The sequence below is a fragment of the Hemitrygon akajei genome, chromosome 7 (assembly GCF_048418815.1).
Source record: "Hemitrygon akajei chromosome 7, sHemAka1.3, whole genome shotgun sequence".
Lineage (NCBI taxonomy): Eukaryota > Metazoa > Chordata > Chondrichthyes > Myliobatiformes > Dasyatidae > Hemitrygon > Hemitrygon akajei.
The window spans coordinates 25,042,059-25,114,147 of NC_133130.1; positions in this window are offsets into that span (position 1 = coordinate 25,042,059).

A 72,089-nucleotide genomic window follows, 5' to 3' on the forward strand; every position below is an offset into this window, starting at 1 on the left:
GGAATTGAAAAAGAGAGAAGGAAGGAAGGGGGAGAAATTATAAGAAGTCAGAGAAATCAATATTCATACCATCACCAAAAAAGAGGAAGTCTGCAGATGCTGGAAATCGAAGCAACACACACAAAATGCTGGAGGAACTCAGCAGGTCAGGAGGCATCAGTGGAAAAGAGTACAGTCGATGTTTCAGGCCGAGACACTTCAGCAGGATCTGGGTCTCGGTCCAAAATGTTGACTGTACACTTTTCCATAAATGTTGTCTGGCCTGCTGAGCTCCTCTGGCATTTTGTGTATGTTTCATTAGATTAGATTAGATTAGATTAGATTCAACTTTATTGTCATTGTGCTGAGTACAGATACAAAGCCAATAAAATGTAGTTAGAATCTAACCAGAAATGCAAAAGAATAGCGCTATTTACAAAATAACTGTGAATAAAAAGCAAGTGCTACAGCACACAAATATAAAAGTATTGAGACAGTACAATATGGGTGCAATACTGCTTAGCACTGTGATGTGAGGTTCAGCAGGGTCACAGTCTCAGGGAAGAAGCTGTTCCTGGGCCTGCTGGTGCGGGAGCGGAGGCTCCTGTAGTGCCTACCGGATGGGAGGAGAGTCAAAAGTCCATGGTTAGGGTGAGATGCATCCTTGATAATGTTTTACGCCCTGCCCAGGCAGCGATTATGGTAGATGTTCTCAATGGTGGGAAATTTGGTGCCGATAATCTGCTGGACAGTTTTCACCACCCATTGGAGTGCTTTGCGGTCCGATACAGGACAATTGCCATACCACACTGAGATGCAGTTGGTGAGTATGCTCTCAATGGTACAGCGGTAAAAGTCCGTCAGTATCCTGGGACAGAGGTGAGCTTTCTTGATGCTCTGCAGGAAATAAAGGCACTGTTGCGCCTTTTTGATCAAGGTGGAGGAGTTCAGGGACCAGGTGAGATCCTCGGAAATGTGGACACTAAGGAATTTGAAGCTTGATACACGTTCCACCACTGCTCCATTGACGTAGGTGGGGATGTGAGTGTGGCTCCTAGCATGCCTGAAGTCCACATTGATCTCCTTAGTCTCCTGGGGGTTAAGGGTCAGGTTGTTGTCGGCACAACACGTGGCCAGGTGCTGGACCATCAGGCTGGAGGCTACCCAGACTGAATATGAGGTGTTCACCCTCCAACCTTAATTGGACCTCATCATGGCAGTAGGGAAGGCCATAGACAGACATAATGCTTATAATTATACTGTTATTTCCTGTTGCTTTAGTTTGAACCTTCACTGTGTCAGGTGCCTTTTTGCATTCCTGAATCCTGCCATTGTGGATTTGCATCTTAGAACTGAATGGATTTTTTGTTTTCATGTCTGTTTGACAGCCACTGTCTTTATCCTGAAGTTATGTCGCAGGCAGATAGCTCACCGTGGCAACAAAGTTCAACTGTGTAGAGCAGCCAAGGCTGATCTCCTTTTCTCTGGACTTCTGTGCATTTCTGCAGTCATGTCTCACAAAACCAAAATCCAGCAGAGAACCACAGTTCAATTCTAAATTACAAATAAATAAGTGCCTAAGGTTATCTTTGGGGACAAAAGAAGTAATAACAGGAAAATAAAAGAAGAATTAGGCCACTCAACCCATTGAGTCTGTTCTGCCATTCCATCATGGCTGATTTATTAACCCTCTCAACCCCATTCTCCTGCCTCCCCATAACATTTGATGCCCTGACTAAACAAGAACCTGTTAACCTCTGCTTTAAATATACTCAATGAATTGGCTTCCACAGCCATTTGTGGCAATAAATTCTACAGATTCACCTGCCTCTGGCTGAAGAAATTCTTTCCTATCTCTGTTCCAAGTGGACACACTTCTATTCTGAGGTTATGCTCACAGCTCCTAGACTACGCCACTACAGGAAACATCCTCTCCACATCCACTCTATCTAGGTCTTACAATGTCTGAAAAGTTTGAATGAGATCCCCCCTCAATCTTCTAAACTCCAGTGAGTACAGGCCCAGAGCCACCAAGAACTCCTCATAAATTAATCCTTTCATTACCCTCAGCATCACATCCTTGCTCTTATATTCTAGCCCTCTTGAAATGAATGCTAAGATTGTACTTCTCTTCCATACCACTGACTCAACCTGCAAGTTAACCTTCAGGGAATCCTGCACAAGGACTCCCAAGACCCTTTGTACCTCTGATTTTTTAATTTTATCCCCATTTAGAAAATAGAACATGCCTTCATTCCTTCTACCAAAGTGCATGACCATACACTTCCTGACACTATATTTCATCTGCCACTACTTTGCCCATTCTTCCAACCTGTCCAAGGCTTTCTGCAGACTCCCTGCTTCCTCAAAACTACCTGCCCTATCTCTGTATCATCCGCAAACATGGCCACAAAGCCATCAAATTTGTCATCTAATACATTGACATGTAGTGTGTAAAGAAGCTATCCAGATACAGACTCCAGCAGAGCACCACTGGTAAGCAGCAGCTAACCAGAATAGATCCCCTTTATTGTGACTCCTTGTCTCCTGCCAGGCAGCCAATCTTCCATCCATGCTAGTACTTTTCCTGCAGTACTGTCAGTTCATTTGGCTATGGCCCAAGTGCGGAGAGAGAGAGAGACCCTGAAGTGGGTTGATAGTTCACAGACTCTAATGTGAACAATAATTTTAAGGGACAAAAGAAAACAATAAGCGTTGATCCAAACAGGGCCGTTAACTAAGATTCTCATATGGAAAACTAGATGCCAATACCACGGCTAAAAGAAATATTTAAATATAAAGTGAATGCCACTGGTCCTCAGCATTGGTTGACTCAACAGTCCACTATTCTCAGGCAAAGCTGAGTGCAAGCAGGTAGCATAATGTTGCTGTACTTTGCTCAAGTCTCGACAAGAGCTACAGTGAAAAGAAGGGAGTTAAATGCAGCCATAATGAAATAATAATTACCTGGCACGTGCATATTCACGAGCACAATTACCAAATCTGCAGCATAGCTGGGTCTGCGGTTGTGACAAACACCATGGTCTCTTATCTTGCTAAGCAGCCTCACGTGCGGCACCTTGCCAAAGGCCTTGGAAACTCCAAGTAAACAACATCCACTGACTCTCGTTTGTCTATCCTGCTTGTTATTTCCTCAAAGAATTCCAATAGATTCGTCAAGCAAGATACCCCTGAAGGAAACCATGTTGACTATGGCTTAATTTATCATTTGCCTCCAAGTACCAGAGGCGCGGTACCCATGGTCGACCACGACCGACAGAAGCCACACACCAAATACCCCACAACCTTATCCATAATAATGGACTCCAGCATTTTCCCAACCACTGAAGCCAAGCTAACTTAAACCTTCCCCAAGTTTAAGATGGTGCTGGTGAACCTCAGTGACTCCTTGCTGGTGGCTAACGAAACAAGGATAGTAACTAAATACTTTGTTAACCACACTACTTTGACAAACAATCATCGCAAGTAATAGTCTGTAACTTCCCTTTGGACTTGGAGGCAATTCGATGTAGAGAACCGAGGCAAGGCGGGGTAGCGAGCCCATCAGCAAGAGCATGGAAGAATGTAAAATGTCAGGCACAGGCCAAATCGAAGCTGTGGATTCCAGACCACAGAGTGTAAAAACATGACTGAACACAGCGTCCGGATGGAGATTTATAGGCCGAATTGAGGTGGCGAATTCCGGCATATCAAGGCATATCAAGATGGAGATTTAAGCACCAGGTTAATTGAAAAGGTCAGGGTGTAGCGGCTCGAGGCAAGGTATGGGCCGGTTCAGGTTGCTGCTCCACAACATTTACTCAGCTCGGTGCTGAATTACGGGACTCTCTTTGCAGGCTTCAGTTCAGAAACAATATTTGTTTGCGGTTACTGTTTTCATGATTTTTCTTCATTGCACATCGGGTGTTCAATGGTCTTTTCTATACGGGTTATTTTATTCTTTTATTTTTTATGGGTTCTTTTTTATGGGCAAGATGTGTTTTTATTCCCTGCACATTGTCTGTCATTATGTATTTATATCATAGATGTTTTTTTTGGGGTTTCTTTGTTCCATGGCTGCTTGTTAGGAGACAAAATTCAAGAATGTATAATGTATACATACCTTGATAATAAATGTACTTTGAACTTGAACTATAATTTCCTTTCTTCAGCTTCCCTCCTTTAAAGACTGGAGTGACAATTGCAATTTTCCTTTCCTCTGGACACAGTCCAGAATCTAGTGATTCTTAAAAGACCATTTCTAATACCTCCATAATCTCTTGAGCTACCTCTTTCAGAACCCAGGAGTGGACCCATTTGTTTCAGCTGACTTAACTGCCTTCAGACCTTTCAGCATCCCAGACGCCTCCTCCTTAGTAATAGCAATTGCACTTACTTCTGCTCCCTGACATTCTCAAATTTCAAGCATATTACAAGTGTCTTCCACAATGAAGATGGTAAGAAAATACTTACTAAGTTCGCCTGTTGTTTCTTTGTCTCCCATTAATACCTCTCCAGCATCATTTTCCAGTAGTCCAATATCCACCCTCACCTCTGCTTTACTCTTTATATATCTGAAAAATCCTCTGATATCCTCTTGATATTATTGGCTAGTTTACCTTCATATTTCATCTTTTCTCTCCTAATGTCTTTTTAAGTTGCCTTCTGTTGGTTTTTAAAAGCTTCTGAATTCTCTAATTTCTGGTATATTACATGCCCGCTCTTTTGCTTTTGTGCTGTCTTTGACTTTCTTGTCAGCCACGGTTGCTTCAGCCTCCCTTTAGAATACCTCATCATCTTTGGAATGTATTTATCCATCGGTTTCTGCATCACCCTTAGGCTACTGCTTTGCTGCTGTCATCCCTGCTAGTTTTGCTTCACAATGAACTTTGTCCAGTTCCTCTCTCATGCCTCTTTAATTTCCTTTTACTGTACTGTAATACTGATACATTGGACCTTATCATCTCTCCTCTCACACTGCAGGGTGAATTCTATCATCCTGTGATCACTGTTTCCTAAGGATTCCTTTACCTTAAGCTGACCAAATCAAATCTAGTTCATTAAACACCGCCAAATCCAGAGCTGCCTTTCCTCAAGTTGGCTCACCCACAGATTGTTTTAAAAAGCCTTCTCATGGACATTCTACAAATGCCCGCTCTTGAGATCCAGCACCAACCTAGTTTTCCCATCCTACCTGCTCATTGAAATCTCCCATGACTATCATATCATTGTCTGTATTACATCCCTATTCTATTTCCTGTTGATATTATTGACCCATGTACTGTCCAGGAATTTGTATATAACTCCCATTGGGATCTTTTCACCCTCCTAATTTCTTTTCTTTTTACAATATTTTTATTCAGAAGAAAAAAAACAAGATTTACAGAGTGCAACACATAGATACATCTCAACATAACTTGTGTACATTCATATATTGTAATAAAATTGATCAAAATGTTATAGCATAACACATAAAGGTATACCACTCTGTAATCAAAAATTTAAAGATAAGTCATGCATCATAAAATAAATTTTTTATATAAAAAAAGTCAACCTCCTACCAACTACCAAAGAAAAAAGCTGATGGATGACAATGGATAATTAGAAAAAAAACATATTCACTTACGAAGAGAAGTTAAAAATATACATAAAAGTCTGTGCACTGTTAAACTTTATAAATTGGAAAAGTCATTTAGGAAAGGTCCCCAGATATCATAAAAAGATTGTTTTGAATTTAAGACTGAGCAGCGGATCTTTTCTAAATTTAAATAAGACATAATATCACGTAGCCATTGAAGATGTGTCGGAGGGGTCGACTCCTTCCATTTAAGCAAGATTGCTCTTCTTGCTAAAAGAGAGGTAAAAACTAAAACCTGTAGGTCAGGAATATTTAAAGTTATATCTTCATTTGCAATAATACCAAACAAGGCAGTAAGGGGATCTGGGTCAAATTGGACGCTAAAAAGTTGAGAGAAGGTATGAAATACTTCCTGCCAAAACTTTTCAATTGTAGGGCAAAACCAAAACATATGAATTGAAGAGGCATCAGCAGAGTTGCATTTATTACAAAGTGGAGAAACATTCGGGTAAAAACTGGAGAGCTTCTGTTTAGAAATGTAAGCTCTATGAACCACTTTAAATTGTAGAAGAGAATGCCGATTTCCTGGACGATCTTTTAAATTTAAAACCTTTTGTTAATGGTTCTATTACTGGTATCTATAACTTGTTGATTGATTCTAGACAAGACTTTTTAGATTAAATAAAAAAAGCTTGGGAGGATGACCTAAATTGTCAGATTTCTGATGATAGATGGAATAAAATTCTTAAACGGGTTAATAAATCATCTTTCGGTGCTCGTCATTCTCTTCTACAATTTAAAGTGGTTCATAGAGCTTACCCTTCTAGTTTCTTAACTTTACCCACAAGCATTTGACATCTTTCCATCCTATGTCACCTCTTTCTAAGGATTTGATTTCATTTTTTACCAACAGAGCTACCCCACTCACTTTGCCTACTTGCCTGTCCTTTTTGATATAATGTGCATCTTCAGAGTTTAAGCTCTCAACTATGATCTTCTTTCTGCCACAACTCAGTGATGCCCAAAATGTCATAACTGTCAATTTCTAACTGAACTACAAGATCATCTACCTTACTCGTTATACTGAATGCATTCAAATCTCTCTCACTCTCTCTCTCTCTCTCTCTCTCCACCCCCCCCCCCCCCCACCCATCTGAAGAGCCACGAGAACCCGGACCTCCGAAGGTGAGCTGAGTTCTTAGGCCGCATCCTTGGCATGTCGAGTAACGGCCAGTCGTGAAACCCTGAGAGCGGGTCCCATTCCCGCAAAGAACCGCAGTCAGCGTGTAACTCCAGGTCAGGGTCTTCAAAAGAACCCTGAAGGGGAAAAATAGAGATATTAAAGGTGGAAATAGAGCTGTTCTGAGGATACAAGCAAAGGAGTCGCTGATTAGCGCCATCATAACTAAGCTCTGGCCTCATGGTTGGGAAAAAGGGGACTGGAGAGAGGAGAGAGTGGGAAGAGCCAGAGACACATTCTGTAATGGTCAATAAACCAATTTTCTGGAATCAAATGACCTTGCCTGGTGATTCAGGGTTGGAGGTGTCTGCACCCGTGGCACCCCCCCCCCCCCCGCTGGCACTCTTTCTCTGTCACCTGCTCCACACCCGTCCCATGACACTCCTGCCCATTCCCGACATCTTTTGCTCTCATCAGATTTACAAACTCGCTCCCCGCTTCACAAAAACAGTACTGTGGAAAAGTCTCAGTTACTCCTTGCTCTATACAGTATGTATGGGCCCAAGACTTCGGCACAGTACTGTATAACACCTTCCGTCCTGTATTAATCACCCTTTTCAATTTTACCTCACGTTGTACTTCACCTCAACCCACTCACTGCAATTTTGTCCTATCATCTGCCTATCCTTTCTCGCAGTTTCACTACGCACTGCATCCACTTCTATACCAAATGTCCACAATCAGCCCTATCACTGTGGTTCCCATGCCCCTGCCAACTTAGTTTATACCATCCCCAACAGCTCTAACAAATATACTCAAAAGGATTTATTTGTACAGGTAATACCTTCCCTAGAAGAGATCCCAATGATCTAGATATCTGAAACTCTGCCCCCTGCACCACTTCCTCACCCACTCATTCATCTGTACTATTATCCTATTCCTGCCCTGACTAGCACACGGAACTAGGAATGATCCAGAGTTTACCATCTTGGAGGTCCCGATCTTCATCCTCTTCCTTATCTCTCTATGCTCATGCAAGGGACCTCTTCCCCCTTTCCCAATCCTACGTCATTGGTGCCAATGTGTACTGAGACTTCTGGTTGCTCACCCTCCCTCTTGAGAATCTTCTGAAGCCACTCTGAGACATCCTGGTTTCTAGCACTTGGGAGGCAGCACGTCATCCTGACTTCTCTTTCGCAGCCACAAAATCTGCTGTCCATCCTCCTGATTATTGAGTCTCCTGTCGCCATTGCTCTCCCTGACTTTACCCTTCCCTTCTGAACCTCAGAGCTACCCACAATGCCTCAGACCTGGCTGCTGCTGCTGTGCCCAGATAGGTAATTTTCCCCAAGTGTCATGCAAAGGAGTATACTTGTTGCTGAGGGGAATGGCCACAGGGGAAACCTGCACGGACTGCCTACCCCCCTTACTTCTCCCGGTGGTCTCCCATCTACAATCTGAAGCCTGCACTCTGGGTGTGACGGGACCACCTCAGTATAATTGCCATCTAGGAAGTGTTCAGCCTCCCAGATTGTCCTGAGTGTCTCCAGCTCCAGTTCCCTGACTCAGGAGATGAAATCGAGTGCATTTATAACTCTAACTTCTCAAGCTTAAGTTCTAGCATTTGCTTGTTCTCTCCTCAATTTCCACATTATTCTTTTTGTAACATGTTTTAGCCCATTCAATCTATCAAAGTCACCTTAAAATACCTTTTATGTTCCCCAGAAGTATTCTCTCGTACTCTATTTTACCCTTACCTTGATCATTTTCCTGGTTTGTTTTATATGCGTTCCTTTCCTAATATTCTAGAATCTAAGGTGCCCAACACTTTTGTGCAGCACTGTACGTGTGAATGTGGAGCAGAAAGCGAGTTTGTTCATCCGGCAGGAGTAAAGCCTGTTGGGAAAGGCGAGGGTGGAGCACCCTGGAAGGGGTGTGGGACAGCTGCCAGAGAGGGTGCCATAGATTCCTCTCTCCCTCTCCTCTTCCCACTCTCAGTCCACGATAGAGGCCCACATCACAATCAGGTTTATTATCACTCGCATATGTCATGAAATGTGTTTTTTTTTTGTGGCAGCAGTACAGTGCAATACATTAAATTACTACAGTACTGTACAAAGATCTTAGGCACCCTAGGTATAGTGAATTAAATTGAATTGAATTGAATTGAATTGACCTTAATTTCTTATATCCTTCACATACATGAGGAGTAAAAATCTTTATGTTACATCTCCATCTAAATGTGCAATCATAGTAATTTATAATAAATAGAACAGTCAGTGTAACATAGAAATACATTCAAATCACCGTGAGTTCATCAGTCTGATGGCCTGGTGGAAGAAGCTGTTCCAGCGTCTGCTGGTCCTGAATTTTATGCTGCAGTACCGTTTCCCAGATGGTAGCAACTGGAATAGATTGTGGTTGGGGTGACTTGAGTCCCCAATGATCCTTTGGGCCATTTTCACACCTGCCTTTGTAAATGTCCTGAATTATACGGAAGTTCACAACTACAGGTGCACTGGGCCGTCCGCACCACTCTCTGCAGAATCCTGCGATTAAGGGAGGTACAGTTCCCATTCCAGGCAGTGAGACAGCCAGTCAGGATGCTCTCAATCGTGCCGCTATAGAAAGTTCTTAGGATTTGGGGACCCATACCAAACTTCCTCAACCGTCTGAGGTGAAAGAGGCGCTTTTGTGCCTTTTTCACCACACAGCTGGTGTGTACAAAGCGCGTAAGGTCCTTGATAATATGGATGCCAAGGAACTTAAAGCTGTTTACCCTCTCAACCCCAGATACATTGATGTCAATAGGGGTTAGCCCGTCTCCATTCCTCCTGTAGTCCACAACCAGCTCCTTTGTTTTTGCAACATTGAGGGAGAGATGTGTCAGAGAGATATATATGTGCCAAAGACGTTTGAATGGTAGTGAATACCAATTCAATATCTAAATAAAATGATTGTAAGGCAGGCAATGCAAATCTGAAATTAATGGAATATACTAAGAATAGAAGTGCAACATTCAGGAAGCAAGCACTGTGACATCATAGAACATAGAGGAATACAACACAGGACGAGTCCATTTGGCCACAGTGTTGTACCAAGCTAGTTAAATGCCTAACCAATCTAATCACGTCTTCCTTCACAAATTCCATATCCATTTGTTTTCAGCATGTTTATGTCTATCTAAGATCCTCTTAAACATTTTTATGATATTTGCTTCCACTACCACTCTGTCAGAACTTTTCAGGCACCCACCAATCTCTGTGTAAAAACAACTTGCCGCAAGTCCTTTGAACTTACCCCCTCTCAGCTTAAATTCTTGTTCTCTATATCAGACATTTTGAGCCTGGGGGAAAAAGATAACAGCAATTTGTTCCAGCAGTACAGTGTAATGCATAAAAAATTACTATGTTATAAAAATTACATACAAATAATGCATAAAAGTGAGATACTGTTTATGGTTCATAAACTATTCAGAAATCTGATGGCAGAGGGAAACAAGCTGTTTCTATAATGTTGAGTGTGTTTCTCCATGATGGTAATAATGAGAAGAGGGCAAATTCTGGATGGTGTGGCTCTTGAGACACCACCCTTGATGGTGAGGAGCTGGTGGCCATGATAGAACTGGCTGAGTCCACAACTGTTTTCCCCATTGCATTGGAGATTCAGGTGGTGATGTAACCGGTCAGAACGTCTGTGAAGGTTTTCAGTTATCCAGGTCATTGTAAGACAAGTACTTGTAAATCAAAGCAACTGGGCTTGCTATGTTGTCTAGAGGACATTTCACCACTCATCCAAGGTACTTCTTTAGTTCTGATCCATGGTGGGTAGTTTCCCAGCTTATAAACTTTGTGCAACACATACAAAATGCTGGTGGAACGCAGCAGGCCGGGCAGCATCTATAGGAAGAAGCGCTGTTGACGTTTCCGGCCGAGACCCTTCGTCAGTACTGATCAGGACTTGTGGCAAGTCTTTTTTAGCACAGAGGTTGGTGGGTGCCTGAAAAGTTCTGCCAGAGTGGTAGTGGAGGCAAATATTATAAACAACTCTGTGAGTTGTTTAAAGGTATAGCAATCACATGAGGGTTGTTAAGAGTCATAGAGGTAATGAGAGGGCCATTAGTCTTATCTTTGCATGAATAGATCTGCAAACTGTTGTAGAGACATTAGGACCATCTTTGTCAACTTGAGACCCCAACCATGAACAGAGGAGGTGGGGTACAACACCACCTATCAGCTACTTACAATGCAGTCCTAACATCTCCTCCTTGACCCTCAGGTGAGTGGACATGGCAATGGACTTGTCCATTATGGGAAAGGAAAAAATCTTGCAATAGCTTGGCCATCTACCCTTCAAAGATTCAAAGTACACTTATGATCAAAGTATGTATGCAGTATACAGCCCTGAGATTTGTCTTCTCACAGGCAGTCACAAAACTAAGGAATACCAATTTTATAGAGCTTTTCAAGGACGTTACCAGGAAAGTGGTTGAAGTCAAGGCAGTGGACTTTAGAAAGCACTTGACAAGGTCCCACATGGGAAGTTGGTCAAGAAGTTTCAGTCGCTCGGCATTTAAGATGAGGTAGTAAATTGGATTAGACATTGGCTTTGAGGGAGATGCTGAAGATTGGTAGTAGATGTTTGCCTCTCTGACTGGAGGCCTGTGACTAGTGGAGTGTTGCAGAGATCAGTACTTGGTCCATTGTTGTTTGTTACATAATCTGGATGATAATGTGGTTAACTATAACAGCAAATTTGCAGATGGCACCAAGTTTGGGGGGTGTACTGGACAGTGAGAAAGGCTATCATGGTTTGCAGGGGGATCTGGATCAGCTGGAAGAATGGGCTGAAAATGGCAGATGAAATTTAATGCAGACAACTGCAAGGTGTTGTACTTCAGTAGGACCAACCAGGGTAGGTCTTACACAGTGAATGGGAGGGCACAAGTGGTGTATGCAAGCTTGGTTTGAATGTTTAAGCGAAGTATGGATAGATACATGGATAGCAGGGGAATGGAGGACTATGGTCCTGATGCCGGTTGATGGCAGTAGGAAGTTTAAATGGTTTTGGCATGGACTAGATGGGCTGAAGGGCCTATGTCTGTGCTATATTTTTCTATGACCATGGAACCTGTTCAAAGAAAATATCTAACACCCAATGCAGAAAAAAGAAAAAATCACGTAAAATGTCCTTGCCTACCATCCCACCAGACTCCACATCCAGCACATAATCCTCCAGAATTTCTGCCATCTTCAGCAGGATCCCACCATCAAGCACATCGTTCCCTTTCCCCCTCCTTCACCTTCTGCTCTCCGCAGGGATCGCTCCCTATGTAACTCCCTTGTCCATTCGTCCCTCCCCACCAATTTCCCTTCTGGCACTTATCCTTGCAAGCTGAACAAGTTCTATACCTGCCCCTACACCTCCTCCCTCACTGCCATTCGGGGCCCCAAACAGTCCTCCAGCTGGGGCAACACTTCATCTCAGACATTGTTGGGGTCATCTGCCGTATCTGGTGCTCCCGCTATGGCCTGCTGTATATTGGGGAGACCCGACACAGCTTGGGGGACCGCTTTGCCGAATCTGCCAGAAAAAGCAGGATCTCCCAGTGGCCACCCATTTTAATTCCACTTCCCATTCCCACTCTGACATGTCAGTCTACGACTTCCTCTACTGTCCTGATGAGGCCACACTCAAGTTGGAGGGGCAACACCTTATATTCTGTCTGGGTCGCCTCCAACCATATAGCATGAACGTTGATTTCTTGAACTTCAGGTAAAGCCCTACCCCATTCTCCTTCACCATTGCCCATTCCCATTTCCCTCTCTCAACTTATCTTCTTGCCTGCCTATCACCTCCACCTGATGCTCCTTCCCCTTTTCCTTCTTCCATGGCCTTCTGTCCTTCATCAGATTCCCCCTTCTCCAGCCCTGTATCTCTTTCATGAATCAACTTCCCAGCTCTTTACTTCACCCCCTCACCCTTCGGGTTTCAGCTATCACCTTGTGCTTCTTCCTCCCTTCTCCCTACTTTCTTACTCTGACTCCTCAGCTTTTTTCCCATCCTGCTGAAGGGTCTCAGTCTGAAACATCGACTGTTTACTCTTTTCCATAGATGCCGCCTGACCCACTGAGTTCCTCCAGCATTTTGTGTGTGTTGCGTCTAAAACTTCAAACGACATTGACACAGACTAGGAGTGTTCATAAAGTTTAGTTCAGCTCAGTTCAATTTAGCACTGTGTCATTTGATGGCTGCAAGCCACAGAGATTATCCGCCCTGATCAAAATCACACAAAATAGCAATTAAAAAAGGAGTAACCGGAAATCAGAAACACATCATGACATGAACTACAGGCATTCCCTCAATCTGGGAACAAGGTCAGATTAATTTGCATGATACTCACACTTATATAAGGCAATGGAATATTTTTGAATTTGGCTCAACTATAATGTGGTCAGCGCATCATGTGACTATATGATTTCTTCGCTGGACTGCTGCCGCAAAACGACAAATTTCATGCCGTATACAACAGTGATAGTAAACCTGATTCAAATTCTGACGTAAATATAAACCAAATATAGCACCTGTGAGGTGCTGTGCTGATCTTGACTGACTGGTTGCCACACACTTTATGGAAAAAAAATCAAATTACACAGGACTACGCGAGGTGCTAGTGAGCCATCGGAAACTTCTAGATGTCAAAAGGAGGCAGTGATTAGAAAATACACACTTCTGGAGGTAAGTTCAGTTGATGAAAATAGCAAGGTATTCAAAACATTTTTATGAGTAAGACAAATTCAAAATTCCAACACTTTGTTTTAGGCTCTAAATCTCAGATACCCCCAATGAAAACCAAATTCCTTTTTAGTTCGAATCAGTGACTCATTAGAATAACCTTTATTTCTCCAATTTCTCTCACTAATTAGATCTAGTATTATTTCCTATTTAAAAGGTTACAGACTAATATTTGCCTTTTTATTTATTCCTAGTTGTTTATGAAACTAATTGAATTCCTAATTTTAAGTATTATGGTAAACTTCAGTTTCAGTTTCAGGCCAGTGTGTCTACAACTTCAAAACCAGCCCCCCAAATACACAGCTTAACTCCTTTCATGACAATTCTCCAACATCGTACCTTTTAAACAAAGTAAATCTCATTGAGTTACTTATCAAAGTCTTTGCAAAAATAATCATTTCTTCCAGAAAATCAAATTCAGATCCTTTGATTGAGAATTAAAATTATACATCTGACCATATTAAATCCTTAACGTTTTGAAGCATTCTGTTCCTGCGCTGGTTCTTCGATTTGGGTTTCTTGGTTCATTGAATGAAATGGTGGGTCATCCACAGAAAGTCGACTTATAATACTTACACAACAAAAACCTGACCAAATCCCTTGGTATGATTTAACAGAACTAATACCCAGCTTTACAGTAGACATCTTAGAAGTCCGTCTCTGCCGATTTTGACTCACTATAGCTGCTGCTAGTTACAGCTGTAGCTTCAATAAATTTTGTATCAATATCGTCTCTGCTCCAGGGGCTTCACCCTGAGAATTTCCAGTAAGTAGGGTAGAGATACTAGCTACTAATTCCATTTTTTATGGTTTATATCTTTAGTTAGTTTCTATAGTTTTCTGCATTTCTGTCACTTGTCCACACCTGCGTCAGCCACGTCTCGTTCTTGCATAGCTGTTTTTTTCCATGTTCCTTTTTTTTTATTTTGGTAAATCTCATTTTTATCCCTTCACTGGTGGAGCTTTCTAACATTACATCTTTGGGTTTAATTAATCTGGGTTACACAAAGCACTGCAGAAATACTTCGCTGTATCTCTATTTAGTTCTGCATTTTTCTGTGGAGTTCAGCAGTTTAATTTTATTGCATTTGCTGGGAGCTGCCTCAGATTGGCTCGAGAAATGGTGAAGTTCAGACCAATGTTGACGCCTTCACCAACGTTGAAGGCCTCCTGTTCTACCAGTTTAGAAGGAAGGAATAAGTGCAGGAAAATATCATGAATTTCTAGATCTATATGTTGTGGAACCAACCAGGGAACAAGTTGTTATCAATCATTTTTATGCAATAAGAAAAGTTTAATTAATGATTTTGCTGTCAATAGGCCTTCAAAGAAGACTGACCATAATGTGATAGAATTTTACACTGAGTTTGAAATTCATGGAGACATAGGGTCATACAGCATAGTAACAAGCCTTCTGGCCCAACTCCCCATGCCAACCAAGATTCTCATCTAAGAAAGTCTAGCTATTGTCTACATTTGGATCATTATACCTTTCATGTCTATGTACTTGTCCAAGAGCATTTCAAATGTTGTGAACAGACCTGCTGCAACTACTTCCTCTGGCAGCTCATTCCATATACTGACCATATGAAGAAGTTGCCCCCTCAGGTTCCTATTAAATCTCTTCCCACTTACCTTGAACCTATGCTCTCCAGTCCTTGATCCCCAACCCTGAGAAAAAGACTGTGCACACTAACCCTATTGGTGTCCCTCATGATTTCACACATAAAGACCTTGCTGCCCCCCTCACTGGACCCCCTGCAGTTTGCGTACCGTCCCAACCACTCAACAGATGACGCCATTGCCACCGCCCTCCACCTGACCCTTACCCACCTGGACAAAAAAGACACATACGTTCGAATGCTGTTCATAGACTTCAGTTCAGCATTCAACACAAACATTCCTCAGCACCTGATTGGAAAGCTGAAACTGCTAGGCCTGAACACCTCCCTCTGCAACTGGATCCTAGACTTCTTGACTGGGAGACCTCAGTCAGTCCGGATCGGGAGCAGCATCTCCAACACAATCACACTGAGCACGGGGGCCCCCCAGGGCTGTGTACTCAGTCCACTGTTGTTCACTCTGCTGACCCATGACTGTGCTGCAACATACAGCTCGAACCATATCATCAAGTTTGCCAATGAAACGACCATGGTGGGTCTCATCAGCAAGAACGATGAGTCAGCTTACAGAGAGGAGATGTAGTGGCTAACGGACTGGTGCAGAGCCAACAACCTGTCTCTTAATGTGAACAAAACAAAAGAGCTGGTTGTTGACTTCAGGAGAGCACAGAGTGACTACTCTCCACTGAACATCGACGGCTCCGCCATTAAGATCATTAAGAGCACCACATTTCTTGGTGTTCACCTGGCGGAGAATTTCACCTGGTTCCTCAACACCAGCTCCATAGCCACAGCATCTCTACTTTCTGCGAAGGCTGAGGAAAGTCCAATTCCCACCTCCCATCCTCATCACATTCTACAGGGGTTGTATTGAGAGCATCCTGAGCAGCTGCATCACTGCCTGGTTTGGGAATTGCACTGTATCAGATTGCAAGACCCTGCAGCGGATAGTGAGGTCAGCTGAGAAGATCATCGGGGCCTCTCTTCCCGCTTTTACAGACATTTACACCACACGCTGCACCCGCAAAGCTAACAGTATTGTGAAGGACCCCATGCACCCCTCACACCCCTCACACAAACTCTTCTCCCTCCTGCCTTCTGGCAAAAGGTACCAAAGCATTCGGGCTCTCACGACCAGACTGTGCAACAGTTTCTTCCCCCAAGCCATCAGACTCCTCAATAGCCAGAGTCTAGACTGACATCTACATTATTTATTATTATATTGTAATTTGTCCTCTACTGTGCCTATTGTCTTGTTTATTAATTATTGTACTGCCCTGCACTGTTTTGTGCACTTTATGTAGTCCTGTGCAGGTCTGTAGTCTAGGGCAGTTTTTATGTTGTTTTACGTAGTCTAGTGTAGCCTTGTGCTGTCTCACATAGTCTAGTGTAGTTTTGTGTTGTTTCATGTAGCACCAGAGTCCTGGAGGAACGTTGTTTCATTTTTACTGTGTACTGTACCAGCAGTTTGTGGTCAAAATGACGATAAATTTGACGCGACTTGACTTCTAAAAGACCACACCTTATTCTCCTGTGCTCCAGTGAAAAAATCCCAGAATATGCTCAAACTTTCTCCACAGCACTCTCCCTCAAGTCTCTGCCACATCCTTGTAAATCTCCTCTGCACCTTTTCCTACAGTAGGGTAATCAAAACTGAACAAGTGATGTGCTTCATATGGTGGGGTGGAGATACGTCTACTAAAGGGGGTGTAAGGGTAGCCTGTAGATCACCCTTGGGCAAGGCATAGTAACCAGCCTGGCACCCTTCCCCCCCACCCACCCAGTCGTATGAGCAGCTGGTGCATATCAGAAGTCCTGGTTATGTGACCACTGTTGTCAGGCAAATGATCTCTGAAGAGTATTGATAATGACTGGGGGTCATCCATCTTATAAAAATTTGCCAGGAACAATCATGGTCATGAGACCATGATCACCCATGTCATATGACACGGCTCATAATGATGATGATGTGCTTTAATATAAACTAGAATTCCTACTTCCAAGCAAATTAAAATATGAAGTGAAAAGAGGAGAGTTAGCTGTGATTGTTTAGGAAAGAGTGATGACAGACAGGATGATAGATAGACAATGGCTAACATAAAAACAAGCTAAGTCCACCCACGGATGGCAAGAGAAATTAAAAATGACATTAAATTAATGGAAATTTCTGTGAAAGGCTATGAAGTAGCAGTAGCCCTAAGAGCTGAGAGCATTTGAGAAATCCGCAGAGAACCAAGAAATTGTTCGAGAAAACCAAGGTAGAATGTAAGAGTGAGAGGGCAGGAAATATAAATCTGTCTATAGGAATGGGAAAGGAAAAGCTTAACAAATGAAAACTATTATCCTTTAAGAGAGAAATAGCTTGTAATGGGGAATAAACAAAATTCAGAGGAATTAAACAATTACTTTGTGTTTGCACAGAGAGAAAACACAAAACTGCTATTGGAAATACACGAGAGAACCAAGGATCTGGGGAAAAGAAGCAAGTGAAGGCGATCAAAATTAGTGAAGGGGGTGAGACTAACAGCCAAGGAGTCAATGATCCCCATCCAAGAAATTCTAAGGAGGGGCAATTGTTGCTCTGGCTATCTTTATCAAAGTCTATAAATCCCAGAATTGTTCCTGTGAAGTGAAGAGTAGCAGTTGTGACCCAACTATTTAGGATGTGTGGGAAAGGGAAAAAGACAGGGAAGTACAGACCGATCAGTCAGGCAAAGTACTGGAGAGTTTAACATCAGTAGCTGAGCGAAGGGCGCTGAGTAGGCTACGGTCAATTATGGATAACTCTGAACATCCTCTACATAGCACCATCCAGAGACAGAGAAGCAGTTTCAGCGACAGGTTACTATCGATGCAATGCTCCTCAGACAGGATGAAGAGGTCAATACTCCCCAATGCCATTAGGCTTTACAAGTCTACCACCAGGACTTAAGAACTTTTTAAAAGCTATTATTAATGCTTTTTGAGATAGTGATTTAGATGCATATCATATTTTTTTTTACTGAGTTAAGTATTGTATGTAATTAGTTTTGCTACAACAAGTGTATGGGACATTGGAAAAAAGTTGAATTTCCCCATGGGGATGAATAAAGTATCTATCTATCTATCTATCTATCTATCTATCTATCTATCTATCTATCTATCTATCTACTGTCAGTGGCGGGGAAGATTCTGGAGTCCATAGTGAAGAACGAAATAATAAAATCAGTGATTTACATCGGTAGAAGGTCAGTGATGAATTTGATGAAGAGCAGTGCAGGGCGAATGGGCTACACCTACTAATTCTTATGTGTTATGTTCTTATTTCTGTTAGTAAGAGCCCACTTTGTTTTTCTGTCTACTGTGAAACAGGAAAGAACTAAACCTTAATGCTGCCTCATTAAGGAAAACAGTCGTACACAAGTGAACAAATTTGCCTTATCTTATTTTACTTTTTTGTGTGTGGATGCACTTCTAGCCAATCAGTAGAGGAATAAAAAAATGTTGACCTATTAACTTGTGGTTGCTATGACAACTGGAAGTAGCTGGAATAGTCAATTATTACCTCAAGGGGAAGGTCTATAAAAGATTTATATTTCATTTAAAGCCGAAGCAGTTTATCTGCTGGAGGAAGGACACCTTACAGAGAGCTCGCACAATAGACCAGTGGAAGGTGGACCCTCTGTGTACTCATTGCGGTCAGTGAGGCTTCACGGTGCAGGAATTCTCTGCAGGCCTCACTTTTCAAAACCATTGCAAAGAGTAATTTAAAACCATTTAAAGGAGTACAAAGAAAAGCTGTCAGATGTTTTGTTTGTCACCATAGTGATAACCATTTATTTATTTAAAGATATGCACAGGTCCAGCCCAAAGAGCCACAATCCCATCTACCACTTACCTAACCCTAACCTAATCAAGTTACAATGACCAATTAACCAACTCACTGGTATGTCTTTAGACTGTGGGAGGACACCAAAACAACCATTTAGTACCAGAGTAATATACAAGATATTTGTTAGTTATGAATGACAAACACACTCATCTTCTCTGGCCTGATGCCTCATTCATTTTGATTCTGACCACTCTGTACCAGTTACATTAACATCTTTAGATGGTATCATTCTCAATTATCCCCTGATTCCCACCATCCTCTCCTCTGGCCAAGTGAGATGGAACTCCAGCTCCATTGTCCTTTGTCTGATGAAGTGTTTTGCAACTCTGACAAACTTCTCTAGATTCAAAATGGAGAGTATCACAGCCTGGTACGGAAACACCAATGCCCAGGAATGATATAACCCAGTCTATCACAGGCAAAGAACTCTCCACCTTTGACCTGAAGAACTGCTTTAAGAAAGCAGCATCCATCATCAAAGGTCCCTACCATTCAGGTCATGCTCACTTCTCTTGATTACCATCAAGCAGAGGTACAGAAGCCTTAGATCCCACAACACCAGGTTCAATAACTACTCTGAACTCTGAGTCTCTATGACCCACAGACTCACTTACAATTCATGTTCTCAATATTTATTGCACAGGTTAGTAACACATACATAATTTAATTATTCATTTATCTTGAACTTTGAATAAGCCACTCTCTATTCTTCTTTGCTCGATATAGTCCATTACAGGAAATAAGTTACCAAGTTTTATTGAGCTTAAACAATTTGATTCAATCTTTCCTTATTCTGTGCACTCAGGGGATTACAGTCTTTGCAACTCGCCCTCTTGATTTTATCCTTAATGTCACACTATTGATTCAATGTTCTGATTCAACTAGTAATCGATAGGAATAAAGGGAGCCTTTGCTGGTTGTCTACAGGTGAGTAGTGGTGTTCTGCTGGGGTCAATATTGGGTCTGCTTCTTGTTGTGTTATATGTCAATGGTCTGGATGATGGAGTTGATGGCTTTGTGGCCAGGGTTACAGATGATACAAAATATGAGGATAGGCTGGTAATATTCAGAAAGCAGGGAGCCTGCAAAAGGACTAAGACATATTAGGAGAATTGGCAAAGAAGTGGCAGATGGAGTATAGTGCAGGGAATTTAAAGGTCATGAAGTTTACTAGAAAGAATAATGGTATAGATTATTTTCTAAATGGGGGTGCATTTAGAAATCAGAAGTGGAAATGAACTTGGGGAGGTTTCCCTAAAGGTTAACTTGCAGTTGAGCTGGTGGTAAAAACTCAAAAAAACAAGCAGAGGATTTATAATGTGTTGTTCAGAGCACACTTGGATTATTGAGCTGTTTGGAGCTTCTTGTCTAAGAAAGGATTTACAGCCATTGAAAGCTCATGAGAATAATCCCAGGAATGACAGGGTTAATGTATGAGGTGTGTTGGGTGGCTCTTGGCCTGACTCATTAAAGTTTAGAAGAATGAGGGGAACTTTATTGAAAACTACCAAGCATTGAAAGACCTAGACAGAAAGGAAGTTTCTTACAGTGAGGGATTCTAAGACCAGAGGGCACAGCCGTAGGACAGGAGGATGTCCCTTTAGACCAGAAGTAAGGAGGAATTTCTTTAGCCACAGGATGGAGAATCTGTGGAATTCATTACCACATGTCTGTAGAGGCCAGGTCATTGGTATACTTAAAAACGTGGATTAATAGGTTCTTGATTAGAAAGAGCACGAAAGATTATAGGGAGAAGGTAGGAGAATGGGGTTGAGAAGGATAACAAATCAGCCATGATGGAATGGTGGAGTAGACTTGATGGACTGAATGGTCTAATTATGTTCCTCTGCCTTATGGTCTTATGGCCTTTTGTAACCCCCTCTACGGTCTGTCCTAGCTACTTGGGATGCAGTGCCCAGAACGTAACACAGCAGGTCAGAAAGATCACTGACAACATAGTTTTGTTAATCAAATGAACTTTTGGGACAGCTTAATTATTACGTTTTTAAAATTCAAACCAGTTATAAAATTAAAACCAAGTAACATAATACCTGCGATAAGTTGCGTGAAGTTCTTTTGTAAATATGATGCAATTTACGTAACTGAGTTGATCTATCCCTTGAAGAGAACGTAAGCTTCAAATACATGTGCTCTGTAGGATTCAATGGAGTCTTGACCTCACAATCTACCTCGCTATGACTTTGCACCTTACTGTCTACCTGCACTGCCTTTTCTCTAACTGGACCTCTTCGGTTCTTGTTTTAACTAGTACTATCTCAAAGCACTGTTATAATGAATCAATCTGAACGAACGGTATACATGTCAAGCTTTTCACTGGACCTCAGTACGTGTGACAATAGTAAACCAATTTACCAGTTTACTGTGACGTCAAATTTCCCTGAAACAGCTCAGAGTATGTATTGACTTTACACGCATATAATTTTGAGCATTCTGGAGGATGGGACAGGAGATGATGTGAAGTATTGAATGGAGGTGTCTGACCCTTCTGTAATTTTATTATACAACACAAACAGAGAAAATATGCTTTGCAATTTCTGGCTGCATACTGGAATAGATTGCACCACCTGAACACAAAGATTGCAGCTCTCGGCATCACAGAGAATCACAGAAGTGTACAGTACTGGAACAGACCCCTGTCAGTGCTGACCAGGGTACCATTCTACACTAAACCCATCTGTCACATTAGGCCTGTGTCCCTTTTACTCAGAATCAGGTTTAATATTACTGAATTACTGAAATTTGTTGTCTTTGCAGCAGTAGTCCAATGCAGTATATAATAAAAGAAAAAAAAATGTGAGTTACAGTAAGTATATATATATTTAACAGTTAAATTAGATAAAAGTAAAAATAAAAGAGTACTGAGGGAGTGGTCTTGTGTGCAATGTCCATTCAGAAATCGAATGGCAGAAGCTGTTCCTGAGTTGTTGAGTCTATATCTCCTTCCTGATGGTAGCAATGAAAACAAGGCATGCCTGAATGATGGGGATCCTTAATGATGGATGTAGCTTTTTTAAGTCATCACTCCTTGAAGATGTCCTGGATACTACGCAGGCTAGTGCTCATGTTGGAGCAGACTAAAGTCACATCTTTTTGTAGATTATTTCAATCCTGTGCAGTAGCCCCCCAATCCCCCATACCAGATGGTGATGTAGCCAGTCAGAATGTTCTCCATGGAACATCTGTAGAAATTTGCAAGTGTCTTTGGTGGCATACCAAATCTCCTCAAACACCTAATGAAATATAACCACTGTTGTACCTTCTTTGTAGCTGCATTGAGATGTTGGGCCCAGGCCAGATTCTCAGAGATATTGACACCCAGGAACTTGAAATTGTTCACTCTTTCCACTCCAGGTCATTCTATGAGGACTGGTCTGTGTTCCCTCATCTAATCCTTCTGAAATCTACAATCAGTTCCTTGGTCTTACTGACATTGAGTGCAAGGTTGTTGCATATGCAAGTACCTTTCAAAATTATATTAAATATTGCGATAGTGTCTACCTCCATTGAGTTCTTCCAAATATTTATCAGCCTCCGTGTGGCGAATCTTCTCCACAAGTTTCATGGTCCAGAGATCAACAGGGAAGATGGTGTGTACGAGTATCTCAGGAACTGGGCTGAGTTATCTAAGTTTCCATATTTGCAAGAATCTGAATTGTTGGATACCATTTTGAAGTTGAATCCTTTAGTGACAGTTCCATTAGTAGAATTTATAATTTATTTTTATTACAAAAAGAGAACCTCTCACTAAAGATTAAACAAGATTGGGAGAGAGAACTTAATATGACCTTTGTTAATGAAGATTGGTTGCGAGTTTTGAAAAAGGTAAATTCTTCTTCTATATGTGCCAATCACTGTTTAATTCAATTTAAAGTTGTTCCCTGTTATTGTTTAACAAAGGAGAGACTATCTAAAATATTTCCTAGTATAGACAACTACTGCGATAGGTGTAAAACTAAAGTAGCTACTTTGTCACATATGTTCTGGTCATGTTCTTCATTAAAGTCATTTTGGAAATCTTTATTTTCCACAATTTCAAAAGTGTGAAAACTAATTTACAACCTAATAGATTGACTGTTCTATTTGAAATAGTTCCGCATCATATTCAGGGTATTTCATCTTCAGATCAACGTGTAATTGCATTTGTTACATTATAGGCAAGAAGGACTATTTTATTAAAATGGAAAGATATGTCTGTCCCTACATTAATTGATTGGTTTTCTCAAGTAATGTTATGTCTCAGTTTGGAAAAAATTAGAAGTAGAACTTTTGATCCCCAATTCAATTTTGAGAGAAGATGGGGCTCTTTTGCTAAATATTATCATTTAATTTGAATTATTTTATATGATTTCCTTCCAATTTTATTCTATATAAACACGAATTGGCGGTTGATGATTCTTTTTCTTTATATATATAGATAATGGTAAGATGGATTGCTCTGGGGGTTGATTCCTAATGGGTTTTTTCCCCCTTTTTTTGTAGTTAGTGGGTTTTTTTCCTTAGTTAGACGGGGCTCTTTTTTTCCCCTTCTTTTCCTTATATATATATTTTTTTTTTCATTTTCATATATTACGATCAGCTTTTTTTTCTTCAGCTTTATTAATTGTATACATATTAATTTGCTGAAGTTTTGTATTATTTTATAGCTGTAGAAGATTATGTACCAATAAAAAGATTCTAAAAATGAAAAGGATCTGGGCTGATCAGTGGTGTTGCAGAGAGTGGGTTCAGTTCTGACTTCTGGCACTGTCTGTGTGGAGTCTGCACCTGTTCTCAGCTACCCGCTGCTTCCATTTCCTCTTGAGCCCCAAAGATATGCTGGTTGGTAGGCTAACTGGCTGCCGTAAGTGACCTCCAGTGTAGGCGGCAAATGGAATATTAGGTTTCTTGGAAGGGTTTCTTATCTATTTTCCGTAGTACAAAAAAAAGATTCCAGTATTTGATGGGTTAAGCAAGTGGTAGAGATGGGTATAGAAAATCAAAAAGATACAAACTCAGTTTAAAAGGGCATACATGAAAGCATAGATTACAAGGAAATGGGGCTGCCGTGTGTGTTAGCATGGACTCGATAGACTCCTTCAATGTTGTTAACAAACCTGAAAACATGCAGGAGAATCACATGGTCAGAAGCTGTAACGATATCATTAAGAATAAAAGGAGCTGGAGTAGGCCACTTGATCCCTTGAGCTTGGCTATCAGCTCCATTCTGCTGCCCTATTCCATATAACTTGATTTCATTACTATTGAGAAACCTGTGCATCTTTATTTTGAGAGCAGTCAGTGACTGAACCTCCACAGTTCCTTCACAGAGAGAATGCCAAGTTCTCACCATCATCTGACTGAAGACGTTTCTCCTTGCCTCAACTCCTATATGCCTACCAAGTACTGGAATTTGAAGCCTAAGATGCAATCTAAGATGCCAACTTAGTCTCAACTGTGTTCCCTAATTCCAGATTCCTTAGCCAGGGAAAATACTTCCCCTTTTCTTCTTAAAAAGCTTCAATGAAATCATATCTCATTCCTCTGAACTCTAATGAACAGAAATCTAATTATTATTTAGTGGTTTCTTGAAGGGAATCTTATGTTTTCTGCATAGTACAAAAATATTCCAGTATTTGGTGGGTTAAACAAGTGGTATAGATACGTAGAAGTATCAAAGAAATACAAACCCAATTTAAAGAAGAGTACATAATGGTCATTTCAGTTCTATAATCGGAAAATTCTTGCCAGGTGGGAGCAGCTGCCTGCTGACTAATGAAGTAAAAAGATAGCTTGAATTGCATGTCTAAGGATAGATTAAATCTTCAGATTGATTTTGGGCTCTCTCTAATTTAGTTAAGTCTTTTGGTCAATCTCAAAGCATTTAACAGCCTAAACACAAAACTCATTAGAAGAATTCTCCAAAGGACTGACCAGTGGACCACTTATTGTTGCTGACAATACCAACCAGCTTGCAATGATAAACTACAGCTTGCACTTTGACCCCAACTTAGAGCCACCTCCTGCCATCTGCCCGATTTCAAGTTACAGTGGTATCAATGTGGTTCTTGTTGGCACATGGTGCCGTGACCTCTACCCCATTTCCTCTTCCTCTCTCTCCCCTCTGGCTCTTCCCCATCAAACCTGTGCTGGCAAGCTGTACCCATATGGCCTTGAGATATCAACCTTTTCTTTATAGACTCACCTCTCCCTCAAGTGAGTGCTTAACCTCATTAGATCTGTTGCAATCCTCCTTCTCTTCATTCCTCTGACATCACCTTCCAAGCACTGAACACCAGGTTCACCCCGACACCTACTAAACCAGATCCACTCTCACATTCAGTGTTCTTATTCAGCACAGAGCTTGATTCTTACCTGTTGTTGTATTAGCAGTTGTTTTAATGCTGGAATAGTCTGATGTAGATCATTACAACATATGCACGTCAAAGTTAATTCAATTCAAATACCACCTGGATGGAAAAACATCATGGAGTTGACAGCAAATTGGAGGTTTTTCCAAAGACAGAAGTATACAGTGTATCAATGTGTCAATGGAGCTCTTATTCAAAGTACAAATCCACTAAGTAGATCCAAAGGCAAAATTCACAATACCAATCTCTTCAAAAACACAAGAGATTTTGCAGGTGTTGGAAACCTTGTCCTCAAGTACACTTGGTCAATCTCTGATACTTCTCTCCCCTTTCTTGATCTCTTTGTCTCCATCTCTGAAGACAGACCATCTACTGATATCTTTTATAAACCAACAGACTCTCACAGCCATCTGAACTATACCTCTTCCCACCCCGTCTCTTCTAAAATTGTTATTCCCTTTTCTCAGTTCCTCCATGATCTACAGCAACTGTTCTCAGGATGAGACTTTCCATTGCAGTTCATGTGTGATGTCCTCCTTCTTCAAAGAATAGGGTGTCTCTTCCTGTAGCATTGATGCTGCCCTCAACCACATCTCCTCCATTACCCAGATGTCTGTCCTCACCCCATCTTCCCACCACCATAGTAGGGATAGATTTGCACTTGTCCTCATCTACTACTGCACAAGACTCTACATCCAGCTGCCATAACAGGACTTCTTCATAACTTCTTCCATTTTCAACAGGATCATACCGCCAAACATGTCTTTTCCTTCCCTCCACACCCCACCAACTCTTCGCTTTCTGCAGGGATGACTCTCCCTGTGACTCCCTTGTCCATTAGTTCCTCCCTACTGGTCATCCTCCTGGCACTTACCCTTGCAAGTGGTACAAATACTACATCTGTCCCCTCACCTCTTCCCTCAGCACCAAGCAAGACTCCAAACAGTCCTTCCTAGTGTGGTAACCCTTCATCTGCAAGCCTGTCAGGGTCACCTACTGTTTCCAGTGCTCCCATTGCAGCGTCCTCTACACTGGTGAGGCCCAAAGTAGATTAGAGGACTTCTTTGTCAAGCACCTTTGTTCTTTTTGCAACAGACAGTATTTCCTGGTGATCATCCATCTTAATTCTACTTCCCATTCCCATTCCGACCATGGCCTCCTCTACTGCCATGATCAGGCCATTCTCAGGTTGGAAGAGAAGCACCTCATGTCCCATCTGATTAGCTTTCAACCTGATGGTATAAATTTGGATTTTTCTAACTTCTGGTAAAGTTGTCCCCTCCTATTCCCTGCTGTTTTTTTCCTTTCCACATTCTGACTCCCCTCATACCACTTCTTTTCTCTTCAACTGACTATCACCTTCCTCTGGAGCCCCGCCTTCTTTACTTTCTCCCATGGACCATTTCCCTCTCCCATTAGATTCCTTCTTTTTCAGCTATTTACCTTTTCCACCTGTCACCTCCCAGATTTTCACTTCATCATCCTTCCTCACCTCTCTACCTTTCCCCTCACCCGGCTTCACCTTTAACCTCAAAACTCACACTACAATTATTACCAAAGCATATGTACTAGAACCTTGTGATTCATCTCCTTTCAGGCAGCCACAAAACAAAGAAACCCATAGAAGCTACTAAAAAAGAAGTCCATCAAACGCCCAATGTGCAAAAAAAAGAACAAATTGTGTAAACAATAAAAAGTAAGCAAAATAACATTCCAAGCTAAAGTTCACCAAAGTGAGTTTACAGCCAGGAAGCCAGTCACAGCCAGTCCAGGAGTTAGTTGCAGGCTACAGCCCTAGTTCAGCACAAAGACAGGTAAAACTCGCTGAGCAGCAAGCTGAACACCAGACAATCCCTTGCCTCTGTCCCCGACGCTCTGACATTTTCAATCTGGTGTTATGCTTTAATTGGTCAAAATTTGGCTCATTGAAACCTATTGAATATTGAACATCCTAAATGGATTGGATATAGAGAGGGTATTTCCTACAGTGGGAGAGTCTAGGACCAGTAGGTACTGCCTCAGAATACAAGGATGTCCCTTTAGAACAGGGATGAGGAGAGATTTCTTTACACAGAGTGCGGTGAATATGGAATTCATTGCCACAGATGGCTGTGAAGGCCAAGTCACTAGGTATATTTAAAGTGGAAGTTTTTTTAAACTATGTATTTACAGGATGTGGACATTGCCAGCTAAGCCAGCATTTTGTTGCCCATCCCTGGTTGCCCTTGAGAAGGTGGTGATGAGCTGACTTCTTGAACCGCTGCAGTCCTGAGGTGTAGGTACACCCACAGTGCTGTTAGGGAGGGAACTCCATGATTTTGACCCAGCGACAATGAAGGAATGGTGATATGTTTCCAAGTCAGGATGGTGAGTGACTTGGAGAGGATTTCCAAGTGGAGGTGTTCCCAGGTATCTGCTGTTCTCGTCCTTCTAGATAGTAGTGACCATGGGTCTGCAGGGTGCTGCCTTAGGAACTTTGGTGTGTTGTTGCAGTGCATCTTGTAAATAGTACACTCTGCTGCAACTGTTTGTCGATGATGGAGGGGTTGGAGACTAGTGGAAGTGGTACCAATCATGTTGGCTGCCTTGTACTGGATGGTGTCAAGCTTCTTGAGTGTTGATGGAGCTGCACTCATCAGGCGAGTGGGGAGTATTCCATTACACTCCTGACCTGAGACGTAGATGGTGGACAGGCTTTGGGAAGTCAGGAGGTGAGTGATACACCACAGGATTCCTTGCCTTTGACCTGCTCTGGTAGCCACGGTGCTTGTATGGCCAGACCAGTTCAGTTTCCTGTCAATGGTAACCCCCAAGATGTTGATAGTAGGGGATTCAGTGATGGTGATGCCACTGAATGTCAAGGGGCGATGGTTAGAGCCTCTCTTGTTGAAGATGGTCATTGCTTGGCACTTGCGTAGCCTGAACATTACTTGCCACTTGTCAGCCCATGCCTGGATATTGTCCAGGTCCTGTTGCATTTGGGTATGAACTGCTTCACTATCTGAGGAGTCACACATGGAGCAGAACATTGTGTGGTCATCTGCGAACATCCCCATTTCTGACCTTATGATGGAAGGAAGGTCATTGATGAAGCAGCTGAAGGTGGTTGGTCCTAGGACACTTCCCTGAGGAACTCCTGCAGTGTTGTCCTGAGGATGAGATGATAGACCTCCAACCACCATAACCATCTTACTTTGTGTCAGGTATGATTCCAACCAGCGGTGGGTTTACCCCTAATTCCCACTGAATCCATTTTAGCCAGAACACCTTGATGCCATACTCAGTCAAATGCTGCCTTGATGCTGCGGGCTATCACTCTCACCTCACCTCACCTCTGATAGGTTCTTCATTAGTAAGGGCATCAAAGGTTACCAAGAGAAGGCAGAAAAATGGGGTTGAGAGAATTAATAAATCAGCCATGAATGGTGTAGCAGACTCGATGGGCCAAATGGCCCATTCTGCTACGATGTCTCATGGGCCTATTATGATTGTATAAGGAGAGATTAGGCAGACTGGGCATCTGTTGATTTTGGTAGAATAAAACATCATCTTGTTGAAGCCAACATAGATTAGCCACGATGATATTGAATGATGGGGCAGGTTCAAAGGAACTAACATGCTCCTATTTTTTTTAAATCTGATAAAAATTCAAAATTCTTAAAAGGTCTGAGTAGGTGAAGTCAGGGATGCTATTTCCCCATGCTGGGGTGTCTAGAAACAGAGCTCACAGCCTCAAAATAAGGTATTGATTATTCAGGACTGGGCGGTGAAAATGTTTATTCAGCTATTGAATCTTTGAATCTTTGGAATTCTGAACTAAGAAGAATGCGGAGCCTTGCTCCTGGAGCAAGGTAAAGACTAATAGGTTTTAGAATATTTAGGGGATCAAGGGATATGGGTTCGTGCAGGAAGGTGGTGCTGAAATAAATGTTCAGCCACAATCTTATTGAATGGAGACCAGTGGTTGAGGTAGCGAAAGATCTTCTTTTGCCTCTGGTTCTATTTCATTCTAAAGGTTTTCACCACTAGGAATATTTTGTTATTTATTCATTCATGAGCTGCAGATGCTGCAGGCAATCCATAGAATTCTTAAAATATAATATCTATTGGAATAGGTTCGGCCATCCTGATTACCATGTATTGAGAAGGCAATCAAGAGACACACATAAGGCCAGGTCAGTTAGGAAAAACATCCTTTCCCTGAAGGATATGTGAACCTGATGAGTGTTTATAACATCCTTTGGTTTCATATTCATGTTGGAGATTAGCATTTTTTAATTACAGATTTACTTATCTACTTGTATTTAAATTCCCAGTCACTATCAACAGCCTAGAATCCTAGCTGCTGGTCCTGAACTGAAAACCAATGTTATCATCTCTCCATGTGAGGGAGAAACACACTTCTCCTGAGAGTGTTAAACATTAATTCAAAAATTACCGGCAAAACATCTGGAAGGAAAATTGAGGAACATAAATGTGGCTCAGGGTATTGTTAGGGCCAGGAATACGCAAACTGTGAAGGAACTAGAAACTGAATCCAGAAATAGTTTTAAAAAGAGAGTTGGACGGGTATTTAAGAACAAGAAAATTATAGTTATAGAGAAAAGGCAGGAATTAGGGATGACTGTTCTGCCACAGTCAGTGCAACTGTGATGTAAATGGAAGTCCAAAAGCTGGAAATCTAAAATAAAAAAAGAAAGCTGTCGAGAAAAATCTGTCAAGAGGAAACATTTAATGCTTCCCATTTACAATGTAGCTCTGCATTGTTAGTTCACTCTAGTCCAGAAACTCTATGATACTGGAGCTATACTGTAAAATCAAACAATAATTAAGATGTACAGAAAGAGACCACTCTGCCCATCAGGCTCATGATGCTATAAGCAATGTTGGAAATGAATTCACGGCCTTCTCCTTGATGGTTCATCAAGAGTTCAATGAGGACCCAGTAACTGGTATTTTTTTCCACCACTCTTTAGGATACTACTCCCATTGCTCACTGGAAGGACAATATCTTCCCCAGCTTCCCTCTAATTTTGCTCCTTATTACCTTAATCCATGCTTCTGTTATCATTAACATGTCCAAATTCGGATAGAGGTTTATTCATTTATCAGATATATACTGAAACATACAGTGAAATGGGTTGTTTGTGCTAACAACCAACACAATCCAGGGATAACCTGTCGTAAATAGGGGGACTGCTCCATCAAACACCACCGGTTAATCTGCCAAACGTGGAACTTCCCCACCGCCAAACATTTTAACTCCAACTCCCATTCTTGTTCTGACATGTCGGTCCACGGCCTTCTCTTGTGCCACAGTGAGGCCACCCTCAGGGTGGAGGAGCAAAACCTTATACTCCATCTGGGTAGCCTCCAACCCGATGGCATGTATATCAATTTCTTTTTCTGGTAAAGATGAATTCCCTCCCCCCCTTCTTCTTCTATTCACCATTCTGACCTCTTATCCCCTTTCACCTGCTTATCACCTCCTCTTGGTTCCACTCCTTCTTCCCTTTCTCCTATGGTCCACTCTCACCTCCTATCAGATTCCTTCCTGTCCAGCCCTTTACCTTTCCTACCCACTTGACTTCATCTATCACCTTCTAACTCGTCCTCCTTCACCTCCCCAACCTTTTTATTAGGGCATCTTCCCCAGCCCCTTCCAGTCCCGAAGAGGGGTTTTGGCCTGAAATGTCAACTGTTTATTCATTTCTATCGATGCCTCCTGACCTGCTGAGTTCCGGTGACTGTGTGGGTTTCCTCCCACAGTCCAAAGACACACTGCTCAATAGGTTAATTTTCACAGTAAATTGTCCCGTGACTAAGCCAGGGTTAAATAGGTGGGTTGCCGGCAGCACAACTCGAAGGGCCAGAAGGGCTGGAAAGACCTATTGTGCAGCAAATCTCTAAATAAATAAATAAAAGTGCAAATCAAACTCTTTTTGGTGCCCACCCCCATCTAACCACCAGTAATATCACTAAAACCTGGGCACTCGCTCAAGTACAGTGTAAAGTAAACATAGTTAATAGAAAAAATCAAAACCAAGACTGGTTGTGATAAAGCTGTCTGCGACACTACCCCTTGCAACTACAGTGCCCTCAGTGATATTCTTCCCAGGGAACACGGTGGCAATATGAGGAATGGAGAAAAGCGACACTGAAGTGTGATGGGTAAATGATGCGGGCAGCCGGGTACGTGTGGAGGAGGGAAATGGCAAGGAGTGCATCAGGAAATGTTGGAAAACTCCAGTAGTTCAGGCAGTACCTGTGCAGAGTGAAAATCAATTTTAACATTTGAAGTTCTATTCATATGTAATAGTTTCATAGAAGGAGGACATTCTGCCCTGTCAGTCAATGCCAGTTCACAGAGTAATCCCATTCTCTCCTTCATTATTCCATAATCTGTTTTCTCCACATTCTCCTTAATACAGACAGATACAGATACAGAAACACACAGACAGACACAGACACATACACACAGACACACAAATAGGCACACACACAGACAGACACACACATATATACAAACGTTTATATATATATACACACACACACACACACACACACACACACACACACACACACACACACACACACACACACACACACACACACACACACACACACACACACACACACATTCTGTCACTGAGTTAGATGCTGCTGGGACACACACACCAGCTCGCTACGGCCCCTCGGTACTGAGCCTCCTACAGTAGAGCTCTCCCTCAGTATTAATCTGCCAAGACAGCGGCACTCATTCAGTGCTGATCCTTTGTTTGCATCGTGGTTCCACAGTGTCCGGTCTCCAGTAGTACGACCTTCCCTCAGTACCGACACTCCAGCAACACGCCACTCACCCAGTACAGTCCTGCAGTACGGGCACTCCAGTATTCGCATGGCACGGTGTGTCCAATGGTCAATGCAGAGTAGTCACTCAGTAATTTCCCTTCCACAATGCCAACTCCCTTCAATACTAACTCTTTCACCAGTCTGCACCAGTCCCACAACATATATAGCTCCTGATATTTGCAATTTTTAAAAAAATATTTGTTTAATTCTGAGTAACAGATCCCTGTGGCCCAATGAGCCAATGCCCTCCAATTACACCCAAGTGACCAATCAGCTCTGTTTGCTTGTAGGCCTCTGGACCACCAGAGGAAACTGGAGTACCTGGAGGAAACCCAAGTGATCGCGGGATTTTCTCATATACACTGGAGCGTATATGCTCTGAGAGTAACGCATTGAATCAGAAACTTTATCTCTGATATGTTCGGTGAAATTAGTTGTTTTGTGGCAGAAGTAATGCACAAAAAATAAGTGAAAAAAATAAATAAAAACGGCAAAAATTGTGCACGGGTTCATGGATCACTCAAAAATCTGATGGCAAAAGGGAAGAAGCTGTTGCTAAAACACTCAGTGTGCATCTCCAGGTAACGAGAGCAGGACATGTCCTGGGTGGTGGGGTGCTTAATGATGGATGCCGCCTTTTTGAGGCATCACTTTTTGAAGGTGTCCCTGAATGTGGGGAGCTAATGTCCATGATGGAGCTGGCTGAGTTTACAATCCAACCCAAAGTGATTGGATCTTCCATTCCAAACGCTGATGCACCAGTTAGTATTCTCCTCACTGTACGTCTGTAGAAATTTATGAGAGTATTTGATGACATACCAAAGCATGAAAAACCTTGGGAAACGTGTTGACATTTAAACATGGATGTAAGAACGAGAAGATTCTTCTTTAAATCAATGGTGCATTTTGTAATCGGTGCGTTCGGCAGGATAACTGGGAGGTAAAAGAAATCAATGAAGAAATGAACTGGAAGTCAGCGATTGATGTGCTAAGTAAAATAGACTGTGGCAGGAAGCGTTCAATGAGGCTGAGAGTCTGGATTGTAAACTGGATCCACAAACTGTCTAAAAGAGTAAATGTCTGAAATGGTGGGGTTTGTGTGGTAGTCTACCATCTTCAGAAGCTAAACCTCCACCACAGGGGAGCAGACAAATGGCAACACTGACAGCTCCAAGTTCCCTTTCAGGCCATGCACTACTGAGCTGTGTGTGGGTATCACCACTTCCCTGTCACTGTCAGGTCTCAACGGCAGAACGTTCGACTGACATAACTGTGGGGAGCCAGGCATGGCGCCATTACAGTGAAAGATTCAGGAAGGGTCACCCATTTTGCAGCTGTTTTGGGCCGGCCTCTGAGCAGGACTGGTAGCGATGTGGCCCATGGACGTACAGGTCTGTGGCAAAGTCACACGCACCAAAGAGACACGGAGCTGGAGAAAGAGGATGTGGTTTGTTCACATCCTCGGTGCATCCTACCACATTTCACCCCTCATACAATCTCTTCTCCCTCCTGCCATCTGGGAAAAGGCTCCGAAGCATTCGGGCTCTTACGGCCAGACTATTTAACAGTTTCTTCCTCCAAGCTATCAGACTCCTCAATACCCGAAGCTTTGACTGACACCTTGCCCCACTGTCCTGTTGATTATTTATTGTAATGTCTCCACTGTTTTTGTGCACTTTATGCAGTCCTGTGTAGGTCTGTAGTCTAGTGTAGCTTTCTCTGTGTTTTTTTATTACGTAGTTCAGTCTAGTTTTCTGTACTGTGTCATGTAAACCATGGTCCTGAAAAACATTGTCTCATTTTTACTATGTACTGTACCAGCAGTTATGGTCGAAATGACAATAAAAGTTGACTTGATTTGACTTGACTTGACTTGACTTGATTTCACAGTCAATGGAGCTCCTTTGCAATGCAGTGTATGTGGCAGGCCAGGGAAGTGATTTCACACAACACTCCTCAGGCAGAATTAAGATAAATGATCAGATAATTATGCCTCCATGGTTCAGGAAGTGAAATTGGCTAGGACACTGATCGCATCCTCACTTTTCATCCAACCTAACAATGGACTCTAGGACATGAACAAAGAGGTGGAATTTCAGGTCATTTTAAATCTGTACAGCTACACCACAGATTGTGGTGCATCTCGGCTGCATGACCATGCAAGGCCAACCAAGAGCATATTTCCCACCACTTTTCACCCCAGAGTTAAGTGTGAATAATCTAAGATGCAACATTATTTGGTGGCGAGTCTTCTGAAGTGGGGCATGAATGGGCTCAGCGAGTAGAGCTCACAAAGGCTCATCAGTGAAATTAAAAACTCTCTTGAAAGAAAATAACATTTCAACGGACCAGTCCTTCCTCAGTCATCAGGCCTTTTCAGTAAGGCTCTGCCTCCAACCGACTGTATCTGAACAACACAGAACCTAGAACAGAACAGCAGAGGAACAGGTCCTTCGGCCTACAATGTTGTGCTGAATTAATTACAATAGTAATCAAATGGGCAACTAAACTAATCTTTTCTGCCTACACTATGTCCATATCCTTACATTTTCCTCACATTCCAGTGCCTGTTTAAACACCTCTTAGAAGCCTCTAAGTTTTCTGGCTCTACCAGCACCCCAGGCAGTACAGTCCAGGCAACCACCACTCTGTGTTAAAAGCTTGCCACTCACATCTCCTTTGAAATTACCCCCTTCCACCTTAAATGAATGCCTTCTGGTATAAGACATCTCAACCTTGGGGAAATGTTACTGCATCCATGTCTCATGTGATCTTACAAGCCTCTATTAGATCTCTCTTCAGCCTCTGCCATTCTAGAGTAAACAACCCAAGCTTGTCCAACCTTTCGTTACTGCACGTGCCGTCTAATTCAGGCAGTGTCCTGGTCAACCTTTGCTCCTTTCAGACACTACAGCCTGGCGTTGGTAATTCTGGCTTGCCGGCTATCACTGCTGCAGCCAAGACCACAGTTCCGAACGCCAGGCTTGGTGGCACAGCTGGAAGTAAGAATAAACCAGTTCTGAAACGTCCCTGGTGCTGGAATACGTCTTCCTGGCCATAGCATTTCATCTCATCTCTACTGGAGTATGGCAAAGTTACAAATTACCTCCACTGCCGTCCAATCCTGGATTTCAAACTGTGGTACACAGATATCATTTGCACACACATATGCTTGCAGGTTGTGATCCAAGTTATCAACTGAGATGGATCAGAGCATGGGTTTTATTCAAAATCCACATGAGACAACAATATCCTACAATCTGTCCCCAATGAACTTCTGCCATGTCAATGAAGGTTCACAGTGAGACCCTGAATAGAATTGTCCACTTCCAATATCCCAGGAGTCACTTCTCAGCCTTCACAATCAGCATGGTAACAAGTCCTTCCAGCTCAATGAGCCTGCACTGCACCCATGTGACCAAATAACATACTAACCTGTACGTGTTTAGCATGTGGAAAAAGACTGGAGATCCCAGAGGAAAGCCGTGCACTCAAGGGGGAATGTACAACCTGTTTCGATACAGCAGCGGAATTGATCCTGGTCTTTGGTCTTTTGGTCTTTGGTTTTGGTCTTTTAAGGGAAAATGTATTTGAAGATCAAGGGTCTAAAACTCAGCAAGAAGTTCATACACTACTGAGCAATCTGCCCTCTATATGCTTCTGAGAAATAGACTACCTATGAATCATCAGAGAGGTATGATCAACTTTATCTTTCAACCACACCGTCAGGATAAGCAAACTGATGTTAGCACCAGCACCAGACTAACTTTGTCAGCAACTAGGCTCTAGTTAAATTCATCCAGTTCCCCTCTTCATAAGTCTGACACCAGAACCCCAAAGCAGACACTACACACACAAGAGATTTTGCAGATGCTGGAAAACTTGAGCTACACACCAAATGCTGGAGGAAATCAGCAAATTAGGTAACATCTATGTGGGGAATAAACAACTGACATCTCAGGCCAAAAACGTTCCTCAAAGCAGACTCTCTCATGGGAAGAGATTACCTGGAGCACAGAGGACAAGATTCAAGGATGTTCTCAAAGCCTTGGAAAAATATAACCTCCCTCCAGACGTAACACTCTGAGGCTCATTACTGCTCTGCATGGAGAAGGAGGATCTTGAGATGCACTTAGAACTTCATGTCCATCCATAGAGAACAATGGAGCCTCAGCAAATGGTGGAAGAAGCAATCCATTACCCACAAAACCTGCTAGCCCACCCTGTCAGATGTCACCTGCTTTACCTGTGGCAGTGTCTGTTGGCTCCTCATCGGCCTCAACAGCCACCCCAGAGCCAATAGAATTGGATGTGAGTCATCTTTGAAGCCGAAGAAGATATCAGAAAGCTGTTTCTTGGATTCAAATGATCCCTCTGATACAGAGAATTAATGACTGAGGAAGCGAGGCCAATATTCAAACTGCAATTAAAGCAATAATCAGCAGCGGCACCTCTACATTTCAGTGTCCTCGGCCACCATCCATCTTCTTGTAGGCATACTCAGCAAATCTATAGACCAGCAACAGGATCAATGAAAGATCAACCAGAGTGCACAAGGCAACAAACTGTGCAAATGCAAAATAAATAAATAAATAGCAATAAATAATAAGATCATGAGATAAAGAGTCCTGAAAAGTGAGACCATTAGTTGTGGGAACATTTCAATCATGGGGCAAGTGAAGTTGAATGTAGTTAATCCCTTTTACTCAAGAGCCTGATGGTTGAGGGGTAGTAACTCTTCTTAAACCTGGAGATGCGAGTCCTGAAGCTCATGTACCTTCTACCTGATGGCAGCAATGAGAAGAGAACATGACCTGGGTGGTGGGGATCGCTGATAATGAAGGAACAATGATACATTTCCAATTCTGGTTGGTGTGTGGCTCAGAGAAGACCTTGCAGGTTCAAAGTTCAAAATAAATTTATTATCAAAGTATGTATATGTCACCATATATTATCCTGAGATTCAATTTCTTTCAGCATTCACAGTAGAACTGAGAAATACAACAGAATCAGTAAAAAACTATACACAAAGACTGACAATCAACCAATGTGCAAAGAAGACAAACTGTGCAAATAAATATTAGAAATAAATAAGTAAATAAATAATACTGAGAACTTGGTTTGCAGAGTCCTTGAAAGTGAGTTCATAGGTTGTGGAATTAGTTCAGTGTTTTGGTGAGTGAGATTATCCGCGCTGGTTCAGGAACCTGACAGGGTAATAACTGTTCCTGAAGCTGGTGGTGTGGAAGCAGGTTGCCGTACTTCCTTCCCAATGGCAGCAGCAACTTTAGAGTATGGCCTGGATAGTGGGTGTCCTTGATGATGGATGCTACTTACTTGTGGCAGTGTTCCTTCTAGATGGCTCAGTGTCAGGGATGGCTTTACCTATGATTGACTGGGTTGTGTCCATCACTTTTGGTAAGCTTTTCCATTCATGGGCACTGGTGCTTCCATACCAGGCTATGGTCCAACCAGTTAGGATACTCTCCACCTCTCCGCTGTGCATCTATAGAAGTTCATCAAGTTTTAGATGACATACCAAATCAACGTGGAGGTTTTGTCAAGCATTCCTTCTGATGGCACTTATGTGCTGGTGGTGATGAGGTTTCCATTCCCTCATCCTCCACCCGTCCCTGCCTCACCTCATAACGAAACTCCTGCAATTTGGATACTCTGTGAGATGCAGCTTTGTAGATGGAGTCAGCCTTTGGTGCTTCAGACAGAGGTGGAATTGTAGAAGGGAACAGTAACAGAAACACCTGAGCTCTATCCTGTATTTTGCACGTGGTTAAGTTCCTGCCACGTGTTAAATGTATGAATGGGAGTGGACCTTTAGGGACTGAATGCACCCTGCGATATGAATTGGGGTACATTTTTGCCTCGGCCACTGCTAGTTATAAGTCGATTGCCTCTAATAAAAATAATTGCAACATCAAAGATTTACAGAAACCACATAGTAAACACAAAGTACACTGCAGATGCTGTGGTCAAATCAAGACGTACAAAAAAGCTGGATGAACTCAGCAGGTCGGGCAGCATCCGTTGACAGTCAACGGATGCTGCCCGACCTGCTGAGTTCATCCAGCTTTTTTGTATGTACAGAAACCACATTATGTTAATTAGGAGGTGTTCTGATGCTCAACCCACTCTCAGGCTCATTAGCCTACGGTACTGAGGACAATTATGTCTGAGAATTTGTCAGGGTTGCTGCCTTATCAATGTAACTCTGGACATAACTATACTACCATGTTGAATGTGAAGATCAGCAGAACAGTTGTCAAGTTAGAATTCCAAGATGGCGGCGCGACGCAGCTTGCAGCGGCCACTCCAAAGCTGATTATCTGTTATTTGTGAAGTGGGGTGCCGTGCGCAATCATAATCGATCGAAAACGGACATGGGAGCATAGAGGAACATCGGAAAATCTCCAGGAAGACCTCTTCGTTGCTGCTGCTGCTGTGAGGTCTGGGACTCTGCTGGGAAGAACAGGCCCCCAGTCCTCGGGGTCGTGTTGCCGATGGCCGTTGGCGGGGCTGTCTTAATATGCTCGGCAGAGGATGGTGCTCGGAGAAGCTGTGCTGGAGGGGATGGTCATCGGCTCGGAGATTCAACGGACTCAGAGTCCGCTGCGGTCAGGTCGCTTTCGATGTGTGCTGTGTCTGCGAGGCTGGGTTCGACGGAGCTTTCGTTGTGTGCTGCGTCTGCGAGGCTGAGTCGGGCAGCGCCGTGGAAGTCCATAGCGGGGGTATTCCCTTCTGCTGCCGGCGTGGGATGGCGAGTCTGTCGGGACCCTGGGGACTTGTGGAAACTGTGTGGTGATTTCTTTTGAACTTATAGTCCTTTAACATCTTTGGACTATTTTTACTGTGCCCATGGTCTTTTTTTTTAATCAATTATGCTATTGTTTGCACTGTTGTAACTATATGTTGTAACTATGTGGTTTTGTGCAGGTCTTGTAGCTTTAGTTTTTGGTCTTGTTTGTCTGGTGGATTTGGAGCTCCTTTCCGGGGAACGCACTAAGACGGTAGCGAGATATTAATACGCAGCAGCCTCTCCAGACTCTGGATTGGGGATTGCCAAACATTACGTGGATTTTCTGGTGTAGTCTGTTTTGTCATATGCTTTTGTGATATCATTCTGGAGGAACACTGTCTCATTTTTTAACTGCATTGCATTTGTGGTTTCTAAATGACAATAAGCAGAATCTGAATCTGAATCTGAAGTTGTAACCCTCGTGCTGCTTATAGGATCTTACTATGCACACATTGACTCTACACTTACTATATTATCAGCATGGCTGTGCTTCCAAAATACTCTGGGATAACTTGCAAGGTGTTTTATAAGTGTAGTTCATTGTGCTTTCTCTAGTTTCCGCTCTTGCACAGTGTCCCATAAAGTTACTTGCAGATGGCAAGCAGCCAAGACTGGAAATAACTCAACTGAACAGCCAGGATCAATGTACCAAGGCACAAGATTTTATCTTTGTCACAGAAGGTCTTCACCTGCATTCCCTTTGTCTCCATTTTTCTCTCTCACTCTCTGTCCAAGGGACAAGCAAAAATGTATTTTCCTCTTCTATTAGCGTCAACTGGAAATAATATCTAACTAAACCTTCCCTGCATATTTCTTGACTTTGAACTGTGACCGTGTGAAACATGAACTTACATGCAGCTTCTTCTCTAATGCAGTGAATTTTTCAGTCCAAAGATCCCAATGGGGCTTCCACGATCCATTTCATAACCTTGCCACCTCTCCAGAGCCAGTGAACTACTTCTGAGCTGCAATGACAGAAATTTAACAACTGACTTCAGCGTAGCAGTCTGCCACAATGAGCAAGCAGTAAAGGCTTTCCTCTTTTTGTGATGTTATCACAAAGGTCCAAAGTTTCAAAGGCTCATTTTATTGTCAGAACATGCATGTACAATACAACTTGGATATTCATCTTCTCCAGATAGCAGTGAAATTCAGAAAAACTAGGGGAGCTGTTGAAAAGCCATCACTTCCCCACTGAAAAAGGAACAGAAACCAAACTCACAAACTCCAGAACTACACCCGCATAAATAAACGCGCCGGTCATCCACACCCACATAAACCATAAGCCCCCAACCCTCTCCCTTGCAAAAAAAAGCAACAATGTTGTTAAACCCCCAGCCCGCTCCCTCGCAGAAAAAAACTATGATTATAATATCAAACCCCCAGCCTCATCCCTCACAGAAAAAACAGCAACAATAACATCAAATCCCTCACAGAAAAAAACAGCAAAAATAACATTAAATCCCAAAAGCCTCTCACACACAGAACCTAGCAGATTCACCCACACAGAAAAAAAAACAAACACCAACATCAGACCCCAAATCCCAAATTTCACTCTCACTTAAAAAATAACATATCGCCCAGTGTCAATCAGCAACAAGAAAGAAAACACGAAAACTGAAGGAGAACAATAGAAAGCACAATGATCACATAAACCTCAGAATATCAAAGCATTCTTTCTGTCCGCTTTCGAGGAGAGCAGCCGCATGAACTCAGTCCTTCCGTGAAGAGCGACCACCATGCCAGATCCAAACAAGAATGCCGCTGACCTAGCGACTGACCGTCTGGTCCCCCGCAATCACCTTAATGCTTCAATCTTCCTCAAGGCTTCAAAATGGAGTCGTTCCTGACCCCGCACCCTGGCTCTAGTCTTTTCCACAAGTCAGCTCGTGTTCTCCGTTCTCTTTGGGTCCCTGTCTCTGGACTTCTTCACAAGGCAGCTCTCCGGACACAGCAGAGCGTAAGATCACTTGATCGAATTCCAAACTGCATGTCACAGGTAGGCAGAATATATTCAAAATCACTGAATATGTTCAAGGTGAAGACTGACATATATTTGATCTGCAAGGAAGTTGAGGAGTATTTGAGAGAGGGAAGGCCTCATTGAGGCGAGGATTAGATCAACCATGATCCAATGAATGGTAAAGCAGGGTCAAGTTGCTGAGTTTCCTGTGTTTGTATATAACTGGCTTACATTAATTTCCTGTTGTAATAGTGAGATTCAGACACAAGCCTTTGAATTGGTTGTCCGGATATCTGGCTATAACCTCCATAACTTATTCACTACCCCACCATATCACAGCACAGTGAGGGTTGACCATATTCAGACACACCAAGGGGGCTTGACAGTCTAGGTGTTAACATGTTTTCATTAGTGGAATAGTCACAGACAAGGGGTCACAGCTACAGGCTGTGGCAAAACCTTGTATTGGGATGAGCAAAGCCGAGTGAAGTTATCCCCTCCAGTTCTGATGTTTGAGGGATAGTAATTGTTCCTGAACCTGGTGTTGTGAGTCCCGAGTCTCCTGTACCTTCTTCCTGATGGCAGACATGAGAAGAGAGCATGGTCAGGGTGGTGGAGATGCTTGATGAAGGATGCTGCTTTCTACAACAAGGCTCCTTGTAGATATGTTTAGTGGTGGGGTGGGCTTTACCCATGATGGACAGAGCTGTATCCAGTACTTTCAAAGGCTGCTGTGCTTTGTTTGTACATGCCAGGCTCAGGGCAGTTCCTCTGAAATAATAATGCCGAGGAATATCAAGTTGCCGACTCTTTCCACCTCTGCTCTTCTGATGAGGACTAGCTCATGGACAGCTGGCTTTCTCCTCATGAAATCAATAATGATCTCTTTGGTTTTGTTGAGAGGTTGAGAGGTTGTTATTGAGAGGTTGTTGTTGTTGTGGCACCATTCAGCAAGATTTTCAATCTCTCTTCTATATGCTGATTTGTCACCTCCTTTGATTCGGCTAATGACAGTGGTGTCACTAGCAAACTTAAATATGGCATTAGAGCTGTTCTTAACCTCGTAGTCATAAGTATAAAGTGAGTAGAGCAGGGGGCTAAGCACACAGTCTTGTGGTGCACCTGTGCTTGTGGAGGGGATGTCATTGCCGATCAAACTGACTGTGGTCTGCAAGTGAGGAAATTGAAGATCCAGTTGTACAAGGAGGTATTGAGGCTTAGGTTTTGCTTATTATTAGTTTTTGAGGGAATGATATTATGAATGCTGAACTGTAGTCAATGAAGAAAATATGAATGTATGCATCTTCATTGTCCAGATCTTCCATCTTTGAGTGAAGAGCCAATAAAATGCATTGGTTGTTGACCTGTTGTAACAGTCAGAAAATTGTATTGAATCCAAGTCATTCCTCTGGCAGTAGGTAATGTGCTTCATCACCAACATCTCTAAGCACTTCATCACAGTGGAAGTAATTGCTACTGGACGACGGTCATTAAGGCAGATCACCATGATCTTTTTGGACACTGGTATAATTGAAGTTCGCTTGAAGCAAGAGATTAAAGATTTCAGTGAAGACTCCAACCAGCTGGTCAGCTCAGGTCTTCAGTACTTGGCCAGGATGCTTTCTGTGGGTTCGCCCTCCTGAAGGATTCTCTCATGCCAGGTTCAGAGAGTGAAATCACAGGGTCATTGGGGGCTCTGGGAGTTAGTGAAGGTGCCTCCATTTTTGTGTGGTCAAAGCCAGCATAAAAGGCATTGAGCTCATCTAGGAGTGAAGCCTTGTTGTCACCCTGTCAGTTGGTTTCACTTTTCAGAACATGATAGCATTCAGTCTGATTAATAGATTTGAATTCATAATCTTGTGCGAAGGTGCCATTTATACAACAGCAGACACACCTTGTTTACCAAAATCTCAACTAAAGATCAGCTTCCCTAACTCTATTTTCTTAATTCCAAGTTGTTGTTTATTAATCAGACTCAAATACACCAGCTATATTCTATATTTCAAATACCTTTTTTGGACCACGAGTCTATAAGACCATAAAACATAGCAGCAGAATTAGGCCATTTGGCCCATCAAGTTTGTTCCACCATTCCATCATGACTGATTTATCATCACCCTCAATGCCATTCTCCTGTCTTCTTCCCATAACCTTTGACACCCTTACTAATCAAGAACCTATCAACCTCCAATTTTAATATACCCAATGGCACGGCCTCCACAGCTGTCAATGAATTCTTCAGATTGCCTAAAGAAATTCTTCCTCTCCTCCATCGTAAAATCAGTCAATTAAAACTGAAGTGCGAAGAAATTCCTTCTCTGAAGCTAGTGAATCCTTCTGCACAAAGCACGGTGGAGACCTAATCATCATATATAATTAAGATGGATATAGGTAAATATTTAGAAAATTGACAAACTGGGTATCAGAGGGAACTGAAACACTAGAGGAGTTGAGACTATCATGGATGTGCTGTGACCATCTTGAATGGCAGAGCAGGTATGAAGACCCCGATGGCTTCCTCATGCTCTTGTTTTTTCTTTGTGTTCTTGTAATCTACTATCTCAGTCTTATCTAAACATAAAAGCAGCAAATGTATTTGGCAGGTCTGACAGAATCTGTGGAGAAATAAATTAAATTAAGGTCACAAATCTCCTGACTTCCTTCTTCTCCAGTGAAGTAAACATTCAAAATTCAAGGTTGTTTAATGTTTTTCCATTACAGAATTGTAAAGGAGATTGAAATAATTGTTACTCTGGATCCGATGCTGCACAAAAAAGAACAAAATAAGAAAAAAGACACAATAATGATTAAAAAGTACATAAATCTGTAAGATAGCTGATATCATAGATCGACTGTATGTCCATAAAGTGACATTAAGTGCAGGAGTGTCTATACATAATGTGACTGACAGGAAATGATAAAGTAGTGGTGGAGGGGTTGTGGTGAGGTGGGTTTGTGGGTGGAGGTGTTGATCTGTTGATCAGCCCTACTGCTTTGGCGAAAGTAATTGTTTTTGAATCTGATGGTCCTGGTGTGGATGCTACGCAGCCTCCTCCCTAATGGTAGTGGGACAAGTAGTCCATGAGCAATGTGGGTGGGATCTTTCATGGTGTTTCTGGCCCTTTTCCAGCATATTTCCGTATATATGTCCTTGATGGTGGGTCGGTTGGTACTGGTGATGCATTGGGCAGTTTTGACTACCCACTGTAGAGCCTTCCTGTCCGCCACAGGCCACCTTCCGTATCAGACAGTGATGCAGCCTGTTAGGATGCTTTCTACACGCAGCTGTAGAAAGATGTGAGTATAGATTTGTGAAGTTCAGCTCCTTTCAGTCTCTTCAAAATGTGGAGACACTGGTGATCTTTCCTGACCGTGTATAATGTGTTCTGGGACTCTGAGAGGTTGTGTGAGATGTGGACTCCCAGAAGAGTGAAACTGCCTGCAGTTTCCGCTACTGTGCCGCCAATTTAAAGAGCTGCGTGAGTGGTGTGAGTTCTCCTGAAGTCGATAACAATTTTCTTTACTTTGCTGACATTGAGGAAGACATTATTTGCCTGGCTCCAAGCCTCAGGCTCTTCCACCTCTTCTCTGTAGGCTATCTCATCATTGTTGGTGATGAGCTCCAACACCATTGTATCGTCAGTGAACTGGACAAAGTGATTACCTGGGTGTTTGGCTGTTCAGTCATGTGTGAGCAGCAAGTACAGCAATGGGCTCAACACACAGTCCTGCGGGGGGAAGGGTTGTGTGCTCATGTTGAGGATGATGAGGATTGAGGAGTGGTTGCACATTCTGACTATTTGAGGCCTGTTGCTTGTAGTTCGACACTCAATTGCACAATGGTGTGCTTAGACCGAGGAGTAAGAGTTAGATCACCAAAGTCTGTGTAAAAACAGTGATGAATGCCGAACTGAAATCCAGATATAATCTGATATAAAGTGTCCTTATTTCTAGGGCCAGGTAAATGACAGATGCTATGGCATCTGTCATAAAGCAGTTCTGACAGTAAGCATATTGGTGAGTGTCCAGTGTGACAAGGGTAGAATTTCTGAGAAGTGCCATTACCAACTGTTCAAAGTACTTCAACTCTCCCTGAAGTGCTACATAGATAAAGTGATACAGATTCACACACAGAACTGTAGTATGTTTAATACTTCAGTAATATTTGAGTAAAATTGTAAATACAGTGTTTGATTACATAATTCATCATTGGCTATACGTAAAAGTATGCAAATGGCATATGTCGTCACACCCCCACGTCACATGTGAGCACCTCAGTAAAATAAGAAACTAGATAGACACACATCTCCCGGTACATGCTTTTTTTCATTCGTTTCTGGAGTTACAAAGCATAACATAGTGGTGACGAGGAAATTTTAAAACAAATTCAAGGTGACTACCTACCTGTTGAAGAGCAGCACATTTTTCTTCGGGAGGGGAGGCATCTGAGTTAAAGAAAAAGTGCAGCATGTGTTTCTTCGGAAGGGAAAAGAGATGGCCAAGCTAAAAAAAAGGCAGAAAGCAGATGAAATTAACAAGCGACACGTACAGCCGCAGTTTCATAAACAGTGAGTACCAGTTGATAATAATAATAATAAAGCGTTTTTCGCCATACACACTCATGATGGGCTTTATCACTATAATAGGTTTATTTTTGGAGTATCTGCATCTGTATCCTGGCAGGAATCTGTGGATTGGGTGCTGCAAGACTGCCCAGGCACTCAGTCTATCCGGGCACCTGGATAGCAACATTTTTACCGATGAGAATGACGAGGAACATCTCTAAGATCTCAAGACAGTGTTAAAAATATTAGAAAATTATGGGCTCGGAGTTCAATGCAGCAAGTGCGGATTCTTTGAACCAAGCATCACTTACTGTGGTCACACTATTGTCACATAAGGATTACAAAAGTATGCTGAGAAAATTGAAGTAGTGATGGATGCCCCAGGTCCAAAGGATGTGTCGCAGTTGCAGTTCTTTTTAAGGATTTATCAATTACTATAAAAGATTCCTGCTAAACCTGGGTACAGTGCTCCATGCCTTGAACTCATGGCTACAGATTGGGAAGAAAAGGCAATAGACAATGGCTTCAAAAAGGCAAAGGAACTGGTGACGTCAGACACTGTGCTCACATAGCATGATCGACATTGCTCAGTGAAGCTTGCCTGTCATGCCTCATCTTGTGGTATAGGTGCAGTTATGTCACATGTTACGAGTGATGGAAGTGAACGCTCCATAGCCTTTAGATCTCATTCCCTTACCGCTGCAGAGAAAAAGTTACACACTGATTGATGGAGAAGCCTTGAGTCTGGCTTTGGGGGTAAAATGTTTCAACCGGTACTTGCATGGGTGCCAGTTTACCCTCATCAACCACTAGTTTCCATTTTTAATCCACAGATAGGTATTCCACTAACAGCAACAGCACGAATGCAGAGATGGGCTCTGCTTCTTGGAGGACGCAATTACAAGATTGAATTCAAAAGAATAACTAATCATGGAAGTGCTGATGGATTGTCCTGTTCACTCTTGAAAAAGGAGATACCTGAAAAATTTACCAAAAGAGGACATTCCTCTTGACCTATTCTCCCTAATGTAACTCAAGTCTCACTCTTACGGCAGAGGTGATCCAAAGAGAAACCAGAAAAGACTCCACACTGTCTCTGGTCTACATGGCAACTCAAAATGGTTGGGATATGCAGCAGAAAATCCAGTTTCCTCATTATTACCCAACGTGGCTGGAATGTGCAGCAGAAATTCCAGTTCCCCCAGTATTACCAGTGCTTGGATGAACTTGTCCTTGACAGAGTTTACCTTGTGTAGGGATTGAGAGTTGTACCATCCAAGCTGACAACTGAATGAGGAGTTACATGTCTGTCATCTTGGCATGGTCACAATGAAAGTGTTGGCTTAACTCCTTGTCTGATGGTCTGCAATGGATCAGCAGATCAAACAGTTTGCCATGCACTGTTTGGGATGCCAACATATCCAGAAGATGCCAAGAGTGGTGCTTCTCCATCCCTGTCAATGTCCTGCTTTGCCCTGGCAGAGGATTCATGTGCAATTTGCTGGACCATTCACGGGCACAAATTTCTTAATAGTAGTGGATGCAGCTACAACCTGGTCAGAACTGTTCCCAATAGCCTCCACTACAACCTCACACACTGCTGATGTGTTGAGAAGCCTCTTCGCAAGGACTGGTGTTCCAGAATACTTAGTCAGTGACAATGGAACACCGTTTGTTGCAGAACAGTTTCAGTCGTTTCTGAAAATGAATGGAATAAGACATACTACATCTGAACTGTACCAACCAGCCACAAATGGCTTGGCGGAAAGTTTGGTCCAGAATTGAAACACATTACGCGCAATGTCAGCCAAAGACACTGTGTTGACACTGAATCAGAAGCTTGCTAACTTCCTCACTGCATGTCGTAATACCGAATACCCCACAACCAGCAGCTCACTGTGTCGTCCCTTGCATTCGCGCATGGATCACCTCAAAGCCAGTCTCAAAGGACTATGCAGGACAAACAGCTGAGACAAATTGACAGCTCCTCAGACAAGAAGGTTTGATGTTTCACTCATGGACAAGCAGTTCTGGTGAGCGACTACAGAGGAAATCAAAAGTGGGTGCTTGAAAAGATTAAGGACAGAATTGGACCACTCTCCTACACAGTGGAGTTTGTGTCAGATGTCATCTGGAGACGACATATCGATCAGCTGAGGGGAGCAGAGCCAATTGTTACAGACAAAAGGTATTCCAGAGCTGTTAGAACCACTTCCTGCAGTCCCAGAGTCAACTCCTACAACCACCACCGAGGAGGTCTCAGAACATGAGATTGTTTCACAGCCACAAGTCTCACCTGCCAACAGGATCAACCCCCCACTCCCCACCACCCATTTATCAGTAAAGACGTTATCCCTCAAGAGTAAGAAATGCTCCACTGTGATTAAATCCTAAGGCTTGAATGGGAAAATTTAAAATATAGTTTTATTTTTGGCATACTGTGTATATAAGATGCCTAGAGATCTATATGTTACATATTTGCATTGAGATGCACTCTATATTAAGTTGGAGTTTGTAGCTAAGCAGGGAGAAGTGTATATAGTTAATATTTCAGTAATATTGTACATACATAGGTTGATTAAACGTTCCTTGGTTGTTTACATAAAGCATTATGGGTTATATGTAAGAATAGCATATTTCATTATGCCACTATGTCACGTCTGAGCGCCTCACTAAAAAATTGAATCTAAGTAGACACACATCCCCTGGCTCTTTGGTGTTTCTTTCAATTATTTTCTGGAGGTACAAAACATAACAAAAATCACAAAACACTGACAGAGAACAATATGCACATGTGATGATAAATTATACGAGTCCATTATATTAACTTCAAGCGGCCCTCTGGCCCAGTCTGGCAAGCAGTGCTTTTACTAATAACAAGGACATGAAAAGGCTTGATGAGTTTTTTTTTCTGTCATATTAACATTGTCAAGTTTTCAGAGGCTTTAAATAAATGTCAAGGTGAGGCGAGATTGTCTAAAAGGACCTCATTTATATGCCAACAATGCAGAAAATGTTAATGGACACCAGCAATCTTCACTGTGCAGGCAATGTTACTTTGCTGGAGGTCAAAGGTGATTTGCAGATTAGGGCTGCCACTGTGGATGTAGCTGGTAGCAATTTTCAGGCTCTGTCGGAAACAAAATCAGAAGCAATGGCTTCACATCTTCTCCAAGGTGATTCAGAGTGGCAGAAAGTCAGAGGAAATTGTGAGTTTGGAATTAATATAAGAAGATTAGGGGCTTTAAACTCTTCTTATTGTGATAGGCTGCTGGCCGTATCCATCTGCAGGTGCACACTGGACCCAATCTTCTTTTTCTTCAATATGGGGATTTCTCCTTCAGTTTTTTGATGACTCTGTTCCCCATAGGATCAAAATAATAGTAGAAGTCATAAAATTGGTATCTTCACATGGTTGAAGTTAAAGGGGCAACATTTCAGGCAAATTCAAAAGCAGAACTCATGGAGTCATAGAGTTATACAGGATAGAAAATGCCCTTCAACACAACTGGTCCACGCTGACCAAAATGACCCAAGTGCTATTTGCCCATAACCTTCTAAACCTTTCCAATCCATGTACCCATACAACTATTGCTAATGTACCTAGCTGAACTTTTTCTTTGGCAGTTCATTCCAAATAGATACTAACTTTTGTGCAAAATGGTTGCCTTCATGTTCCCATTAAACATTTAAATCTTAAACTAAGCCCTCTAATTCTTGATTCTCAAAAACTGACAAAAAGACTGAGTACAGGTATGATGTTGTGGCCATCACTGAATCGTGGCTGAAGGATGGTTGCAGTTGGGAGCTGAATATCCAAGGTTGGACAGTGTATCAGAGGGATAGAAAGGTAGGCAGAGGGTGAAACATGGCTCTACTGGTAAGGAATGGCATCAAATCAGTAGAAAGATGTGACATAGGATCAGTAGATGTTGAATCCTTGTGGGTTGAGTCAAGAAACTGCAAGGCAGTTGATGGCAATTATATACAGGCCTCCCAACAGTGGCTGGGATGTGGACCGCAGATTACAACAGGAAATAGAAAAGGTGTGTCAAAAAGATAATGTTACAATAGTCACGAGAGATCTTAACATGCAGGTCAATTGGGAAAATTAGGTTGGTAAAGGATCTCAAGAGATTGAGTTTGTTGAATACCTAAGAGATATCTTTTTAAAGCAGTTTGATATTGAGCCTACTAGGGGATCAGCTATACTGGATTGAGTGTTATGTAATTAGGAGGCAATTAGGGAGCTTAAGCGAAAAGGATCCTTAGGAAGCAGTAATCACAATATGATGGAGTTCAACGAAATTTGATAGGGAGAAAGTCTGACGTAGCAGTATTTCAGTGGAGTAAGGGAAATTACAGTGGTATGAGAGGGGAACTGGCCAAAGTAAATTGTAAGGAACTGTTGACAGGGATGTCAACAGAGCAGCAATAGCGTGTGTTTCTGGGAAGAACGAGGAAGGTGCAGGACATGTGTATTCCAAAAGTGAAGAAATACTCAAATGGCAGAATAGTACAACTGTGGCTGAGAAGGGAATTCAAAGCTAATGTAAAAACAAAAGAGAGGGCATACAACAAGGCAAAAATTAGTGGGAAGATAGAGAATTGGGAAGTTTTTAAAAACCTACAGAATGCAACTAAAAGAATCATAAGAAGAGAAAAGATGAAATATGAAAGCAAGTTAGCAAATAATATCAAAGTGGACAGTAAAAGCTTTTTCAAGTATGCAAAAAATGAAAGAAATGAGAGTGGATATAGGACTACTAGCAAATGAGGTAGGAGAAATAATAACGGGGGACAAGGAGATAGCAAATGAACTAAATGAATATTTTGCATCAGTCTTCACTGTAGAAGACACTAGCTGTGTGCCAGATGTTGTAGTGTGTGAAGGAAGAGAAGTGGTTGTAGTTACTGTTACAAGAGAGGTGCTCAAAAAGCTGAAAGACTTAAAGGTACCGTACTTAAGTCACCCAGACCAGATGAACTGCACCCTAGGGTTCTGAAAGAGGTAGTTTAGAGATTGTGGCAGCATTAGAAATTATCTTCAAATTTCGTTGGATTCTGGCATGGTGCCAGAGGACTGGAGAATTGCAAATGTCACTCCACTCTTTAAGAAAGGAGGTAGGCAGCAGAAAGAAAATTATAGGCCAGTTAGTCTGACCTCAGTGGTTAGGAAGGTGTTGGAGTCAATTGTTAAAGATGAGGTGATGGAGTACTTGTGACACAGGACAAGATAGGACAAAGTCAGTATGGTTTCCTTACGGGAAAATCCTGCCCAACAAACCTGTTGGAATTCTTTGAGGAGATTACAGGTAGGACAGATAAAGGGAACGTTGTATATTTGGACTTTCAGAAGGTGTGACAAGGTTCGACACCTGAGGCTGCCTACCAAGTTAAGAAAAAAGAAAGGAGAGAAATTGCCTTTCAACTCACAAAACAGGTCATCATAGGTCATCAACTTTTTTGCTGTTGATGTTTCTGTAGCAGGCAATTAGTTTTTTATGAGGTTGAGTTGCTAGCTCGACACTCGACACCCAGCATGGATGCACGGATTCGAACTTGGGACCTTCTGCCCCAAAGTCCAGCACTGATGCCACTACACCACCAGACAGCTGACCAAGTTAAGAGCCCGTGGTATTACAGGAAAGTTACTAAGATGGTTAGAGCATTGGCTGATTGGAAGAAAGCAGTGAGTGGGAATAAAAAAATCTTTGTCTGGTTGGCTGCCAGTGACTACTGGTGTTCCACAGGGGTCAGTGTTGGGACCACTTCTTTTTATGCTGTATATAAATTATTTAAATGATGGTTTTGCCACCAAGTTTGCAGATGATACAAAGACTGGTGGAGGGGCAGGTAGTGTTGAGGAAACAGGTCGGATGCAGAAGGACTTAGACAGAATAGGAGAATGGACAAGAAAGTGGCAAATGAAATACAATGTTGGAAAATGCATGGTCATGCACTTTGGTAGTAGAAATAAATGTGCACACTATTTTCTAAATGGGGAGAAAATCCAAAAATCTGAGATACAAAGGCACTTAGGAGTCCTTGTGCGGAACACCCTAAAAGTCAACTTGTTTGTTGAATCAGTGGTGAGGAAGGCAAATGGAATGTTAGCATTCATTTCAAGAGGTCTAGAATACAAGAGTAAGGATGTGATGCTGAGGCTTTATAAGACACTGGTGAGGTCTCACCTTGAGTATTGTGAACTGTTTTGGGCCCTTCATCTTAGAAAAGATGTGCTGGCTTTGGAGAGGACCCAGAGGAGGTTCACAAGGATGATTCCAGGAATGAAAGGGTTATCATACAAGGAACATTTGATGGTTCTGGGGCTGTATTCGCTGGAATTTAGAAGGAAGAGGGCTGATCTCATTGAAATCTTTTGAATGTTGAAAGGCCTAGACAGAGTAGATGTGGAAATGATGTTTCCCATGGTGGGAGAGTCTATGACAAGAGGGCATAGACTCAAGATAGAGGGGCGTCCATTCAAAACAGAGATGCAGAGAAATGTCTTTAACCAGAGTGTGAGGAATTTGTTAAATTTGTTGCCATGTGCAGCTGTAGAGGCCAGGTTGTTGGGTGTATTTAAGTCAGAGATTGATAGGTTCTTGATTGGACATGGCATCAAAGGTTATAGGGAGAAGTCAGGGAAATGGGGTTGAGGAGGAGAAAAAAGCGATCAGCCATGATTAAATGGCGGAGCAGACTCAATGGGCCAAATGGCCCAATTCCGCTCTTATGTCTTATGGTCTTATGTTCATCCTATCTATGCCATTATGATTTTCTACACCTCTATAAGATCACATCTCAGTCTCCTACACACTAAGGAATAAAGTCCTAGTCTGTCCAACCTCTGAGTTTCTCAAGTACTGAAAATATCATTGCCAATCATTACTGCACTCTTTCCAGTTTAATAATATCTTTCCTATAGCTGGAAGAACACAATATTCCATGTCGGGCCTCACCGGTGTGTTACATAGCCGCACTATGACTTCCCTGCTTTTATACTCAACACCCTGACTTGTGAATGCCTTTGTGCCAGAAGGCTGTTTTACTACCCTGTCTACCTGTGATTCCACTTTCAGTGAACAATATAGTGAAGTCCATATTAAGCGCATCTAATTGTCTTGGTCACCTCATCAAAATCTTCAGACATGATCTCCCATGCATAAACCCTTGCTGACTACCTCTCATCAACCTCTGCCTTTCAAGATACAGTTTAGATGGGGCGGAGTTCGTTAGGTGTGTTCAGGGAGGTTTCCAAGACAACTAGAGGAGAGGCTGTTCTTGATCTGGTATAGGAAAGTGAACCTGGTCAGGTATCAGATCTCTCAGTGGGAGAGCATATTGGTGGTAGTGTCCACAACTCTATCTCCTTCACCATAACCCTGCAGAAGGATAGGAACAGACAATTTGGAAAAACAATTAATTGGGATAGCGGGAAATATGATGCTATTAGGCAGGAACTTGGGAAATTGGGAGCAGATGTACTCAGGGAAAAGCACAGCAGAAACGTGGCAAATATTCAGCGAATATTTGCATGGAGTTCTGCATAGGTATGTTCCATTGAGGCAGGGAAAGGATGGTAGAGTTAATGAATCATGGTGTACAAGGGATGTAGAAAATCTAGTTAAGAAGGAAAGAAAAGCTTATCAAAGGCTCAAGAAACTAGGTACTGTTAGAGCTCTAGAAAATAACAAGGTTGTCAGGAAAGAGTTTAAGAATGAAATTAGGAGAGCCAGAAGGGGCCATGAGAAGGCCTTGGTGAGCAGGATTAAGGAAAACCCCAAAGCATTCTACAAGTATGTGAAGAGCAAGAGGATGAGCTGTGTGAAAATAGGGCCAATCAGGTGTGCTATAATGGAAATGTGTGCATGGAGGCAGAGGAGGTAACAGAGATACTTAATGAATACTTTGCTTCAGTATTCACCAGAGAAAAAGACCTTGGCAATTGTGAGGATGACTTACAGCAGACTGAAATGCTTGAGCAAATAAACATTAAGAAAGAGGATGTGCTGCAGCTTTTGAAAAGTATTAAGTTAGATATGTCACTGGGACCAGATGAGATATACCCCACGCTACTGTGGGAAGCAAGGGAGGAAATTACTGAGCCTCTGGCAATGATCTTTACATCATCAATAGGGACAGGAGAAGTGCCAGAGGATTGGAGGGTGGCAAATGTTGTTCATTTGGAGAGACATAATCCAATTAGGGATAATCAGCATGGCTTTGTCAAGGGCAGGTCATGCCCTACGAGCCTGATTGAATTATTTGAGGATGTAACAAAACTCATTGATGAAGGTAGTATAGTGGATGTAGTGTATATGGATTTTAGTAAGACATTTGATAAGGTTCCCCATGCAAGGCTCCTTCAGAAAGTAAGGAGGCATGGGATCGAAGGGGGACATTGCTTTGTGGATCCAGAGTTGGCTTGCCCACGGAAGGCAAAGGGTGGTAGTAGATGGTTCAAATTCTGCTTGGAGGTCAGTGACCAGTGATGTTCAGCAGGCATCTGTTCTGAGACCCCTCCTTTTGTGATTTTTATAAGTGACCTGGATGAAGAAGTAGAAGGGTGGGTTAGTAAGTTTGCTGATGACACAAAGGTTGGGGGTGTTGTGGATAGTCTGGAGGGTTGTCAGAGGTTACAACAGGACATGGATAGGATGCAGAACTGGGCTGAGAAGTGGCAGATGGACTTCAATCAACCCAGATAAGTGTGAAGTGACTCATTTTGGTAGATCAAATTTGAAGACAGAATATAATATTAATGGTAAGACTCTTGGCAGTGTGGAAGATCTGAGAGATCTTGAGGTTCATGTCCATAGGACATTCAAAGCTGCTGCTCAGGCTATCAGTGTTGTTCAGAAGGGATATGGTGCTTTGGCATTCATCAACCGCGGGACTGAGTTCAAGAGGTAATGTTACTGCTGTTCTGACACTGGTCAGATCTCACTTGGAGTACTGTGCTCAGTTCTGGTCACCTCACTACAGGAAGGATGTGGATACTATAGAGAGAGTGCAGAGGAGATTTACAAGGATGTTCCTTGGATTGGAGGGTACACCCTATGAGAATAAGTTGAGTGTACTTGGCTGTTTCTTCTTGGAGCCATGGAGGATGAGAGGTGACCTGACAAAGGTGTATAAGATGATGAGGGGTATTGATCGTGTGGATAGCCAGAGGCTTTTTCCCAGGGCTAAAATGGCTAACATGAGGAGGCATAGTTTTAAGGTGCTTGGAAACAGGTACGGAGGAGATGTCGGGGTAAGTTTTTCCACACAGAGAGTGGTGAGTATGTGGAATGCACTGCCAGCGGCAGTAGTGGAGGCAGATACGATAGGGTCTTTTAAGAGCCATTTAGATAGGTACATAGTGCTTAGAAAAATAGAGGGCTATGCGGTAGGGAAATTCTAGGCAGTTTCTAGAGAAGGTTACATGGTCGGCACAACATTGTGGGCCGAAGGGCCTGTAAAGTGCTGTAGGTTTCTATGTTCTATATATGTATATGTTATATGTTATCCCACATATTCCTCTAGAGTAACCACAAAATTTTGGTGATGAAGTGGCAGAGGGGTCTGAATTGCAGGAGGGCACGAGTGATAGACCAGGGGAGGCCTCGCCATGTAGACCAGAGGTATCCTAAGGAGTGTCTGAACCTGAAGAAGTAGATGACGAGGTAAGGAGGTCTCAAAGAATCAGGAGACCCCAGATAGGCCGGCCTATGTAGCACTGGGGGAACAGAGTGTGGCACCTATCACCTTGGTGAGCTGTGTCACTGCCATTTACAACTGGGTTGGACTTTGTGATTTGTATGAACTGGTGGCAAATTATCTCAGCGTCATGAGGACATGACTAATTTTGGTGGTGGTGGGGGGGGAGAGTGTAACCTGGGAAAGGTTTCATTGCTAATGTAATGGTCTTTTTGCAGAAGCAGTGTTTGGGTTAATGGGTGCTTTGGAATGTGAGCCTCCCAGTGAAGGGAGTCTGGTTTCGTGCTGTGTGTCTGACGCCGAAGTGAGCTGGGTCTTTTGTTCGGCAGCAGATGAAGGGAGAAGATGCCAGAGAAAAGAGGTCGTAGGACTTGTGATGCACCATCAATAACTCTCTCTGAGACGTAAAGGCGAGATATCGGCATTTATTGACTGAAAGAAGGAACGTTGACCACTACACTACATCCTGGAGAATGAGGCCGGGCTCAGGCCTCCATCACCTTTATACAGGGGTCAGTGGGAGGAGCCACAGGAGCAGTCAGCGGGGAGCGTGTCCAGACAGGTATATGTAGTTCACCACATTCACCCCCCCCCCTTTGTTTTAAAAGAGAGTCCCCATGTGGTGAAGTTTTTTACAAGTATATTTACAGGTTAAGTCTATCAGGTGGTCGAATCTGTCGCTGCGATCTACGTAGCACCGGCTGTGATTGCACAGGTGCCGGTGGTGATTGCACTGTAGACGGAGGTTGTGCTGGTTCCGGCCTAACTGGAGGTGTCAGCCCACTAGGCGTCAGTGATCCCTCACGCGTGTGCGAGGCGCCTGGTATATGTGCGTACGAGACGCCCAGTATAGGAGTGTCGTGAGGAGTCTGCGTAGGGCTTGGTGTGCGCGGTGTCACCTCGGGTACAGGGTTCATAGTTACTGTGGAGTGTTCAGGGTAGTGGTCTGCTGCTCCTGCGGGCGCCAGGTCGCGGACGGAGACCGTGTCCTCCCTCCCATCAGGTAAAACCATGTAGACATACTGGGGGTTTGCATGTAGAAGGTGAACCCTCTCGACCAGCGGGGAGTATTTATTGCTCCTCACATGTTTCCGGAGCAGCACTGGCCCTGGGGATGTCAGCCAAGCTGGTAGGGATGTCCCAGTGGCAGACTTCCTGGGAAAAGAGAATAGGCGCTCGTGAGGGGTGGCATTGGTGGACGTACATAACAGGGAGCGGATAGAGTTGAGTGCCTCAGGGAGGACCTCCTGCCATCGAGAGACCGGCAACCCTTTTGACTTAAGGGCTAAAAATGTGGCCTTCCACACTGTGGCATTCTCCCTCTCCACCTGTCCATTGCCCCGGGGATTATAACTCGTGGTCCGACTAGTAGCAATGCCCCTAACCAGCAGGTACTGGCGCAGCTCGTCACTCATAAAGGAGGACCCTCTATCACTGTGGATATAGCAGGGATATCTGAACAGAGTGAAGAGCTGGCGCAGGGCTTTTATGACAGATGTGGTAGTGGTGTCGGGGCAGGGGATGGCAAAGGGGAACCGCGAGTACTCGTCGATAATATTGAGAAAATAGACATTGCGGTCGGTGGAGGGAAGGGGGCCCTTAAAGTCAACACTCAGTCGCTCAAAGGGGTGGGTGGCCTTGACAAGTTGCACCTTTTCAGGACGGTAGAAGTGCGGTTTGCACTCAGCACAGACTTGGCAGTCCCTGGTCATCGTCCTGATGTCCTCAAGGGAGTACGGCAGGTTCCGGGCTTTCACGAAATGGTAAAATCGGGTGACCCCCGGATGGCAAAGATGTGCATGGAGGGCGTATAGCTGGTCGAGCTGTGCGCTAGCACACGCTCCCTGGGATAGGGCATCAGGGGGCTCATTGAGCCTTCCAGGCCGGTACAGGATATCATAGTTGTAGGTGGAGAGTTCTATTCTCCACGGCAAAATTTTATCATTTTTGATTTTGCCCCGCTGTTGGTTGCTGAACATGAATGCAACCGAGCGCTGGTCGGTCAGCAAGGTGAACCTTTTGCCGGCGAGATAGTGCCTCCAGTGCCTAATAGCTTCCTCTATGGCCTGGGCTTCTTTCTCCACCGCGGAGTGCCGAATTTCAGAGCCTTGAAGGGTACGAGAAAAGAATGCTACTGGCCTGCCTGCCTGATTGAGGGTAGCAGCAAGCGTGAAATCGGAGGCGTCACTCTCTACTTGGAAGGGAGTGGTCTCGTCCACCGCATGCATCGTTGCTTTGGCAATGTCCCCTTTAATGCAGCTGAAGGCCGCGTAGGCCTCAGCAGAGAGGGGAAATGTGGTAGACGACCAGGGGGTGGGCCTTGTCTGCATAATGGGGGACCCATTGGGCATAATAGGAAAAGAAGCCCAGGCACCGTGTGAGGGCTTTGAGAGTGGTGGGAAGAGGGAGTTCTAATAGGGGGCGCATAAGGTTGGGATCAGGGCCAATGACCCCGTTTTCCATGACATACCCAAGGATAGCGAGTCGGGTGGTTCCGAACACACACTTGTCCCTGTTATAAGTAAGGTTCAAAGCTTCGGCCACTTGGAAAAATCGTTGGAGGTTGGCGTTGTGATCTGGCCAGTCGTGACCACAGATGGTGATGTTATCCAGATAGGGAAATGTGGCCTTCAGTTGGCACTGGTCCACCATCCGGTCCATTTCCCTCTGGAAGACCGAGACACCATTTGTGACACCAAATGGGACGCGCAGGAAGTGATAGAGCCTGCCTCCCACCTCGAAGCGGTGTAGGGGCGGTCCTCTGGGCGGATGGGGAGCTGGTGATAAACGGATTTCAGGTCTATTGTCGAGTACACCTTGTACTGAGCTATCTGGTTGACCATATCCGCGATGCGGGGTAGTGGGTACACGTCAAGCTGCGTGATCCTATTGATGGTCTGACTATAGTCCACGACCATCCTATTTTTCTGCCCTGTCCGAACAACAACCACCTGGGACCGCCAGGGGCTTGTGCTTGGCTTGATGATCCCCTCCCCGAGCAGCCGCTGCACCTCTGACTGAATGAAGGCCCTGTCCCCCGCGTTGTACCTCCTGCTTTTAGTTGCCACAGGTTTACAGTTGGGGGTCAGGTTGGCGAATAGCGGTGGGGGAGGGATCTTGAGGGTGGAGAGGCTGCAAGTGGTGTTGGTAGCGCAGCTGTCGGCATGGTGCTGGGTGGGATGTGTGGGTCGGTGTGTGTGTGTGGTCAGTAGCGGGGTATATGGCGAAGTCCCACAAAACTGAGGATTCCTGACAGTGAGTGGTGGGAGGGGCCCATCATATGCCATAGTCACACTTTCGAGGTGGCACTGGAAGTCCAGCCCCAATAGCACAGGTGCGCACAGTTGAGGCATGACCAGTAGCGCAAAGTTCCGATATTCTGTGCCCTGCACCACCAATGTCGCTACACAACCCACCTGGATGTCTGTGGAATACGACCCAGAAGCCAAGGTGACCCTCTGGCTTACCGGCCGTGTCACAAGTCCGCAGTGTTGCACTGTGTCCGGGTCAATAAAACTCTCAGTGCTGCCCGTGTCAAACAGGCAGCTAGTCCTGTGCCCCTCCACCAGGATGTCCATCATTGACCTTGCAAGCTGGTGTGGGGCGCTTTGGTCGAGGGTTACGTTGGCCAGAGTTGAACCGCCTTCTTAGTGCCCGGTAAGCACCAGTGGGTAGGGGGCGGGGCATGTTGGCGCCGACAAAGATGGCCGCCCCCATCCAGGCATGCAAGATGGCAGCCCCCATGCCTCGCATGAGGCGAGCAGGCAAGATGTCGGCCCCCATGCCTCACACGCAGCGCTGCCCGACCCCGCTCGTGGTTTAGACTTACAGACCTTGGCGAAATGGCCCTTCTTCCCGCAGCTGGAGCAGGTCGCTTCTCGGGCCGGGCAGTGTTTTCGGGGGTGCTTTTCGAGTCCGCAGAAGTAACACTGTGCGGGCTTTCGACTGACCGCAGCTGTGGTTGGGTTCGGGGAGTTCGTCGAATCGCGACTGGCAGCGGCGTTGGCGAATTCGCTCGCAGGAACCGGCAGCGGCGGGGTCTGAGGTGTCCACGGAACCGGCGGGGGATCACGCGGCTGGACAGCGTCAGCATTGTGCAGAGCAGCCTCCAGCGTGTCGGCCGTCACGATCGCTGAGCGTAAGGTAAGATCGGCATTTTCCAGCAGCCGCTGGCGCACATACACTGACCTGATTCCTGTAACAAAGGCGTCTCATACTAAGAGTTCTGCATGCTGTTCCGCCGTGAGTGTTTTGCAGTCACAAGTTCGGACGAGTGTCTGTAGGGCTCGGAGAAACTGGGCGCTCGTCTCTGCAGGCTGCTGCCGTCGCGTAGCTAAGCGATGTCTTGCGCAGACGGTGTTCACCGGCCGCAGGTACTGTCTTTTGAGGGCAGGCCCCTGATAAGTGAGTAAACTTTCGGGGTGACCCTCGAGAGGAGAATTCGATGCATAACAGTGGGGTCAGTTGCACGAACCTCCTCCAAGTATGATTGGAAGCATGCAAGCCAGAGTTCAAAGGCAAGAGCTGCTTCAGGGTCATGGGGGTCCAAATCCAATCTTTCCGGACGTAAAACGGTTTCTATGTTTTAAAACTTCCAGTCAATAAAATTGATGCACCATCAATAACTCTCTCTGAGACGTAAAGGCGAGATATCGGCTTTTATTGACTGGAAGAAGGAACAAGCAGTGGTTGACCACCATACTACATCCTGGAGGCAGAGAGGCCGGACTCAGACCTCAATCGCCTTTATACCGGGGTCTGTGGGAGGAGCCACAGGAGCAGTCAGCAGGGAGCGTGTCCAGACAGGTATATGTAGTTCACCACAACTTAACCCAGAGCGGGGCCATGATCCGACGAAGCCCGGGGAGATCGATGGAGAATCAGCGAAGGGGAAACTGTGAACTCCAACTTGTGCAGATTAGACTGTTTCTTTAAAATGGGCCCTCTTCTTTCTTTTTGCTTTTTCTTTACTAACCCTTTAGTCAAATTAAGGATAATAAAGCTAAATCGTTTAACTGTATGCGGCGTACTGTGTGTTATTTCGTGGTACTGATTTGTAACAGGGGAACAAATCACGTGGCATCCACATAAACAGGGTGTTTTGGGGTGGGCTTGCACCCAGGACCAGAGTGTTTCACTAGTCTATAACTCACAAGCTTTTTTTTTGCCACCCTCCTTAACATTCACAATGTTCGTTGCCCTCCATCTATGGACGCCTCACCTATGGCTCATGTTGATACGAATATCTCAGCCAAGTTTTCTACAATTTCTTCTCCAGCCTCACACAGTGTTATTGAATAAACCTGGTCAAACCTTAGAGACGTTTCTACCTTCATACCTGTTAACCTCCAAGAGGACCATAAGCTTGTCCTGTTTTGGAGGCTTGTGCATACCTCAATGACCCAGAGAGCTACTTTGGCTGGTGTCAGGACTTTACGCTTTGGCTCTTGGTAGAGCCACCCATGCCAAACAGGTCAGAAGGTCAGACTGAGAGTGGCCCATCGGTCCTCCACGTTTGGGGGTTCAGCTCAGGGCTAACAACCGTGACAGGTAAAACAGAATTGTTACGGAAACAGCAGTAAAGAATATCTCTACGTCTGAGTGCAACTGTGCTCCTGGGTCTCCACTCGGGATTTAGACCATAGGATGATATGTTATGCATGACTGCTGGTAGTGAGAATCAGGAAGAAGCTGCTGACATAGTGACGGATGCCCTGAACACCACCAGCAATGGAGGACCTTCATTGCTGCCCTGAATGCCAGCGATGTAATGGGCATTAAGTAAGTAAGTAATACCTTTTAAGGCATCCAGCTTCTCTGCTATTGTAATGCAGATTATCCCCAAGAGCTCTCTATTTACTCCTCTTAGGACCAAACTCTTCATGTCTTTCTCCATCATAAAAACAGAGAAAATATTCATTAAGGCCCTTGCCCATCTCCTGCTGCTCCAACAAAGATTTTTCTATTCTCTCTCCAGTTACTCTCTTTCCATTAATATATTTATATGATTTCTTTGGAATTTCCATAATCTCATTCCTCCTTTTCGCCCTCTTGATTTCTTTCTTGAGTACACCCCTACACCCCCTATTTTCCTCCAGGGATTCACTTGATCCCAAGTGCCTGCACCAGCCCTGTGCCTGCTTTTCCCTTGCCAGGGCCTCAATGTGCCCTGTCATCCAGGATTCCCTATTCCTATCAGCCTTGCTCTTCAGTCTAACAGGAACATTCAGACCTTCCATTCTCTCTGTCTTGCCTTTAAAAGCCTCCCATTGGTCCCATTGCCCACATACTGCAATCAACCTGCAAGCTCGTATCTCCATCAATATTCACCTTGCGCTAATTTAAAACTCGAACTTGTAGGCCAGTTCTTCCCCTTTCCATAGCGATTTTAAAACTAATATAACATTGGTCTCTGGTCCCAAAGTGTTCACACAGTTTCACCTCATCCACGTGCCCCACCCTATTATGTCAATGTAGAATCTGGAGGTTTCTGTATTGTTAGCGAGAGCATTGTCACTCAGAGCTGTCAACAAAGCACCTTTTATTGAGCCCAGACATTTCACACTGTCTGGCACAAGGATATGCCCCCTGGTACCTTCATTTCTTACAGGAACGTCCACGCATAGACTCTGCAGTCAGGTAGACAACAGCAAGCATTTTAGCTCTGAGGTCACTTTGATATAAGCAGTGAAGTCTCTAGCCTTCTGATCAGTCCCTTGGATTCAGAAGCTTAGATATCTGACTGCTTTGGGGAGGGGGGAGGGAGTGCTCACAGCATCGCCAGAGAGAGCCAGGTTCCCCACACCAATGTGTCCCCTCCTCCTGCCCGTCATTCTGTGCGCTGTTACCTCAGATGTACACGGGCATCTCGTTGCTGCTGAGCAGTAACAAAACCTCAAGTACTTTTTTTCTTTCCCTCCTCTGCCTGGTCTAACACAACAAACTGTACAACCTAAACCATTGATCTGGGCTACTGTTATGATTAATTAGCTAATTAAGATATTCGTAGTTAGTCAGCCCTTTTTGTATGTTTGAACAGCCTTTACACTAAAGCTATAAATTATATTTGAACTAGTTTTTCTTATCACTGAACTTAAGTGAATTGCAATTTGCAGAGAGTGTGGAAATCTCTTATGATTTATTACCATTGATGTCATTTTCAGTTTTTGCTGTGGTCATTATTACTACATTGTGGCTTCATGATGACCTATTATCACCCATTTCTCTGCTCTATACTCTGCTGTATCAACTGTCTGATTATCCTCCCTTTCTGTGATCGCGTTGTGCTGTCTTCCATGACCTTCTCAGCATCAATGATATCGAGCTTATTGGTCACACAGTCTCACAACACATACATTAATTCAATGTACCCAAAGTGTGTGAAGCATAGGAGAAGACCATTCAGCCTCTCACACCTATGCCCAACCTTAAATGGAGTAGTTGCCTTTAACTTGCAGGTTCCGGTGGTGATAAGGAACGTAAATGCAATGTTAGCATTCTTTTCAAGATGACTAGAATATGGCAGAGTGGGAATAAAGGGGGCCTTTCCTGCTCGACTACCGGTGACTAGTGGTGTTCCGCAGGGGTTGATGCTGGGATCATTTCTTTTCATGTTTATATGTCAATGATTTGGATGATGGAATTGATGGCTTTGTGACAAAGTTTGCGGATGATATGAAGATAGGTGACGGAGCAGGTAGTGTTGAGGAAGCAGGAATTCTGCAAAAGAACTTGGACAGATTAGGAGAATGGGCAAGGATGAGGCAGATGGAATATAGTGTAGCGAAGTGTATGGTCATGCACTTTGGTCAGAAGTGTAAAGACGAAAGACTATTTTCTAAATGCGGAGAAGATTCGAAAATCAGAGGTGCAATGGGACATGGGAGTCCTTGTGCAGGTTAACTTGTAGGCTGAGTCGGTGGTAAGGAAGGCAAATGCAATGTTAGCTTTCTTTTCAAGAAAGGAATATTAAGAGCAAGTTGGTCCATCTGCACTTGATGTATTGTGAGCCATTTTGAACCCCTTATCTAAGAAAGGATGTGTTGGCATTGGATAGGGTCGAGAGGGGATGTTTCCTATAGTGGGAGAGTTCAGGACCAGAGGGAGCAGCCTCAAAACAAAAGGAAATCCACTTAGAACAGTGATGAGGAGGAATTTCTTGAGCCAGAGTGGTGAATCTGTGGAATTCATTGCCACAGACAGCTGTGGAGGCCAAGTCACTGAGTATATTTAAAACCTCAGCCTTGACGCTGCTTTAGAAACATAGAAAATAGGTGCAGGAGTAGGCCATTCAGCCCTTCGAGCCTGCACCGCTATTCGGTATGATCATGGCTGATCATCCAACTCAGAACCCTGTACCTGCCTTCTCTCCATACCCCCTGATCCCTTTAGCCACAAGGACCATATCTAACTTCCTCTTAAATATAGCCAATGAACTGGCCTCAACTGTTTCCTGTGGCAGAGAATTCCACAGATTCACCACTCTCTGTGTGAAGAAATTTTTCCTCATCTCGGTCCTAAAAGGCTTCCCCTTTATCCTTAAACTGTGACCTCTCGTTCTGGACTTCCCCAACATCGGAAACAATCTTCCTGCATCTAGCCTGTCCAATCCCTTTAGAATTTTATACATTTCAATAAGATCCCCCCTCAATCTTCTAAATTCCAGTGAGTACAGCAGGGTGCTGGAGTTCCTGTCAGATCACTGGCAGGTGTAAGAGTGGGCTTCCTCACCTCTGCCCACTGACTCTCAACACAGGAGCACCTTAGGGCTGTATACTAAGTCCCCTCCTTTACTCCCTGTGAACCCACGACTGTGTCACCACCCACAGCTCTAATCTGCTAACTAAATTTGCAAATGACACTACATTGATTGGCCTAATCTTAAACAATAACGAGGTGGCCTACAGGGAAGAAGTCATCTCCCTGACACAGTGGTGTCAAGAAAACAACCTCTCCCTCAATGTCACAAAAACAAAGGAGCTGGTTGTGGATTGTTTTTATCACCCATTCCTTTTCCTTTTTGTTTTGCGAGGGGAGGGTGTTTGAGGTTGATGTTCTATTGTGCTCAGTAAGTTTTTTTTTGTGTGGGGAGGATTTTTTGGGGGGGTTGATGTTCCTGTTCAATTTTGTACAGGGGGAAGTTGATGATTGGGATGCTGTTCTTTTTGTGCAGGGGCAGGGGTTTGATGATTCTCTCTGAATGACTTTTGTGTTCTTTCTTGTGACTGTCTCAAGACGACAAATTTCAGAGTTGTATATGCTTTGATAATAAATTAACCTTTGTACTTTTTGAACCTTTGTCATCGGTAGATGGCTTGACTCCAGAGACACAACTTTATGTTTCTTTTTAACTTTTCTATTCAGAATGGACAGTTTTGCATTTCCCATGTTATATTGGCTCATCATTGCTTCTATATCTCTTTGCTGTTGTTGCTTTTTCTGTTTGCGCCTTGAGGCGCCTTGGGTGGCATTTTTGCCATTTCTGTAGCATTTGACTGCTTTTCACGAGGCCGAGTGGCGAGCTCAATGCTCAACCCAGCGCGGATAGAAAGCATGCAAGGAGCTAGCTGGATTTGAACTCCAGACCATTCGCCACGAAGGCTGGTGCACTACACCAGTGTAAATATACCTTTGTAGTCTTTCTTACATCCACTTTACAACTTGCTTTCCTACCTATCTACAGGCTAAACCTTTTTTGTTGAAGCTTAGGAGAGAGAGTGGGGACTTGATTGAAACATCTGAGACCGCGAAGTGTCTTGGCAAGGTGGATATGGAAAGGATTTTTCTTTTAGTGGGAAGCTCTAGAAAGAGGGGTCACTGTTTAAAAATAAGGCTCACTGATTTATGACAGTTACAAGGCATTTTTTTAGAAATTTGTAGGTATTTGGGACTCTTCCTCTAAGGACATCAGAAGAAAAATCTTTTTTTAAATATTTTTAAGGTAGAGGTACATAGATTCACTTATTCATGGCATTGAATAGTTAGCATGAGTAAGGGGAGGCGGGTGAGGAACTGGTTTGAGATGCTGAGGAACCCACTTCTGCTCCTGATACATAGATTTATCTATTTATAAAAGGCACTACAATAGCGACTCTTTGAATTCCTCATATTCAGTATTTGCCAAATAGATTGCACAATTAAATTGGTTGTAGTTATTAATTATTGGACATTTGCATGATGGTTTATGTAAATTGCACTCTGCACATGGGTGACATCAAGAAGATGTGATGCAGGGCATATAATGTTTAAAGTTATGGAGATAATTATGTTAATGCAACAATTAGAGAAGAGGATGCCAAACCAAATGAGGGTGAGTTCTAGATGAAGAGATTTATTGGAATCACTAATGCCTGAAGTAGGCACTTCAGAGATGTTAAACCCAGCTTGTCGTGAGGAGTTTTGTAAACGAGGAGAAAGAGGGACTGAATGAATTTATAATTAGCCAAATATATATTTAAAACCATGTTGTGTGGATTTATTTCTTTTTTATCTTTATTATCTTTTTTTCTTTTTTATATTCCTTCATAAATCAAAGTATTGAGTACAGGAGATAGGATGTTATGTTGAATCTGTATAAGACATTGGTGAGTTCCTGGGTGTCAAGATCTCTGACGATCTAACCTGGTCCCATCATATTGATACAATTATAAAGAAGGCAAGACAGCGGCTATACTTCATTAGGAGTTTGAAGAGATTGGGTATGTCAACAAATACACTCAAAAACTTCTATAGATGTATCGTGGAGAGCATTCTGACAGGCTGCATCACTGTCTGGTATTTGTGACTGTACTTCCTTAGAAGGTTGGCGTCATTCAATGTCTGTAGTGAGATGCTGAAGATGTTCTATAGGTCAGTTGTGGAGAGCGCCCTCTTCTTTGTGGTGGCGTGTTGGGGAGGAAGCATTAAGAAGAGGGACGCCTCACGTCTTAATAAGCTGGTAAGGAAGGCGGGCTCTGTCGTGGGCAAAGTACTGGAGAGTTTAACATCGGTAGCTGAGCGAAGGGCGCTGAGTAGGCTACGGTCAATTATGGAAAACTCTGAACATCCTCTACATAGCACCATCCAGGGACAGAGAAGCAGTTTCAGCGACAGGTTACTATCGATGCAATGCTCCTCAGACAGGATGAAGAGGTCAATACTCCCCAATGCCATTAGGCTTTACAATTCAACCGCCAGGACTTAAGAACTTTTTAAAAGCTATTATTAATGCTTTTTGAGATAGTGATTTAGATGCATATCATATTTTTTACTGAGTTAAGTATTGTATGTAATTAGTTTTGATACAACAAGTGTATGGGACATTGGAAAAAAAAAGTTGAATTTCCCCATGGGGATGAATAAAGTATCTATCTATCTATCTATCTATCTATCTAGGACCGAAAGAAGCTGCAGAGGTTTGTAAATTTAATCGGCTCCATCTTGGGTACTAGCCTACAAAGTACCCTGGACATCTTCAAGGAGCGGTGTCTCAGAAAGGCAGCTTCCATGATTAAGTACTTCCAACACCTAGGGCATGCCCTTTTCTCACTGTTACCATCGGGTAGGAGGTACAGAAACCTGAAGGCACACTACCAATTCAGGAACAGTTCCTTCCCCTCTGCCGTCCGATTCCTAAATGGACATTGAATCCTTGGACACTATCTCACTTTTTTAATAAATAGTATTTCTGTTTTTGCACAATTTTTGTCTATTCAATAAACGTATACTGTAATTGATTTTATTTATTTGTTTATTATTATTTTATTTTGGTTTTTTTCTTCTATATTACGTATTGCATTGAACTGCTGCTGCTAAGTTAACTAATTTCACGACACATGCCGGTGATAATAAACCTGATTCTGATTCTGATTCTGAGGCCTAATTTGGAGTATTGTATCCAGTTTTGTACACCTACCTACAAGAAAGAATTCAAAAAGATTGGAAGAGTACAGTACTCAGAAAACTTACAGGGGTCTTGGAGACCTGAGTTTTAAGGAAAGGTTGAATAAGTTTGGACTTTATTCCTGGAGCATAGGACAATGAAGGGAGATTTGATAGTGGTATACAAAATTATGAGGGGTATAGATAGAGTAAATGCAAGCAGGATTTTTCCACTGAGATTTGGTGGGATTAGAACTGGAAGTCACAGGCTATGCGTGAAAGATTAAATATTTAATGGGAACTAGAAGGTGACCTTCTTCACTCAGAGGGAGGTGCAAGTGTGGAACGAGATGCCAGCAGAAGTGGTGGATGCAGGTTTTAGTGAGTTTGCATAAGTACATAAATGGGAAGGGTATGGATGGCTGTGGACCAGGTGTGGGTCGAAGGGACTAGGCAGAATAACAGTTTGATTAGATGGGCTGAGGGGCCTGTTTCTGTGCTGAAGTGCTCTATGACTCTATAATTCTATAAAAAGGAGAGAAGTGTAATGTGTATGTTCATCTTGGGAATGGATGCCTTCAATTGATCTGTTGTTAAATCTGATGAATGGTACTTCCAGCAATTTCAGAGAAATTGACAGACACTTTGGTGACTTTCCTACAAATGCCAAGATAAGCCAGGCGTAACTAAGTGAGCATTGATTTCAACATTGCAAGATTGTTTCATCAATTACCTTTAGAGAGCCAGCCATTAATACAATAGCATTGGGGGAAGGTGACTGTGCAATGGATCACAGGGACTGAAAGCTGTTGGACCAGTATATTGATGGAGGTCTGATGCCTGGAAACCATTTGCTTCAGCAAGACCTATCTGAAGGATTAGTAATTTCACCAAGTGGGTAAGTCATGCTTTATCCAGTGAGGCCAGCCTATTGCTTCCTGATAGACGCAACACAGGAGCTTCCTAACGTTGACCTCCAAAGCATATCAAAACAAACCATGGGAAATATGGATTCTAGATCCACAGGTGAAAATTAAAAAAAGTCCAGTATTTGGCCGTCATCACCCAGAACATACAGCCAGAAACCAAAAGAAGCTCACTACTCCAAGGGCAGTCTCGCTCAAACATCTAAACAGAAATAGTTATTCTACATCTGCAACAGTCTTGAGAAAGAAACAGCAGCTTATTGGTGCCTTGAATAAATCAGTCAATGCAAGGTTCCCTCCCGCAAGTTTGAGACATAGAATTTATATATTGAAATTCTAATGTTGAATGCAGTTACATGGGAAAATGCCTGGAGTTCCTTGTGAAAGAGATAGATTTTCCTCCAATAGTCCTGTCTATTACACATGACATATAAAATCATCATGGTAATAAGGTACTAGCTCCAAGTTGACTAATAGGGGAAAATGTATTTTGATGAATCTCTCTCTTTTGCTTTGACTAAGTCTTTGGTCACGGCTCCTAATTCCACTTTCTGCGGCTTAATTCCAGCTTTGCATGGTTTAATCTCACTCCTGTGGAAACTTTTCATGCACTTTTCTGGACTGAAAATTTTAATATGATTTCTGCTGTTCCTGGGCCTCTGACAGCTGAGGTTGGTGAATATGCCAGTGATAAAGATTCAAACCCAGGAAGCTAGTCCATCCATTAATTTGACAGAATGTGAATGTGAAGAACTGGAAGATTGTCCCGAAGCTTGTAATGCTTAGTTCACTCCGATGAAGTGACAAAATAGGATTTCTTGACATTTAGGCAGAATGCCTCCCTACTATTTGAACTTGTCTGACTGCACTGCAGAGAGTTTGATCAAAGCTTCAAAGGCAAAGAGTGAAATGAATAATTATGAAGATATGTTTAATTTTATCTAGAGAAATAAATCAACATTTACATTAACAGTGTCATTTGAGGTAATTAGCCAAGAAGAAACACCTTTCATCCCCAGAGATCTGGCATATAAATGAAAATCAATTCTCTGAATATCAGTACCAGTGAAATTATAAGCATTACTAATACAAGCCACTTTCAAATGGATTCTCCTGTTACCAGACATGAATCTTGAGTCTTGTCACTAAATATGTTTTGTGCTTCCATTTTAATATCAAAGCCAAAATGACACATGAGAATGAATTTCAGAAACTGCTCAGCCACAAACACAAAAGTTCTTGAGCAGGAAGATTAACTTGGGTGTATTTGATTTGTGTCCTGATGCAGTACAGATAAATTCCTCTGTTGTTAATATATCTTCGGAAAATACAGCATAAACAGAATCTGTATGACAGCAAGGTGGGCGGGCCATGGTATCTGTCTGCAGGACCAAATGTCAAAAGGAGTCAGATTTGTATTGTTGGACTAATGACCAAGGCCCTTTGGCCCGCTTGGAATACTAACCCTGACATCACATGCAGTTGAATGCCACGAGCTGATTTTCAGAACATTACGTGCAGTCATATCAGAGCCAGTTCAGGAACGAGATAACATATGAACATTGCTCCCCCTGCTGAATTTGTGGAGCCCATCACAGAGTCACAGAGCACTGATACACTGAGAGGAAATGTGTTCAAGAGGGAGTTGTACTACACGAGAACAACCTTCACTGAGATGTTGCTGTGAAAGGAGACACTGAACCAGCAAAAGACCCAACCATTAACCACAGCTATCACTGACTCTTGCTTGCTCCAGAATATGCGGATCTCAGATCAGCCTCTACAGCCACCTGAAGATCCAGCAATAGACAACCTCTGAGATAGCATCATACTCGACCAGAGTGATTGCACTCTGGTTATTTTTTTATAGTTATTATTATTATTATTATTTGGTTATTATTATCTGTTATTATTTTTATAGCATTATTTGAACTCTACAGCACAGGAACAGGCCCTCCAGAACATCGCGTCCATGCTGACTTTATCTGTCTAGCCCCTTCTAAGTGCACCCAGACTATATCCCTCCAAACCTCCCATCCATGTACTTATCGAAGATTCTCTTAACAACTACAGCACTGTGACAAAGTCTTAGGCACACATCTATTACGAGGGTGCCTAGGACTTTTGAACGATACTGATTATTATGTCTTTCAACTCACTACTTAACACTACTGAGTTAATACAAAGCTATTTCTATTTCCCATCTATCTTCAGATATACAATACTGTGCAAAATTCTTAAGCACACCAGATATATATACCTAAGGCTTTTACACAGTTCTGCACATTGAACCCCCATTCACTACTTCCATTGGCACCAGCCACTGAGCGAAGAACTTTCCCCTCAGATTCCCCTTGAATATTTAATCTTTCACCCTAAACCTACGACCTCTGGTTCTAGTCTCACCCAAGCTGAGCTGAAAAAGCCTCTTCACCTTATCTATCTCTCGCATATTTTGTATACTATTTAGCTAACACAGACAGCTTAAAGGGTGTTAGATTAAGAAAGTAAAGAGAAGAAGTGACTAAAATTTCAGCTTCATGGAGAAGCTTGTTTCATGGAGAATAAGAGTATAAAAAGTGGAAGCATGAATAGCCTTACTGGCGCAGTAAGGAAGAACATGGCAGGTTACGTGCCTCAAATACACTTCATATTCCTCATTCACTTATGGTCCAAGAATCATTACCTCAGCTTTGGAAATACTCAACAACTGAGAATCCATGGCCAACCGGGGAGGATATTTCCAAAGATTTACAATCCTTTGCATACACAACGGTCTCGTTTTCTCAATCCTAAATGACTGAGTCCCATCCTGGAACTAATTGCCTCAGTTCAAAATTCTACAGCCCAAGAGAACAGTCTGTCGGCATCTACCCCATCAGTCCCGAACGGTGTCCTGTATTTCTCTCATATCTCTAATATGTTCCCCTAAGATTTTTCAAATCTTCAAGGAAGAGGAGCGAGGACTCCAGAGCAAAGGCCCTATGCAGTCAAAGATGGATGAAGGAAGGGCAATGCAGTACAAAGTTTAAATAAAACTTGATTGCTCTCAGTGGCAGAATTCAGACATTGATCAGAGTAATGTTTAAAAAACCTATAAAATCAAGTAGCAGCTTATTTTTGCTTCCATTAATTGCAATGCCTGCAGGCAAGTGTTGGACAAGCATAGATCCAGTTGATTGAATTATCAAATAAGCCAGGTAGGTAGCTATTGATCTTAACTGTGTTATTTGTACATGACTAGCAATGAAATGGTGGACGAACAGAGTAAGTATTTTGCAACAGTCTTCACTATTAAGGCACTAGCAGTATGGTGGAAGTTACAGGTGTGAAGGTACATGAGGTCTATGTAGTTACCATGATTAGACTACCCCATGATACGTGCGCACCTCGCTAAAAGTAAGCACAAATTTATACCTGCATTTCAGACTCCCATATTTTCCTTTGAATTAGTTTAATGTTTGGGAGTTACAAAACATAACACTATGCACTATATATAAACCTATTCCACAGTCAATTCAACCTTTCTTCCTCCACAGCCTACAACCCTCCATATTTCTACATCAATGTGCCTATCTAAGAGTCTTCGGAGTGTCCCTCTTGTATCAACTTCTACGACCATTTCTGGCAGTGCGCTCCCAGCACCTGCCACTCTCCGTGTAAAAACCCCCTGTGTCAGACGTTTCTCATTAACTTTGCTCCATTCACCTTAAATGTGTGTCCTGTGGTATTGACCACTGCAGCCTGGAAAAAAGGCACAGCCTGTCCACCCTATCTTTGTCCCTCTAATCTTGTACACCACTATCGATTAACCTCTCACCCTCCTTCGCTCCAGAATGAAAAGCCCTAGCTTACTCAACTTTACCTGATTCAGAGACAAATAGGGATGGACAATTATCACTGGGTTCACCTTTTCTGCCTCCTAATATATGAACTAATAAAAAATACTGGTAGTGAGAAGCTTAGCTTTCAGAGCAGTTGTCTGCGTTGAAGTTGATGCAATTGCAGAGAG